The sequence below is a fragment of the Ctenopharyngodon idella genome, chromosome 23, assembly GCF_019924925.1.
Source record: "Ctenopharyngodon idella isolate HZGC_01 chromosome 23, HZGC01, whole genome shotgun sequence".
Taxonomy (NCBI): domain Eukaryota; kingdom Metazoa; phylum Chordata; class Actinopteri; order Cypriniformes; family Xenocyprididae; genus Ctenopharyngodon; species Ctenopharyngodon idella.
Genome location: NC_067242.1, coordinates 21727449 through 21784550, shown reverse-complemented (window position 1 = coordinate 21784550; position 57102 = coordinate 21727449). Strand labels below are relative to the sequence as shown.

At 37.3% G+C, this 57102-nt stretch overlaps 3 protein-coding genes across 5 annotated transcripts; 1 reads left to right on the top strand and 2 right to left on the bottom strand.

Annotated features, from left to right (window-relative positions):
* Positions 1 to 2054: 2054 nt before the first annotated feature.
* On the top strand, positions 2055 to 19975 carry ankha (ANKH inorganic pyrophosphate transport regulator a). Of its 2 annotated transcripts, none has more exons than XM_051882399.1 (12): positions 2055 to 2491; positions 7163 to 7379; positions 7532 to 7650; positions 9848 to 9931; positions 10410 to 10580; positions 10662 to 10796; positions 10882 to 10974; positions 11657 to 11749; positions 17252 to 17381; positions 17480 to 17603; positions 17961 to 18060; positions 18898 to 19975. In XM_051882399.1, the coding sequence occupies exons 1-12, from the start codon at positions 2399 to 2401 to the stop codon at positions 19024 to 19026; spliced, it is 1488 nt and encodes a 495-aa protein (XP_051738359.1). In that variant the 5' UTR covers positions 2055 to 2398; the 3' UTR covers positions 19027 to 19975. The 2 variants fall into 2 exon arrangements, with proteins under 2 accessions (XP_051738359.1, XP_051738358.1); XM_051882398.1 differs by having other exon boundaries at positions 2061 to 2491; positions 18895 to 19975.
* A 69-nt stretch (positions 19976 to 20044) lies between these two features.
* On the bottom strand, positions 20045 to 35879 carry LOC127506186 (fibrous sheath CABYR-binding protein). 2 transcript variants are annotated; one of them, XM_051882393.1, is made up of 11 exons: positions 35627 to 35879; positions 33622 to 34041; positions 31215 to 32288; positions 30509 to 30685; positions 28476 to 28832; positions 28008 to 28093; positions 27651 to 27757; positions 27277 to 27420; positions 25595 to 25726; positions 22268 to 22541; positions 20045 to 21252 (listed from the first exon to the last, which is right to left on the bottom strand). In XM_051882393.1, the coding sequence occupies exons 2-11, from the start codon at positions 33771 to 33773 to the stop codon at positions 21038 to 21040; spliced, it is 2718 nt and encodes a 905-aa protein (XP_051738353.1). In that variant the 5' UTR covers positions 33774 to 34041; positions 35627 to 35879; the 3' UTR covers positions 20045 to 21037. The 2 variants fall into 2 exon arrangements, with proteins under 2 accessions (XP_051738353.1, XP_051738354.1); XM_051882394.1 differs by having other exon boundaries at positions 28536 to 28832.
* A 1225-nt stretch (positions 35880 to 37104) lies between these two features.
* Positions 37105 to 40216, bottom strand: otulina (OTU deubiquitinase with linear linkage specificity a). Its single transcript, XM_051882404.1, has 3 exons — positions 39952 to 40216; positions 39602 to 39723; positions 37105 to 38043 (listed from the first exon to the last, which is right to left on the bottom strand). The coding sequence occupies exons 1-3, from the start codon at positions 40060 to 40062 to the stop codon at positions 37611 to 37613; spliced, it is 666 nt and encodes a 221-aa protein (XP_051738364.1). The 5' UTR covers positions 40063 to 40216; the 3' UTR covers positions 37105 to 37610.
* Between the last annotated feature and the right edge of the window lie 16886 nt (positions 40217 to 57102).

Here is a 57102-nt window from a genome sequence, read left to right as displayed (position 1 = left end):
GTGAATTTATTGGCTAAATCTTATTATACTCCTGTTTTTTTTCTTCTTTTTTCTTTTATTTATTTCTTCGTTATTTTCTTTCGTAATATGTGTTTCTAATATGCATATGCATTATAGTTTATGTTGCTGCAACATAATAAAGAAATGTAACCATTTTCAATGAACACTTTAATACAATTAGCAGGTGAAAAATGCACAAAGTCATCTAGAGCAGTGGTTCTGAACCAGGGGCCCGGGGTCCTCAGTGAATGTACAGGGATGTTGCAAGATGCCTTAAATTAGTAGGTTAAATTATAATGATATAATAAAATCCAGTATTGACTTTGTCAATATGTGGTCTTGGAGACAAAAAGTTCAGAACCATTGCACTAAAAACAGCAAGTTAGTGTATGAAAATTTGTTTTGAATAAATGAAACAACTGAAGACATACATATGCATGGTGAAATTGCATTGTATAGCCTACATAAATGATAAAGTAGGAATTTTTTTAATAGTGCTTTTTTTTTGTCATATGGGAATAGGAAAAAATGTCATGACTGTGAATGTCATCAACTTCTAACACAAGTGAAACAAATACAATATACCAACTTATAGTTCAGCATTACAGTGTTTATCGATTATTTAAATGCTTACTTAGTTTATCCTTGGTGTTACATATTAGGTTCGACATGTTTCATGGTCTGAGAGAGGAATGTAAAAAAAAAAAAAAAAGTATATGCTAACTGCCCAGATTTTTATTTTTTTTTATAAAATGAATGTCATATTCTAAATATCACCTGGCTTTTTCTGTGTTGTATATTCAAGGATCTTTGAATAGAATTAACAGAAGACTATTGCTCCTAAGTGATGATCAGACTACTGGTATTTTAAGGTAAGGTATTTTACAAATTTCACTGACCCCACAACAGGGTGGTTTATAATACGTTGGTATGTGGCGCCCTCTGCTGTTAACTACTATAGTGACCACGGTGATCAACTGCCTTCCTATATCAGGGGTGTCAAACTCATTTTAGGTTGAGGGCCGGATAGGAAAAAAATTAACCATGTGTAAAATATTATTTTTATTTTTTATTAGTGATGCACCGATGTTGATTTTTCAAGGCCAAGTCCAATTTTTTTACAAGCAAATTTGCCGATTCTGTAGCATGAGCAGTTGTTGTTGATTTAAATTTGATTATATAATTTCAAGATTTACAGCAAAAACAGCATGCTCTGACTACAGTTTTGTGAAATTATGATACATAAGACACCTGCACAAAACAAAAATTGCAGATGGACTGAATGAAAATGCAAATTCACTCTCTGTCAGTAGGTGGCGCTTATGGAACAGCAGCGATATAGCGTAAACACAACTTTATACGGAGATAAAGAGGGGAAAAAAATGCCTTCGAAACTTTTCTGTCAGTTCACTTCAGAGATACATTTATATAAACCTCAATATTTATATTTTTCTTCCTATATTTCGCGAACAGTGAGCTTGTGCCTGGTACAGTATTTCCCCTGCTGGCGCGTCTGTGTTCTCCTCTTTGCGTCCGTATTCAGCGTTTGCCTGTTTTAACGTCCTGTTTACAGACTTTGTAATATTTCCACACAAATGACAGTCTGGGAAATTATTGCAAAGCAGTTTGCTTGCAAGTCCAGAACAGAGATTGGCCAAAATAAAACTAAAAATCGTTGGGATTTATGGCTGGTGTCATACATCTCTATTTTTTTTTTTTTTTATTATTATTATTATTGTTCAATTCATTCCCCGGGCCGTATGCTTACACCCCTGCTATATATAATAACAAAAATGTATCATGGATTGATATCATGGATCATGGATTTTCAACGAGGGAGGGGGGTAATTTTCTCTCCAAATAATATCCAGCAGAGGGCAGCAGAGATTAAAAATAATATAAACGTAACTTTCCATTGTAACTTATTAAACCATTTCCGTTGACATTTGATTCCAATTGCATTGTTTTAACACAGAGAAAAAACTAATATACTATAAAAAGTAATGAATCAATCTTCACTAATAATGGTACAACCCCCGGGCCGTAGACTGACGCGAACAGCTGGAGAAGGGCTTGGTTTTGTGACGCGCCCCACGTGTGTTCTGCACGAAAATAAATAACACACGCGAGCGCGCACAGCAGACATTCCTTCAGCCTGTTAGACATAATAATGCTGGACTTCATCGGTCTCCTACATTCGCACTTTAATTCGCGGGTGAATGGCATGATGATATAATGCGCAATATTTGGATGACCTTCTCATCGGAAGCGCTGGGAATGTGTCTCCAGTTTTTCCAGTTTGACTCCAGGCAGCTGGATACCCGCAAACCATAAAGCGACTCTTCAATGCAGCCCGACACGGACTAATGCTTAAGTATTATTATCATCATTCATCAAAATGGACTGTCTATCACGCACTGCGTACTGGCCTCTTATTCGCTTTCTGCTGCCACTAGCCATTACTAATATAGCCATAGACTTCGGAGAACAGGTGAGATATTATGACATTATAACTTTGAACTTGTACACCTTGTTATTTTGACATTTAACCGCTTTTTACGGCACGGACTGCAGTGAAATGTATGTAAATATACACGTTGAACTTTGGTGAAGATACATGAAGGTCAGATTGGGTCCAATAATAGCCTAATGTGTTAGTATTTCTCACGAATCTTATCCCTAGGGTAGTGTGGCGTAGTGGTCAAAGATTTGAGCTCATAATCTAAAGGTTTTAGGTTCAAATCCCACAAGAGTTGAGCCGTGGTGCTCAAGGGTACAAGGAAACAAGGTGAAGGTAGATTTTATAAGTTGAACTATTAGTTGTTTTTTATTATCACAACCAAAACAGTGGTTTGGTGTTTGTGTATGCCACCTTTTATGTTTTTGATATTTCGTGAATTGTTTTGTCTTTAACAATTATGGTTTTACTTAATGGTTTTACTTACAATTTAGCAGAAAAGCTTATAATAGGCTGTTTAATGGCAGGTTCCATTATGACAATTATTGGTCTAGTTTAAACTCCATTTTTCCTGTACACTAATAGTAATAGTTGAGTGTTTTTTGTAGACTTCAAGCTAAATATTTGTAATGAGTTAAAAAAAAAAAAAAAAAAAAAAATGCACTGGAGTTAAAAGTCTCCCTGTATCTCCTGAGTTTCTTTAAGTTATAACACCTTGTCCAGATGCATTTTGCCAGGCATCACTACAAATAAATGTTCTATCTCTGGCAGTTGTGTCATGGATAACCATGTGTTTTTAATTATTGATTGTATTTCCCAGAATGCAGTAGGTTTTAAGTAAGTTCTTGAGGATGTGCTCTCTGTGTGCATGAGTAGCCTACTCTTCTTGCATAACATGCTACCACTGCCACTCTTTTTGAAGTAAAACAAAGATCTGGTTATTGAGTCACTGGACTTTAAAATACATCTGCTTCAAATAAAAAACAGTTACAGTAGATGTCCTCAGTGATATATGGGGTAAAAACCTATTTTTAGTGTCTTTTACGTGTATTGAGTCCAGAAAAAAAAAAAATTCAGATAGCAACAAAAACAGTGCACAAAAATCTTTACCCTTCTTATACTACATACTACCTCTTATAACCTCCTTGAACCTGCTGTCAGGTCCATAAATTGCTCAAACTGTCCTTGTTCAGTGTCATTACTGTTAAACTACTAGAGAAATATGTGGAAGGGCATGTTAGAAGCTCTGATTGTGTCCTTGTTTGAATACGTATGCTACAACTAGATGCCTTTATTTTTGTCATACAACTCATAATTATCAATATTTAACTGAAGGATTGACTGTGAAGATTGTATAGCTTGGGCATACAGTATTAAAGATTATTTTTTAACAGATATGCACTGAGTAAAATCAAAGGATGGTTCATCAGGTTCATCAAGTTCATCAAGGTGCAAAGGTCAACCAAGTTGGGGTTGATAAATAGTTTTTGCCCATGTCTTAATATTGCTACTTTAGTCTGTGGCACACTGATCTGTTAACAGACCTAATGCATGTGTTTCACATGTTAGCCTAGGTTTTTGTCCTTTAGTGTTAGACCATGACCATCTTATTAAGTACCGGTGTGTGTGCGTTAGAGCGAGGAGTAGACGGGGCAAGGATTAGTCTTATGTAACTATTGTGTGAGTGTATTTTTAGCAGCAATCTTATTGTCTCTCTGTCTATCGTGTTCTTGTAGATAGCTGCACAAATAGGGTGCAAAATGGTGTTTTCCATGAGTGTGTGTGTGTGTGTGTGTATATATATATATATATATATATATATACACTACCAGTCAAAAGTTTGGAAACATTACTATTTTTAATGTTTTTGAATGAAGTCTCTTATGCTCATTAAGGCTGCATTTATTTCATAATAAATACAGAAAAAAAACAATAATATTGTGAAATAATATTGTGTATGATTTAAAATTATGGTTTTCTGTTTTAATATACTTTAAAATATAATTTATTTCTGTGATGCAAAGCTGAATTTTCAGCATCATTACTACAGTCTTCAGTGTCACATGATCCTTCAGAAATCATTCTAATATGATGATTTATTATCAATGTTGGAAACAGTTGTGCTGCTTAATATTATTTTATAACCTTGTGATACTTTTTCAGGATTCTTTGATAAATAAAATGTTAAAAAATATCAGCATTTATTTAAAATAGAAATCTTTTGTAACAATATACACTACCGTTCAAAAGTTTGGGGTCAGTAATTTTTTTACTTTCTTTTTTTTTTTGAAAGAAATTAATAGTTTTATTCAGCACGGGTGTGTTAAATTGATAAAAAGTGATATTAAAGATTTATATTGTTAGAAAAGATTTATATTTTGAATAAATGCTGTTCTTTTTAACCTTTTATTCATCAATGAATCCTGAAAAAAATATCACAGGTTCCAAAAAAATATTAAGCAACACAACTGTTTTCAACATTGATACCTGAGTATCAAATCAGCATATTAGAATGATTTCTGAAGGATCATGTGACACTGAAGACTAGAGTAATGATGCTGAAAATTCAGCTTTGATCACAGAAATAAATTATATTTTAAAGTATATTAAAATAGAAAACCATAATTTTAAATTGTAATAATATTTCACGATATTATTGTTTTTTCTGTGTTTATTATGAAATAAATGCAGCCTTAATGAGCATAAAAACATTAAAAATAGTAATGTTTCCAAACTTTTGACTGGTAGTGTATATATATAGTCAAAATCTGCTAAGGGGTAACTAAATGTAACAAATCATGTAAAAATGCATCATCTTTTATTGGAAAATTAAACAACAAACTCTGATGCCTGAATCTTTTAAACAACTAAGAAGGTAGTTATCAAACTACATTGTTTAAAAATCACCTGTCAAGTTTATAATACATATTACATCAGCATATGAGAGTCAAATTGGACAACTAGGGACTCATCTCAAGATCACTCATTTTAACATCTATTAACAAAATTATTAAAAAACGATCAGTCAAGAATAGAAAATTATTGAAAATATTCAAATCAGAATGTCAGAATCAGAATGTGTAGTTTGTGCATAAAAATGTCTGTCATAACCAACACAATGGTGAACGATGTTCACAAACCCTGCTTTAGATTGGCATTTATTCTCTTTAGACATTAAACAGAGGTCCTGACTCTCTGTGGTCATTAAAAATCCCAGATGTCCTTCGAAAAAGAGTAGCATCCTGGCCCAATTTGCCCAATGGCCTCTGTCCATCATGCCATCCTTAATCATCCCCATATACTGATTGGCTTCATCACTCTGTCTCCTCTTCACCAATAAGCTGGTGTGTGGTGGGCGTTCTGGCGCAATATGGCTGCCGTTGCATCATCCAGGTGGATGCTGCACATTGGTGGTGGTTGAGGAGATTCCGCCTTCCATATGTAAAAGCGCTTTGTGTACCCAGAAAAGCGCTATATAAATGTAAGGAATTATTATTATTTTTATTATTATAATTATTATTTAGCATGCAGTGTGAAGTATTTTACTTAGTTCCCTGATCATTCCGATTCAAGTTCAGTGAGTGAAGAACGAATTTATACTCGTTATCGTCTTTGACAGATGGCATGTTGAAGCCGCCCAGGCCGCCATTTTCTCCCTTTTTGGAAAACGAGGACCTCTGCTTCTCTTAAATACTACCATGTATTGTGCATGTATAATTTTGACAGACATTGATGTTGTGATATTCAAATGATGTGGATTTGAAAACAGATGGATTGTAATTTAATAATTATTATATCATAGCCGACAAGTAGCTTATTCAGTGCAGTGATTGATGCCCATGTGTGATGTTGATGTTTTTAGTGGTAATATTCCAACCGACAGCCAGCCTTTTTGACGGACTTCAAAGTTTTTGACCGATGTGATAAAGTGCATAAGGGGTGAACTATGTTTGATTTTTTGGGTAATTATAAAATGTGCTGGAGACATTCAAAATGCTTTTTGCATAGTTCATTATACTTTTTTACGGAATTAAGCCTATTTCATGGCTTAAATCAATTACATGTTACTCAGAGACATGTGTGGCTTGTCAAAAATGTTACATTCAGCTTTCGTAAATTCGTTGACTTCTGAAAATGAAGGAAAGGATGCATACATTTGTTTTTATTGTCTTTTAAAAACAAAAATCTTCCTTTTAAACCCATGAAAATGCAGATCCTGTTGAAAATTATACATATATACTGTATACACACACACACACACATATATATATATACAGCCAATGAGATTGCTTGCTCAACATAGTCTAGTCCTGCAAATAAGCTTTGTGGTTTACACAAAAATATGAAGCAGCACTGTTTTCAACACTGATAATGATAAGAAATGTTTCTTGAGCAGCAAAATCAGCATATTAGAATGATTTCTGAAGGATCGTGTGACACTGAAGACTAGAGAAATGATGCTGAAAATTCAGCTTTGCTATCACAGGAATAAATTACATTTTTAAATATATTAAAATAGAAAACTGGTATTTTTAAATGTAATTATATTTCAAAATATCACTTTTTTTACTGTATTTTTGATTAAATAAATGCATGCTTGGTGATCATGAGAGACTTCTTTTAAACATTTAAAAAGCTTATGGCAAAGTTTTGAACGGTACTATAACGGTATGTTGGTATGTCTCTTTCTCATGTCTTCTTCAGGCTCTGAACAGGGGTATCGCTTCTGTAAAAGAGGACAAGGTTGAGATGCTGGCCAGCTATGGTCTGGCATACTCGCTTATGAAGTTCTTCACTGGACCAATGAGTGACTTCAAAAATGTGGGACTCGTGTTTGTCAACAGTAAGAGGGAGAGAACCAAGGCAGTCTTCTGCATGGCTGTGGCTGGGGTCATTGCCATGATCCTCCACATCCTCATAGGTGTGTCTGTCTTGTGGATAAAATGTCTCAAAGATCTCATTAAAAGAACCACTGTAACTATAAAGTGTCATGTTGGTGACAAAGCAACTGCTAATTTGGGATGTAAAAAGTGGATTCTGTTGGATAGTCTACTAGATTTCATATTTTCCCAGCTTACACAGATCTGGGCTACTACATCATTAATAAGCTCCACCATGTGGATGATTCCGTTGGAAACAAGACAAGAAAGGCCTTCCTGTACCTCGCAGTATTTCCAATATTAGATGCAATGGTAAGTGTGACGCTTATATTATAATCTTAAGAAGTAATTCCAGATACTGCATAATCTAAAACCATATTTCAGACTTCTGGTGAAGCACAGGAAGTACAAAATGATGTATTTGTTTGAGACAATAGACTATTTATAGCTCTGCTTCTTGCTGAGGTGGAATAAAACCACTTCTTAAAGGTGCAGTGAGTGATTTTTGAGAAATGCTGTTGAAAGTAGATCAGACTGAGCACTACAACACATTGTAGCCAATCAGCAGTAGGGGGTGTATGCTCATGATGAGGGAGGAGAGAGAGTGAGTAAGAGGGAGATTTGAAGAAAGACTACAGAAATAGAAATGCCTTAGAGACATTAAAAAAGAGAAAAGGTCAGAGGAATATCGCTGAAAAAAGAAGGGCTGTGATCGAGCAAGAACTTTAGGACCCATGTTAATACAAGAATAGCTTTGCAGTGCTGGAGAGGCCTAAGCTTGAAGGCCTGTAAATGGATGATGAGATTGCGTTGTTCCTGCTCCATACATGAGTAACATTTTTTTTGCCATGTTTCACAAAACCAAGATATGCTGTAGTTGCAATGTTAGCTTAGTAACAGGACAGTTTTGAGTGTCATTGTTTGTCTGGAGCTGCTGTGCTGCTGGCGACTAACAACAAACTCTTGCTTTTATTTACTTTTGTGTACTGTATGTTCATTTTTTGTTCTTCCTTGTCATTGGTTTGTCATCTTCGCTATATTACATCAACTCTTGCGTTGTGTGTTCATGCATTTTGGGGGTGGATCAATGAAGGGATAGGTATGTTTGTTTGGGTTGATTTCAAATATCAACAGTATTTCTCAGAAATAGCTTACTGCACCTTTAAAGGGTTTAAAGTTCACTCAAAAATGAAAAAAAATGTCAGCAATTACTCACCTTCGTGTCATTCCAAACCCGTAAGACTTTCGTTCATCTTCAAAACACAAATGAAGATATTTTAAATGAAATCTGAGAGATTTCTGTCCCTCCATTGACAGCTACGGAACTACTGTACCACTTTAGTGCTTTATAAAGTTCATAAAGAGATCGTAAAATGAATCCATTAATTGAACGGTTTAGTCAAAAAAAAAAGAGACTTGCTGGCTTTATATTATGAACAGATTGAATTTAGGCTTTTATTCACATAAAAACATTGATCAGCAAACATAAACAGAAGCTCAACTTGCTTGCTGCACAAGAACAAACCTCGTTTTTCACAGAAGCTCAAACGTGCTGCGTAATGCACGAGAATGAGTCTCGTTGGCTCTCACACGCCAAGCAAGCAAGCTTGAGCTTCTGTTTGCCATATCTAATGTGTGTTGATGAATGTTTATATGTCAATAAAGTCAGGTCAGGTCAAGTCACCTTTATTTATATAGCGCTTTTTACAATGCAGATTGTGTCAAAGCAGCTTTACAGTGATAACTGGCAAGTAGTTTTGGCTGCACAGCAGCTCTAGAAGAAAATGGTGTCATTGTCCCGCTTAAGTAAATTCAGTATTGATTCATTCCTTTGTAAAAATCAATAGTTATTAATTTAGTTAATTCATCTATACATTGGAGAAAACAGTGATGCCATCGTCCAGCTCAGTTCAGTTCGCATACAATGGTGTCAATGCAGGCAGATCAAAAACATTGTTGAATTTCAAGTGTCCCCAACTAAAGCAAGCCAAAAGGTGACAGCGGCAAGGATCCCAAACTCGAACAGGTGACAAAAATGGAGAAAAAAAACCTTGGGAGAAACCAGGCTTAGTCGGGGGCACAGTTCTCCTCTGGCCAACAATGAACAGTGCATGATTATGATTCAGGCTGCATTACAGGTCAGAAGTCAGATTGGGATCGCAGCAGTCAAAATATTTAATCCAATTCCGTCTAGTTGAAGATCGGATTCATCACGCCTGTATGGAAATGTTTTTTTTGAGGATCTGTGCCACTGGCTGTCGTGTCGATGAGGCCTTCACAGGGGATGGTCTAATTAAAGCCTAAATTAAATCTGTTAATCCTTTACAAAATCAAAATATCTTCATTTGTATTTCAAAGAAGAATGAAAGTCTTATGGGTTGGAACACAATGAGGGTGAGTAAATGATGACAGAATTTTCATTTTTGGGTGAACTAACCCTTTAATGCTTCTATTTGGAATACTTGTAACATAATTTTTAAATTTGTTCTGTTTTGATTTTTCTGCAAAGGCGTGGATTCATGCTGGCATCCTCCTGAAGCATAAGTACAGTCTGCTAGTAGGATCTGCCTCCATCTCTGATGTTGTTGCGCAGGTAATAATACCAAGGTGACCTTTGTTAACGGTTGTGTGCTACATTCCCTGTTCCACAAATGAAAAAAAAAGTGTTGTAGTGATATTCTTATTTCTTCACTAAATGTTTACTTGTCTTCAGTGAGTTTGAGTTTTATTTATTTATGCTAGTAGTTTTTTGTGATATTGACATTGGTGACAAGAATTATGAAATTTCTATGGTATCAAAAATGTTGATATCATAACATCCTTATGGCATGTTAAATGATAAACTTTATCATAACATGGTTTGTTTTTGTTTGGGGGTGTAAGATGTTCTGGCTGCTGAAGAGCTATTTTGAGCACTCATTTTGCATTGCAGATTTGCATTAAAAAAGCTACAGAACATTCCCTTTTTACACACTGAATGCATGAAAATTTTTGCAGGTTTGTCATGTTTAAACATATATTTAAACTTGCCTAATATTTAATTGGTTTTTGACTTTCCTGTTCGCCTGCAGATAATATTTGTGGCGATCCTTCTCCAGAGTAACCTGGAATGTTTAGAGCCTCTTCTTATTCCCATTCTCTCTCTGTACATGGGAGCTCTGGTGCGATTCACTATCGTAGGACTGGGCTACTACTGTAATGTCCATGACAACATCCCTGAATCAAACAGCGTCGATCAGGGGGTACATTTATCAAGCAGATTTTTGCAGAAAATTTGGAAAATTGCTTCCTATATTCAGTACTGTACTTGTGGTCACTTTCAGGGTGATGTCACCGTAAGGAAGATGCTTAGTTTCTGGTGGCCGCTTGCCCTCATTTTAGCCACTCAGCGCATCAGCCGACCCATCGTCAATCTGTTTGTCTCTCGGGACCTCAAGGGCAGTGATGCATCGACTGAAGTGAGTACTGATGGGTGCTAGTATGTGCTGTGGCCAACAGTAGCACACAGCAGTCTGTTGTAACTCAATTGTGTGCGTTTGCTAGGCGGTAGCAGTCCTCACAGCTACATATCCGGTGGGTCACGTGCCCTATGGCTGGTTAACAGAACTACGTGCCGTCTATCCAGCTTTTGATAAGGTAAGTGGCATAGTAGTTCCCTCACAAGCAAAAAAATAACACATCTTTCTTCAAAAAATATAAAAATGTAATTCTTAAATAACTTATATAATTGTCTTTTGTTGTTTGGTACAAGTTTTTACATAAGAACTTTGAAACTTTTGTTTGGTTTGTCCTGAGGCTTCGGAAAGTTTTTTTTTTAGTCAACACCCGATGACTAGTGTTCACCATAAAATGCCTCATCCTGAAGACCTGTAATTAAATACCATTGAAAGACCTGCAACAGTCAGACTTTTTGATTCAGGCACATGTTTTGCCCCTTTCTGATTGGAAGGTTAGGTTTTAATTGTGTGGTTGTGTTGGTGAGTTTGAATGAAAGATTTAGGATGGGGAGAACTTGTTTTGTAACTTTTAAATGCTGTTTTTGCTATCACTTGCACTCAGTGTTCTTCTGGCAAGCAAGAAAAACAACATATTAGTTTTCATGGTTGAAGCACATAGTTATGTTGTGGGAGTGGAAACACCTTTCTGCTTTTAGATGGTTTGATAGATAATGTCAAATTAGTATGTTTTAAAGCACGGACATTGCTTTGTCGTTCTTTGTTAAATCTTTTCAAAAAATAATTTTTGTGGTTTAGCTTTATAATTTCACCTGTATCATTCTGAGGTTAATTAACATATATTTGTACTCCTTTTTTAACAGAATAACCCTACCAATAAGTTAGCCAGTGGTCTGACGGTCACCACATCACACATCAAGAGGTTCACTCTCTGCTGTTTTATTCTCTCTTTAGCGGTAAGATCTTTTAATCAAACCTCAATGTGTGGAGTCACTTTTTTTTTTTTTTTTTTAAAGAAATTAATAATTTTATTCAGCAAGTTCAAGTCAGGTCAAGTCACCTTTATTTATATAGCACTTTTTACAATGCAGATTGTGTAAAAGCTGCTTTACAGTGATAGAGGGAACATAATTTTGGCTGTAAAGCAGCTTTAGATGAAAATAGTGTCATTATCCAACTTAAGTAAGTTCAGTATTGATTCATTCTGTTGTAAAAAATAATTCATTATTAATTTAGTTTATTTATCTATACAGTAACTCTGGAGAAAACGGTAATGTCATTGTCCAACTCAGTTCAGTTTGCATACAATAATGTCAATGCAGGCAGCTCAGTGATATTGTTGGATATCAAGTGTCTCCAACTAAGCAAGCCAGAGACGACAGTGGCAAGGAACCCAAACTCCATCAGGTGACAAAAATGGAGAAAAAACCTTGGGAGAAACCTGGCTCAGTCGGGGGCACAGTTCTCCTCTGGCCAACAAATTAACACTGCATGATTATGATTCAGGCTGCATTACAGGTCAGAAGTCAGATTGGGATCAGAAAAGTCAAAATATTTGGTCTAGTTGACAATCTCTGCTGACACTTCAGAGATGCGTTGTGGTCATGTTAAGGTGCTAAATAAGAAAAGGATCTACCGCAATATAGATCGCAATAGAGGTGAAGGACTATAATGTGTTAAGAGCTCACTCAAGTACAGGGATGCCAAACCATTTAGTGCTTTGTAAATAATTAGCAAGATTTTAAAATGTATACAATGTTTAATAGGGAGCCAGTGCAGTGTTGACAGAACCAGGCTAATACGGTCATACTTCCTGGTTCTAGTAAGAACTCTAGCTGCTGCGTTTTGGACCAGCTGGAGTATGTTTATTAAGCGTGCAGGGCAACCACCCAGAAAAGCATTACAATAATCTAGCCATGAGGTCAGGAATGCATAAACTAACTGTTCCACATTTGTCATTGAGAGCATGTTTTATTTTAGATATATTTTTAAGATGGAAGAATGCTGTTTTACAGATACTAGAAATGTGGCTTTCAAATGAATGTTTGGTACCAAAGAGCACTACCAGGTTCCTAACTGACGATGAAGACTTAACAGAGCAGCCATCAAGTGTTAGGCCAGTTTCACACCACACGTATCAGCAGAGCGTAAGCAGCGTGTATTTTTTTTTCAGTACCCATTTTAACAGATTAGAGCATTCACACCGCATGCAGAGGCTGCGTGGCAGCACGTTGGAGGAGCAGAAGCAGCAGTGCCGCGATCGTTTCGTGCTGGGTCTATTTTTGCTGCACTGCTAACTCTCAATTAAAGTGAAAGTACACTTTTGATGAACAAAATAAATATGATTTATAGAAGATTTACCCATTTAACTGTTTTTCAATTATTTTCAGTTTGGGTGAAAGTATAGTGTATTATAAAAAACTAAAGTAAACTAGCCAGAAAATATGATATATAAACATTTTTTTTTAGTTATTACAGAGACATGTAGGCTATAGGCAGCAATTCCGAAATCAAACCCAAGTTTGTGGTCTTTTTTTCTCTGAGTTTGCTGTCTTGTAAACATGTGCATGCGGCAGATGATGTAAACACAAAGCTTACCTCATTCATGTGCAGCAATATGACACAAGGCTCCTTGTTTATTTGTTATTTACGTTTATATGAGAATGTTGCACACCTCCCCATGTTAACAAACTTTCAAGACTATCAAGTTTATAAATGACCAACTTATAAAAACATATTTATAATTGTCTTTGTAAAGAAATGCTCACTTATATGTAGCTTGGAGCCACTGCTGTGACGCTGTACAAACACTTCCAGTGTGAATGCTTGCGCGTCTCTGCAGCTGCAGTTCACGCTGTAGTTACGCTCGTTAATGAGTTTAGACAATTCTTCCTCTCCTATAGCAATGAATGAATGGAATTTTTCCTCAGGAACAGTGCACTGTCTGATGCGATACTGTAGTAGACGGTTGCATGGTTATAATTTTCTCTCTAATATTATTAATCTTTCAAGTAAAGAAGTCAGTACTGCATGGAGTACTGTATGGAGACGTCAGAAGTTGAAGCTTTATTTCTTGTTAATTTAGCCACCATATCAAATAAATTCCAAGGGTTGTGTTTGTTTTCTTTTTAATGCAAGGATTCATTAAATTGATAAAAAAAAAAACAGTAAAGACATTTATAATGTTACAAAATATTTCTTTTATAAATAAATGCTGTTCTTTTGAACTTTCAATTCATCAAAGAAAGTGTATCACGGTTTCCTAAAAATATTAAGCAGCTCAACTGTTTTTAGCTTTGATATTAATAAGAAATGTTTCTTGAGCATAAGCATCAAATCAGCATATTAGATCATGTGGTCATAGGATCATGTCACACTGAAAAATGGAGTAATGGCTGCTGAAAACTCATTGAAGAAATAAGTTACATTTTAAAATATATTAAAATTATATTTAAATAGAAAAGTTATTGTGAATTGTAATGGTAATTCACAATATTACTGTTTTTACTGTATTTCTGGTCAAATAAATGCAGCCTTTTGCTACAATTCTCAGCTACAGTTCTTATCCCCTGACATCTGTGATTTCATGTACCAATTCGGTACTTAAAGTCTTTTAATTTATTATTTGTCGATATAATATAAATTCATTATAAAAACCCTATTTAAGGAAACTTCACAAGTTTATAGCAGTGACTGTTTATAATAAATTTGCTTAAATGAGACAAGACCTACTTATATATTTTAAAATGTAACTTATTCTTTCTTGACACTGAAAATGGGCAGTCTTCGTAGTTTCTGCGATTTAGCTCTATTTATTAGGGGTTCAAGCATGTAGCGCTGAAATCCTAATATAATTGTTAGAATTTCCAAGGATCAGCTTTCTTCCCTAAAAGTGAGGAGTGAAGTCGTAGAGACTTGAAACTTTAAGGGGTGGTAGTACTAAAGAGCTATTTTGGAGTGTGTCACTTTTTTCGATTCTCTAATTGTTGTCGTTTTCTGTACAGCATCATGGATAATGTAGTTTTTCACCAGGAATTCCACTTTTAAACAATTATTTTAAAAATAAGCTGAAATAATGCGGGCTGACAGCTTCAACAGAAGCAAAGGCCATTGATTAACAACCTCGTAGCTCACAGTAGGTCTGTCTTTAAAAGTTTATGTTATTGTTCAAAATCTATTTCCTTATGGAGAAGATGGAGTTTTTTACATCTGGAACCCAACTGTTGCACTCTATAGGGCTGAAGAGATTTCTTTCAAAAACTTTTTTCTTGACCCAAACTTTGGAATGGTAGTTTGTTTTTGTTTTTTTTAACCTCCAAGATAGATCATGAAAATGCTTGCTTTAGTTGGAAATTTTGCTTTAGTTGGAGTATAGCATGTCACATCCCAGGACATGTCAGCTATTTTATATTTAATATTTACAACTACTCATCTAAAAAGTGTTTGCATGTATAATTAAGAAATAGAAAAAATGTAAATAAAAAAATAAAATAGGTTAGATGTAGCATGCAGTATCACAGCACAGTTGTCACTGCTTAACTGTCACCTACAGAAAAAAAAAAAAGAAAAAAAAAATTGCTGAACCGGATTTCCTTAACACATTCCCTGCAGATATTTTCATAATGTATTTGGTTTCATTTTGGTAAAGCATGTCAAAGTTAGGGGCTGGTCAGATCAGCTGCTCAAGTTTCAACATAACAAATGGTTCCTCTTCTGCACCTTAAAACGACATGCATTTTTCAAATGCCATAAAATCAGTAAACACATTTCAGTTCACACCTAGGTCGTAAACCCCTTTTTTCATCTGTTTACTTGTTTTGCTTTTACCTCAGGGCCTGAAGACAAAAAAAAAAAAAAAACCCCAACAGGCTGCAATGAGTCAATTTATATAATGCAAGTACAACAGGGCTGTTGGAAAGCAGATGTTACACATATGGAGAAGGTTTTACTTTATTATGGAAAAAAAAAAAAAACTAATAAAATGCTTTCTTACAATAGCAGTGAGGATAAACAATCAACAATGTATCCATGTTGTGAACAGGCAAATGACAGAACAAACTATAGAGCTTGGCTGGACATGTCACAGTTTTTGGCATTTGTTTTAGTTTTCCGTGACATGACTTGTAGGTGTGTGATGTGCAATTATGATTAGAGGATTAAATCAAATTAAAATAAACAACACATGTACGTACATCTTGCACACCCTCTTTTCTAAATGGCACCAGGCGAGACGTTTCAAAACAGCCTGAAGATCTTTGGCAGCTTTCCTGCTTCTTGTTTTATAATGATACCAGAGAAAACAGGTCAAATAATCTTGCAGGAGATCTTTTTAACGAACCAGCAAAACATAATTACAGTACAACAAATGTGGGTTTTTATTTTATTTTTATTTTACTTTATATTATTTTACTTTATTTTATTTTATGTATTTAAAGCCTGAGGAAATACTACAATTACTGAGGGGTTTGTGGCTAGAACTGTGGTAAGGAGTGAGCAGTAAAGGTCAAAGCCAAGTGCAGATTATATGACTCAAGCCCATCTCTTTTAACTTGGTCAGATGTGGAGGATCTTTCACTGAAAACAGGCACGCCAGGCCTTTTGTCTGACTCAATTGTGCCAGAAGAGAGGAATGCCCGTAGGCAGGGCGTCGAGCAGGCTTGGCGTGAGACAATTGTATAATCTTGTCTTGCTGGAATGAGAAGAGTCTCATAACAAAGACGCAGTCAAAACTAACTGGTACATGGTGATGCGGGAGTGAACCAATATGTTTACTAGACATAATGCATATGATGGTGCACATTTTTATTTAATTGGCATACAATTGACATACAATAAGGTTCAATTTGTTAATATTAGATATACACTACCATTCAAAAGTTTGGGGTCAGTGTGATTTTTTTTTTTTAAGATATTAAAGGGATAGTTCAACCAAAAATGAAAATTCCGTCATTTACTCCCCCTCAAGTTGTTCCAAACCTGTATAAAGAAAGATATCTGGAAGAATGTTTGTAACCAAGCAGATCTCGTCCCCCATTGACTACCATAGTAAGAAAAAAATACTACAATGGGGGGTGAGATCTGCCCCATTTCTGATCAATTTCAGGTTATTATTTAATAAATAAATAATTTAGTTAATATAATCATTCATTTTAATTCATCGCTTCTTGTATTTTTCATTTGTAAGTCACTTCATATAAAATCATAAAATCATTTGCTAAATAAATGTAAATGTCATGTTTTGTGAACAAATATGAATTAACAGTCATATATTTATGAATTAACTTGGATAAAAATGCTACCTAATGCATTAACCATGTCACATTTTTTGTAATTTTGTATAACATCTTGACACAAAATTATAAATTAAGTGATTTGTGCACATATATTTACCACTGGACAGAAAAAGTGAGTCATTTTGCTCTGTCTCCCGTTAATTTCTCTGTGTCTGTGTTTGCCAGATGTGTTTCATTATATTCTGGACCCCTCATATTTCTGAGCGCATCCTGGTCGATGTCATCGGGGTGGACATGGCCTTCGCACAGCTCTGCATCATTCCACTGAGAGTCTTTTCCTTTTTCCCTCTACCTGGTACCATTACGTCTTTTATTTGACCTTTGGACTTTTTATACAATCTTAAATAATTTGCAGTGCCTTACATCTATGTGACCTTGTGTCTGTGTCTACAGTTACGGTTCGAGCTCATCTAACAGGCTGGTTAATGACGTTGAAGAAAACTTTTGTCCTGGCACCTAGTTCAGTTCTGCGCATCGTTGTGCTCATCACCAGCCTTCTGGTGCTGCCTTACATGGGGTTAGTATACAGCAGGAATATGCAAATATTCTAAATGCACCTTAAAAAATATCTTCGAAATGTGTTTCTGCTCAGAATGTGATCTGTGAAGTAATTAGCTGTCATGCTGCTTCTAAATTTTTACTGAGTCTAAAAATAAACCAATTCAAATCCCTGTCTGCATTTTGTGAATTAATTATGACTCCGCTCTCCAGCTAATGCAGTCTGCTGCAGCAACATTTAAAATAAACTCAGAAAATTGTTCTTTAAAGGGTTTGTTGATCAGAGCAACTGTACAGCATTAAATTGTACATTTTATTAGCTGGTACCGTATTGAAACCACATTTGTCTTGTTGATGTTATTTTGTCTTTGTGCAGGGTGCATGGTGCCACACTGGGAGTGGGGTCTTTATTAGCAGGATTCATGGGGGAATCCACCATGGTTGCAGTGGCTGCCTGTTATGTATACCGAAAGCAGGTGAGGAACCATCGGGCTGTGAAAGTTTATATAAATATTAAAGAAGGTGTCCTACCTTATTTTTCAGTGCACAAGTGATACAATACAGATTGTTTTAAAGCAGCATCACCATAATAAACAGGAAAATGACAGAATCAGTGATGCAAACTTTATCAAACATGAGAAAAATTCAAATTCTGCTGTAAAGCAGCTTTAAAAGGACAATAGTGTCATTATTCAGCTCAAGTCAGTTCAGTGTTGATTCAGTTTAGTTCAATAACTGTGTAAAGTTAATCTATTTTAAAATGAATTTGATTTATCTCTACAGAAGACAATATTGTCATTATCCAGCTCAGTTGTGTGAGACTTAGAATTCATTAGCCAGTGTAGATAAATAACTACAAGAATAACAAAGTGCAGTATTCGGCAAAACTATTTGCGCTAAAAAGATATGTGTGGTATGATTGTGATGATAATTTTTTATTAAATATGATAAATACCAGTTTGCAACATCTAGCAGCATACATAAGTTTTGTTTTGTACAGTTAAAATGAATTAAAATCAGTCGGAAGCCTTGCACATTCAGTTTACAATTGGTCAACCTGCTCTTATTATATTCATTTATAATATTATTTATTTATAATATTATAATAGTATAATAGTATAATATTACTTATGCTCTTAGAATTTTCATTTTTGGGTGAAAAAATTCCTTTAATGCAATTCAAGAGTATTATCGTCTCAAAGGTCCTAGACTTTTAACATACTTTACACAGATATTCTATTATCTATTCTCTATATGTATTCTCTAGTATCTATTCTACAATATTTATTATTCTCAATTTCTGTTGTCAGAAGAAATCCCCAGAAGCAGAAATGGTTGTGGAGGAGGATAACTCTTCCCCAATGACTCAAATCACTTCCAGGACAGAATTAGATGTCATTGAAGAGGCTGAGAATGAGCCGATGGAAAGAGAAGACGAGTGAATCAGATCATTGAAAGAAAAAGCAAGAGTAGAATACTGTACACATGTTTTTCTTTCATTTGGAGATGGTGAAGATGTGGATATCTGCAGCTGTACAGTGTCTTAGATTTTTGACAATGAGTGTTAACTAGTACTTTATTCTATGGAACTAATGTGTCTATCTTTCTACAATCTCTGCATTACCTCAGTGGAACAGTGAGACTGAGTGGTGCTTGTATGGGGTAGAATGAGCGGATTTGCATGTCTACATCAGATGCACTCCTGCACTTTTTGAACTGAGGCATATTTACAGACGTCTTCCAGAGTTCCTATTCTGCAAGCCTATGAAAATTTTTTGCCAAAATAAACCCTCACATCAGAAAATAAATTCTTGGAGAAAGAGTGCTTCAAAAACAGGCTTGAAAGATGTTTTAGTGACAATCTGCTGAATTTTGACCCTGAGACATACTGTCCGTTTTCCTCTTGCATTGAGACGCACAATGAACAGTTACACTTTGAGTGTATTATAACTTGCTTAAAAGGAATATCTTTTACTGACTTGGCGCAGACTAGATTTGATAGTAGATTTCAATTGATTTATTTTTGTATTCACTACACAAATGTTGTATACTTTGCAAATGTCACTATGGAGTTATAATACAGTAGACTATTTATTTGAGCTTTTGTTAATGCATGAACGTCATTTGATCCAGTATTCTGTGCTGGGACCACATTATAGAATCCATTTTATTTCATTTTACAGATCTTAGAAATGTACTATAAGCTTTACTTTCACTATCTCTTTTGTCAAAATACTAAATGGAATGCAATTTGGAGAGTTTTTAGGGCCTGCTTTACTTTAGGTCTCTTGTTACTCGGTGCTTGTGGCCTAACTGAATGACAGATCATATGTCGGCAAATACAAATAAACTAAGCACATTATGAAGGCATTAATGTGCTTATTAAACAAATGTTTGGCTAAAGTTGTTCTTATTTGCATTTCTCATCTGTTTTGTGCATATTAAATTGAGAGGCTGAAGTGAGTCATAGAATATTTTATTCATATTTCCTCAAATGATCTTGTCTTCCAGTTCTTGAAAAAATTAGCTTTTTACAACCAATACTGTATAACTTTTTGTATATTTGGCAATCAAGTTATTCAGTGTTAATCTTAAATGATAAATACAAAAATTCAGATAAGCAGGGAAAAAAACAAAAACAAAAAATAAAAAGTGCAAGTAGTTTTTCCTTAACTCCACAATGAGCTAAATATTAAGATATCTTGAACTCTTCTTGGCATCTGTGCGTTTCACAAGCTGCTTGTTAACGTGGTTTATGCACGTTATTGTTGCTTTCGGTGTCTGTTAAGAACATGTAAACATAACATATGGCAACCAAAGTTATGTCTTTCTTAAGAGTCTAAGTGCTCTAATTTTAAAACTGGTGATATTTTGTGTAGAACCTCATTTAAAGAGTTCAAAAAACAGTCATGGCAGTAAAAATCAAAACCAGTATGGGAAACTTCTACTGTCACAATTTGTCCATTTATAAGTAGCAATGCTTTTAAAAATGACAGTCTCTAACAATATAAATTCAACTAAGAACTTACAGTAAGTTGACCATAATCTCATTTTCCTTACTATACTCACAACACATTCTTTTGAATTAAAATTCTCTAAAATTATTGTTGTAAACTCTTTAGTATTTTTTTTTAACATTGACAATGTAAATCAACGCAATTTCCAACAGTGCATAATACAAAAAAAAATATCACGGTTAAGTAAAAAGGCAGTAAGGTTTTTCTTTTCCTTTCTGAACCAGTGTTAATCATCACAGCATTTACTGACAGGCAGATGTTCGTTCTGTGATTCATTTGGGGGAAAAAACCTGAGCACTTCTGCTTGCAATTTGATCTCAGTAGATTGCTGTAAATTCCCTTCACCTTTTTATTCATTGGATGACCAACAGATCATATCAGAAACAAATCATCATGCCACTTTGTAGATCAGATTTGTTCTCTGATGTCTCTATTGTTAGGTCATCATGATATCCTGTTGAATGTGCTGGTGTTGAACGGTCCTCCTGACAGGGACGTTGTAATGGCGATCGTCCTCTGTGACGATACACACGCAGGGCCACTCCTGCTTGTGGTCATCCGGGTAATGTGACACAAACTCCTCTGTGTCAGTCATGTACAGACGGAAGGCTTGAATGGTGTGCTTTAAGGCATAGCCCAATAGAAACATCTCTACCTACAACACACAAAGCAAAACAATTTAGCTTGTATTTTTTGCCAGGATATAAATAGGGGTTAGTTCACCCAAAAATGAAAATTCTGTCATTAAGAACTCACCCTCATGTTGTTCCACACCCGTAAGACCTTCGTTTATCTTCGGACACAAATTAAGAAATTTTTAATAAAAAAAAAAAATCGATGGCTCAGTGAGGCCTGCATTGCCAGCAAGACAATTAACACTTTCAAATGCCCAGAAATCTACTAAAGACGTATTTAAAACAGTTCATGTGACTACAGTGGTTCCACCTTAATGTTATGAAGCGACGAGAATAATTTCTGTGCATCAAAAAACAAAATAGTGACTTTATTCAACAATATCTAGTAATTCGCGATTTCAAAATACTGCTTCATGAAGCTTCGAAGCTTTACGAATCTTTTGTTTTGAATCAGTGGTTCGGAGCGTGTATCAAACTGGTAGAGTCATGCCCCCAGTGGTGAACCATTGAAATTTTTAAACGTTTCGAAACACTTATGATGTAATAAAGCCTCATTTACTGAAATCACGTGACTTTGCCAGTTTGATACACGCTCTGAACCACTGATTCAAAACAAAAGATTCGTAAAGCTTCATGAAGCAGTATTTTGAAATAGCCTATCACTAGATATTGTTGAATAAAGTTGTTATTTTGTTTTTTTGGTGCACAAAAATTATTCTCGTCGCTTCATAACATTAAGGTTGAACCACTGTCACATGTACTGTTTTAAATATGTCTTTAGTACCTTTCTGGACATTTGAAAGTGTTAATTATCTTGCTGTCAATGCAGGCCTCACTGAGCCATTGGATTTGATCAAAAATATCATAATTTGTGTTCCGAAGATGAACTAAGGTCTTACTGGTGTGGAACGACATGAAAGTGAGTAATTAATGAGAGAAATGTAATTTTTGGGTGAACCAACCCTTTAAGAAAAAGTCTTCACATTGAAGAATAGAGAGACAGAGCTGTAAGTTTGTCAGTGTCACCGTACTTGCCTGTTCTACCCCTCCACTGAAGCCAATCTGGCTCAGGTGATTGGCCAGGAGGGTTTTGGGGTTTTCTGATGTGTCGCGGGCAAAAAGAAGCCAGCAGAACACAGGCACTTCTTGATCTGCCACCATTTTTTGATGAAGATCAATGGCTTTGGCCAGCATCAGAAACTTGAGTGCTTCCAGAAGACCATACTCCTCCTCTCCACTCTGAAACACATGTTCACACAGATTCTGCTTCTCCTCTGGGCTCTCACATGCCGCTGCTGCCTGCCACTAAATAAACAAGGAAGACACAAATACAAGAAAAGACAAATTATGATAATGTTTTTATCTGATTAACCACACAAAGTGCATGTACTTTGCATGTACATGCAAGTATAAATAAAAGTATTTCTTTAAAAAAAATCGTACTGCCCCCTGTTAAGGAATTTTTTTAATTAAACATAACTGCAAGTCCCCAAAGTCCCCAACACAGCCAAAGTTAGTGTCTGAATATAACAAAAGGGGAAGAGGAACTAGACAGCTAGTTTTTTTATATACAGTGCATCCGGAAAGCACAGTGCTTCACTTTTTCCAAATTTTGTTGTTACCGCCTTATTCCAAAATGGATTAAATTCATTATTTTCCTCAAAATTCTACAAACAATACCCCATAATGACAATGTGAAAGAAGTTTGTTTGAAATCTTTACAAATGTATTAAAAAAAAAAAAAAAAAAAAAAAAATCACATGTACATAAGTATTTACAGCCTTTGCCATGCCACTCAAAATTGAGCTCAGGTACATCCTGTTTCCACTGATCATCCTTGAGATGTTTCTATAACTTGATTGGAGTCCACCTGTGGTAAATTCAGTTGATTGGACATGATTTGGAAAGGCACACACCTGTCTATATAAGGTCCCACAGTTAACAGTACATGTCAGAGTACAAACCAAGCCATGAAGTCCAAGGAATTGTCTGTAGACCTCTGAGATCGAGGGACAGATCTGGGGAAGGGTACAGAAAAATTTCTGTATATAAATCTGCACCATGCCCACGAAGGTGCACTCTCCGGCCTTCTCACGCCCCATGAGCCCCTGGAAGTACCACAATTTATTAAAAATAAAAAACAAAAAAAATCCCATGTACATAAGTATTCACAGCCTTTGCTCAAATACTTTGTTGAAGCACCTTTGGCACCAATTAAAGCCTCAAGTCCCCCTATTTTTGGGGCAGTTTTTCCCATTCTTCTTTGCAGGACCTCAAGCTTCATCAGGTTGGATGAGCAGCGTCGGTGCACAGCCATTTTCAGATCTCTCCAGAGATGTTCAATCAGGTTCAAGTCTGGGCTCTGGCCGGGCCACTCAAGGACATTTACAGAGTTGTCCCGTAGCCACTCCTTTGTTATCTTGGCTGTGTGCTTAGGGTCATTGTCCTGTTGGAAGATGAACCTTTACTCCAGTCTGAGGTCCAGAGCGCTCTGGAGCAGGTTTTCATCAAGGATGTCTCTGTACATTGCTGCATTCATCTTTCCCTTGATCCTGACTAGTATCCCAGTTCCTGCTACTGAAAAACATCCCCACAGCATGTGCCGCCACCCCCATGCTTCACTGTAGGGATGGTATTGGCCAGGTAATGAGCAGTGCCTGGTTTCCTCCAGACATGACGCTTCCTATTCAGGCCAAAGAGTTCAATCTTTGTTTCATCAGACTAGAGAATTTTGTTTCTCATGGTCTGAGAGTCCTTCAGGTGCCTTTTGGCAAACTCCTGTGCCTTTTACTGAGGAGTGGCTTCCGTCTGGCCACTCTACCATACAGACCTGATTGGTGGAGTGCTGCAGAAATGGTGACCATCAGGTTCTTGGTCACCTCCCCTTCTCCCCCGATCGCTCAGTTTGGCTGGGCAGCCCACTCTAGGAAGAGTCCTGGTGGTTCCAAACTTATTCCATTTACTGTGCTCATTGGGACCTTCAATGCTGCAGAAATTTTTCTGTACCCTTCCCCAGATCTGTGCCTCGATCTCGGAGGTCTACAGACAATTCCTTGGACTTCATGGCTTGGTTTGTACTCTGACATGCACTGTTAACTGTGGGACCTTATATAGACAGGTGTGTGCCTTTCCAAATCATGTCCAATCAACTGAATTTACCACAGGTGGACTCCAATCAAGTTGTAGAAACATCTTAAGGATGATCAGTGGAAACAGGATACACCTGAGCTCAATTTTGAGTGTCGTGGCAAGGGCTGTGAATACTTATGTACATGTGATTTTTTCGTTTTTATTTGACAGAGAGCAGACCCAACATGTAGCGTCCACAAGTTTTTTTTATTTTTTAATAAATTTGCAAAGATTTCAAACAAACTTCTTTCACATTGTCATAATGGGGTATTGTTTGTAGAATTTTGAGGAAAATAACGAATTTAATCAATTTTGTAATAAGGCTGTAATATAACAAAATGTGGAAAAAGTGAAGTGTTGTGAATACTTTCCGGATGCACTGTATATAGCTAACCTTATAACAACAAGCTGAAGTATCAAGGAATCCAAATTTGCTTTTACCTAGTACAGAGAATTATACATATACACTACGCTTGGGTGTCGATTAGGAGACGCCCCAGGTTAACTTAAGTCAGGTGCGTAGGGGAATTTCTTCCACACCCCCCAAGATGGTGTACCAAGTCTGTGTACTCAACACACTGCTCTGCAGCAGTGAAACATGGATCCTATATTCCCACTAAGAAAGCAGAATCAATGTCTTCCATCTACACTACGCAATCTAAAAAGGATTTTGGGCATCATTGGACCACATTCCAAAAAAAATTCTTGTGCAGGTGGGGATACCTAGTATGCTTGCCTTGCTCACCCAGACACATCTGAATCCCCAAACACCTGCTGTACAGTGAACTTGCCACTGGCTCCAGGCCAGCAGGAAGGCCTGTACTTTGCTACAAAGATGTGTGCAAACAAGACCTGAAGGCAAGCAACATCAATCCAGAAGACTTGGAAGATGCAGCCATAGATCATGATAGATGGAGGCTCGCTATCAAATTAAGCATCAAAATTACAGAAAAGAGGAGAGAGCTCCAGTGGAAAGAGAGGAGGGAGCGCAGATGACAGAGAGCAGACCCAACATCCACAGAGACAGGCTTGATCTACACTTGCAGTAATTGCAACAGAATATGTCTTTCAAGAATTGGTCTCTATAGTCATGGCAGACACTGTAACTCAACAAATGACTAGAGACCCCAAGGTGCAGATTTCAGTGTCTTTTGAGACAGGATGCCAATGGATTTACATTTATATATATTCTTGAATATAATGTTTTTTTATTAAAAACAAAGATTCACCTTCTTTTTAAGGAGATCCAAATAGTATTTCAGTCTCTCCACAGAGTCCTCCTTCTCACTTGCCCACTTGCATTCTGGGGGAAACACCCATCCACCAATCAAATGTTCCTGAGCTTCAATCGTCTCTGGCAACTGTGAGAAAAACCAGCAGCTGTTAATCTGAGCTAGAAAGCATCACATAGAGTGTTATATTATAAACCCTAGTCCGGGTAGAGGCCATATGTAATCTAGAACAATTTAAAATGTAAAGCATGTTTTTAGTTAGAGGAATAATATGTAATTTTTTGCCGCTAGAGGTCGCCTATTCATAACAAAGGCGTAGCTTGATGATGTCAAGATTGAGCGTGGAATCATGGGAGATGTTGTTTTCACCTCACAGCCAGTGGTAAAAAATCTGACGGGACTCGGGCAAAAATAATTTTCATAGATGATACTATTAACGTTACTGTAGTATGAAGCAGAGCAGGGCTGAGTGCTGTGGGAGCAGAACGAGGCCACTAGAGCGATTGCTAATGAGAGAAGAGTGTGACACATTTTATTAAGCCACAGTCGCAGCTTCTGCTTCTTCCGGTCAAGCGTATGTGAGGAAATGCAGCGCTGTTTATCATTTTAAAATACATCTGAGTGTGTTGAAAATTATGTTACACTGCGTTCGCTCGGCGGTTGCTATGAGACACCTGTTGCACACTGCAGTAAGCTAGATCAATATTAGAATTTCATATTAATAAATGCTGGACGGCTTGTGTTGCTAAATGGCATGGAATTAATTTTAAAACATATTGTATGACAGAGAAAATGCTGTAGTACTGTTACTAAAAAATAAAGCTGCATCTGATTATTCTATGTTAGCCACTTGACAAAATAGTGTTTTTCTCTGAGGCATGGTAAAAACATGGTCCTCTCGGAAAATAAAAAAAACAAGATTCAAACAATAAGACAAAACGTGTTGAGCTATATAACAATGATTAGTTGTCTGTCAATGAATGTATCCAAACAGTTGTTCCCTTGTGTAATAAAACATAATATATTAAAGTATCTTTGGTGTTTCCAATGTTTCTACGAAATCGAGGGTAACGCAGGTATGATGTCATTGATAGACGACGCACAGACACGGATTTCTCTGGATTTAAACATTCTAGGAAACATCTAGGATAATTTAAGTACACAAGTCAACAAAATATATAACACTATTTTAATCAAAAAATCTTACATATTGTGCCTTTAAAAAGAAAGTTTGCCGATTTTCAACCAGCTTTGTATTTTCATAATGTCGGTAGTAAATGTAAATGAACAATGTGTGCTCTTTCTCCATGTTACCTGCACCCACATCTCCTGGTTTATTTGTCTGCTAAAGTCTGCCAGATGACACGTTTTGACACATTTAACACCTCCAGGGCTTTTGTTAGTTTTAAACTACTGATTGTACATTTGCATTTTTATATTCCCGCCAATAGACAATCGGATCAAGCCCAGAGCATTATAGGTGTTGAAACCTCCCTACTTTTTGTTAACACCACAGGATGTTTTCTCTGATTTCTCTAGTCAGGTAGTACTGATTTAAAGAAGAAAAAACAATCCATCTTCTACTACATAGATAGCCAAGTTCTTGCCAACAATGAATTACCCCTTTAATGTAAAATTATGGCATCTACCCTGACTGAGCTCTAGAAGGGTCTCCTCACCAATAGAAAGCCTTCATCCTCTATCCAGGTGGGCATGTTTGAGCTGGTCGCCAGCACCTGGTACAGCGTGGCACGGAGGGCACAGTAATTATCCCCTCTGACTCTCCTCAGACCACTGAAGCTACGGGACATCTCACTGTAGCCCTGAAACAAACACACTGAAGCAAGTCAGACTTCTACAACAAGCACAGACAGGTCAAACTAGATTACAGTGGCCCCAAAAAGCATTTGGATACTTTAAGCACACTTAAAACTTAAAGCAAAATACCAAACCAAATTACATTTATTAAAAAAAGAAAAGAAAAAAGTATACTTTAAGCATAACATTTCACAAAAAAAGAAGAAGAAGAAAAAAAGAAAGTTAGTTAGGTCACCTTTCTGATGAGGGTGCTTTTGGATGTGTTCCCCTTCCATTCTTGCTCACTGTAGGCCAGTATGTCCACAGCTGGTGCTAAGCTACATCTGGTCTCTACACCAGGAACTAGACAAGAAGAAAAACACATAAATATCCAATGAGATGGATGCAGAAAACCTTTGGACTAGTATCTTTCAAAAAAAAAAAAAAAAAAAAAGGACAACAGGGCCCAGTCACATTTTCACAATAATATCATAATCTCATAATCTCTAAAATTTTTCCTTAACTGTAATGTTAGTGGCTGGTGGATGCATATAATGACTGATATTGCCATAGCAGATATATACTGTGACATAAACAAACAAATCTTTAATACTTGTGAGCTCTAGCAGTGGTTTGGATGGCTTGTTATTGCTGGCTCCCATTTCAATCTCCTCAGCTCCAAGATACAGGTCTGCACTCCTGCAACAGAAAGAGGAACTATAATGCATATGATATTCACAATGATAAGCAGTCATGAGGAGTCTAGTTGGAAGATCTATATTAAAGTTCAACATGTACAACTCACATCCAGATGATAATGATTCATCATGAAGGTCAAGTTTATCTGTCTGGATCTAAAGAAGCTTTGTCATTATTTTTCAGCTCTTTTACATCAGTTGTTCACATAATGTATACGAAAGTTCCTCATGCACTATTATAAATCAGATGGCTCAAAATTCCTTTATGCTGATTGGTCAATACTTATGTATATATCTATCTATATCTATATATATATATATATATATATATATATATATATATATATATTTACATTATATGTGAGTATATAGATTATACTCACAATACTTCATGGTCTAGTCTTTTCCTATTGCTGGAAAACCTGAATGAAAGAGTGACATACTCATCCAGTGGCTCTTGCACTTCCTCCAGGCTTTCTTCTGTCTCTTTTGAAGGTATAAGCATCATCTCTACAATGCCACTGCTAAAAATGATCTCTTCTTTTGGGGTGTCGGAAGTGTCTTCTTTTCCTTCATTTTCCTGGGCCACACTAGCTTCCTTTTCCTGTATTTCCTTTTCCTCTTCTGTTTGTTGAGGTCCAGTCTCTGCAACACCTTTTACAACTTCCTCCAGTAATTTTGCATCACTCACCACAGTAACCTCACCTTTGGCCTCAGTGTTTTCTACATCCACAGAATCACTGTTAATGGGAAATGGTTGAGTGGTTATTGGGCAGTTCTGACAATCTGGTGTCTCACTACTTTTTTAAAAACATTACATGCATGTTTTATACATATATTTTAAATTGCATTTTCTTTTTATATTTTTTGTTATTATTTTATACTTTTTAAGGCCATAAACTACATTAAGACCCAAAATATTGCAAATATCTGTTCCTAAAGTATAGATATGTACTATCGTTCAAAAGTCTGGGGTCTAAGATTTTTTTAATGTCTCATATGTTCATTAAGGCTGCATTTATTTGATCAAAAATACAGTAAAGCAGTAAAACTGTGAAATATTACTGCTATAATTGAAAACAACGGTTTTCTTTTCTGTTCCAATCACTTTCATGGCCACAGGTGTATAAAATCAAGCACCTAGGCATGCAGACTGCTTCTACAAACATTTGTGAAAGAATGGGTCGCTCTCAGGAGCTCAGTGAATTCAAGTGTGGTACCGTGATAGGTTGCCACCTGTGCAATAAGTCCATTCGTGAAAATTGTGCCAAGTGTAAAGTTTGGTGGAGGGGGGATTATGGTGTGGGGTTGTTTTTCAGGGGTTGAGCTTGGCCCCTTAGTTCCAGTGAAAGGAACTCTTAATGCTTCAGCATACCAAAACATTTTGGACAATTTTATACTCCCAACTTTGTGGGAACAGTTTGGGGATGGCCCCTTCCTGTTCCAACATGACTGCGCACCAGTGCACAAAGCAAGGTCCAAAAAGACATGGATGAGCGAGTCTGGTGTGGAGGAACTTGACTAGCCTGCACAGAGTCCTGACCTCAACCCGATAGAACCTTTGGGATGAATTAGAGCGGAGACTGCGAGCCAGGCCTTCTCGCCAACATCACTGCCTGACCTCACAAATGCGCTTCCCAAATTCCCATAAACACACTCCTAAACCTTGTGGAAAGCCTTCCCAGAAGAGTTGAGGCTGTTATAGCTGCAAAGGGTGGGCGAACTCCATATTAAACTCTACAGATTAAGAATGGGACGCCATTAAAATTCATGTGCACGTAAAGGCAGGCGTCCCAAAACTTTTGGCAATATAGTGTATGTAGATATATATTTATAAATATAAAAATACATAAAAAAAAAAAAAAAAAAAAAAATTATATATATATATATATATATATATATATGTATTTATATATACACGTTCCTAAGGAATTATTCCAACTGTCTAAATGTGACCATTTCATAGCCTTAAACTAAGTCAAAGGTCACTATAATCTACAATCACAAAAAACATGTTCTCAAAATATGAATGAAAGGAATGCGGTTCAGACAGCAATTGTCTTGAGGAATTGTAAAGAAAAAAAAAAACCTGATAAACACTGCTTAGACCTGATACATCATGTAGCCTAATCACACATTAAAAGACAAAGTCATGAATATAACAAATTTATGGTGTTAACATGAACAGTGACTCATTTAAGTAAACAAAAGTCTGATTTCTGCAAGTAATGTTGACACAATATCGCTACACTAATCTTAGTGTTTGTACTAAATTGTAAGTTGTGTGGCTTGACATGACAAACTTTGTCAATTCATTGCTATTATGACTGGTGAGATTATACTACTAACTAATAACTACTCATGAGAGTTTTGCGCCACCTAACGGTAATAATAGTGAACAGCAGGAAGTACTAACCTCATTGGCTCAGGGGCTCTGGTTTTCTCAATAGGGCTTGATGGCACTGAGGCACATGTGGAGTCCAGGCCATTCTGAGTTGGTTCTGTAGCCTCACGCTCTTGCTCTGCAACCTTTTCACTCTTTTCTAGATCTGTCATAATGTCTGTGACTTCAGGTTTGTTCACCTCAATAGTGCTGTAACAGAATAGAGAGACTGGTTAGAATCCGCATATGAACCAGGGTTATAGAGTGCAACATTCAGGTTCCAGAAGTAAAAACTCCATTTATTTTTTCCATAGGGAGCTACAAGGTTGTTAATTGATAATATTTGCTTCTGTTGAAGCCGTCAACCCGCATTATTTCAACTTAGTTTTATAATAATAGTGTTTAACAGTGGAATTCGTGGTGAAAAACTACATTACCCATGATTCTGTACAGAAACTTCCACCAATCAGAGAATCGAAACAAGTAAAATGTGCCAAAAGATCTATTAAGCCCCGCCCACTCATATATAATCAACATTTTTAATGCATAGTTTTATATTTCTCCATTTTTAATTTGATTATACTGTTTGCAATTCTTCATGGGATTGTAGTTTATTCCCTCCCTAAGCAGTTAAGTACATAGTCTTATACCTTTGTATTTTTGTCTGATTGTCAGATGCTTTTTTGCTTCCAATCAAAGTTGGTATTTTATTTTATTTAATTCTTAAAGAATTCATTACCTTTCAGTTTGTGTAGAGGGCTTAGATGGCAGTTGCTCTTGACTCTCAGTTTCCAAGGCTTCCTCATTTGGTTTCTGGACTATGTCTTCTTCTTGAGGCAACTCTTCCACAATTATGACATCAGCATTTCTTTCATTCTCAGAGTCCTTCACTAGCCCGTTTTCAATGCCAGGAGCTAGTGCATTGGTAATATCCATACCTGGAGATGAAACTTCCTGCGAATGTTCCTGAGTTTGAGAAGCTTCAGATGTTTCCTCCTCCTGTTCTGCCATCTCAGAATGGGTTTCTTCTGAACGTTTCTCCTCCACTTCAGCTGTTGGCTCAGTGATGGGTTCCTCAGCAGTCACTTCAGCTACGCTTTTCTCAGTAACATCCAACTCATTAGACTGAGCTAAAATGCATGAGTCAGGTTCTGTGCTGCTGTTGTCCATCAATGAAACATCCCCAATGTCATTGAGACCAGCTTTTTCATGTGCCACTTCAGTGGTGTCATTCAGAGGCAGTTCCTCAGTTTGGATTACTTTCTTCTCATCTGCAATCATCTCCATGTGTGTTTCTGGCTCTGGTTCGGAGAAGTTCTTCTTAGCTTCTACCTGAGTAAGCACAGTTACCTCCTGAACAGGTGCTTCCTCAACAGGTGTCTCCTCAGCAGGTGCGACTGTTGAGTCTGAACTGGTTGCGGTGACACCTGCATCATCTGTCAGAGCAGCTGCAACGTCCACCTTTTCAATTGATCCATGCTCAGCCTCTATCTCCCCTTTCACTGAGGCAACAATCTCAGCAGGTGCTTCGACTGTGTTTTGAGGTGCTTCTGAGACTTCAGCTGCAATGTTTTGGATTTCTTCAGTAACTTCAGTCTTTTTTTTTGGCGTTTCTTTATCTAAGATTATAACTTCTGTTTGAGCCGTTTCAGGTGAAACAATGTCATTAACTTCAGCAGCAAGAGAGACTTCAGTGCGTAACATTGATATTGTTGTAGAGTAAGAGCTCTGTGCTTTAGGAATTTGAGCCTCTGCATTTGGCTGCTTGGTTATAATCAATTCATCCAGCTGTGGTTTTGTTTCTTCTTCATGCCTGTTGATTTGAAATGCATTTAAGTGAAATGTGGATGTTATGGAAATAACATGAAAAACAGGATTTACTAGTTTGATGTACCACTCAAACATTCACAACACAAAGCTCTCTTCAGACCATCTATGAAAAATAAGTAAAAAAATAATAATTTGCAAAAGTAAAAAATTCAGAAATTGTTGCAATACTGACCAATATTATGAGGACATAACCACGAGACTGTGTGTGTTTACATGTAAATGTTTTCATTTGTTTTGGCTGGACATTTTTCTGGGACCTGGAAACCCTGGCCATCACTATAGAGAAAATGGTTTGTATTTTTAAAAACATCTATCAGGAGTTGGCTCACGTGATTTTTGATTCAAGCTTCAGAACTTCCGTTAAGTTAATATAGTGAGCATCGATGCTCCCTGGTTTCCATGGTACATTGTGGGACTTTTTAGGAAGCAAATGTTTCAGTGCACTGGAAGGATTTTGCGATTGAGACAGCCCTTAAAATGGCCGACATCCTGATCAGTGCCCTGACTACTAAACTAGGGAGCTGATTGAGATGTTTAGAAGGAAACGCTGCTTTATTTACAGCGTTAACCAAGGAAACGCTATATCGCTGCTGTTCCTACTGCCACCTACTGTCAGAAAGTGAATTTGCATTTTCATTCAGTCTGTTTGCTGTTTTTTTTTTTTGCACAGGTGTGTCTTATGTAGCATAATTTCACAAGGCTAAAGTCAGACCATGCATTTTTTTTTTTTTTTTTTTTGCTTTAAATCTTGAAATTATACAATCTAATTTAAAGCAACTGCTCATGCTACATGTGTGTAACATCTTTGTTTGGATTGTGATTAAAATGCAGTGGTTGCCTCTAATTTAAATAATCACCTTACCTTACTTTCCGGTGTTGCATGAATGCAATTGGCTAGCGTCTGAGTTAGGGTATTTGCATAAGGCAATTTGATTGGCTGACACCTGTGTTTCGGTGTTTGGATGTAAACAAGGAAGTCTGCAATGAGTTCACTACATATGCACACAAAAGTATTCTCGTCGCTTCATAACATTAAGGTTGAACCACGTTGGTAGTCACGTTGACTATTTTAACCATGTTTTTAACTACCTTTCTGGACATCAAAAGGTGCAATGACGTTGCTGCCTATGTGTGGTTCAGATACCCTCAGATTTCATCAAAAATATCTTAATTTGTGTTCCGAAGAAGAACAAAGGTCTTACGGGTGTGGAACGACATGAGGGTGAGTAATAAGTGACAGAAATTTCATGTTTGGGTGAACTAACCCTTTAATAAATTAGAGAAATTCAAGTTAAAAGGACAATTCTTAACTTTACCTGTGCTCCTCATCTGAAGTTGGACTGATCCCTACTTCTGTTCCTGCTCTAGTTGATGTCTTTGATTCAGAGCTGTGCAGTAAACCTTTAGTCTCATCCTCTGTATGGTCACATGGGTTTTTTTGTCCACAACAGTCCAAACTGTTCCCCATGTTGGCACAGGATACAGGGATAGCTTTCAATAAATCCACTCTTCTTAGATTATGTTCAGACTGAAGGATGTGCAGTTATCAAGTGCAAGCTGCTTCCACTTCCAGAGCGCTAGCCATATACAAATATTATTTCTCCAGACAAGATCTTACATGTCTCGTACCAATACATTTGAGCAGTGTCTGTAAATAAAGTACATCTGTAAGACTATTCCAGCTACAGGAGCTGACCGTAAACTGCACTTCTAAGTATCTGGTCATCTGTTCAAACCTGCAGATTAAAAGCAAAGACAAAATCCATCATGAGTATTAAACATGCCATTTCTTCATGTAAAAATACAGATTCAGCATGAAAATTGTCAGTTGTCAATATTCAGAAGGTTTTGGTTAGCACATATTTACCACAGTTTCTGCCAAATTTCCATAATAAATTTATTTTTATTACTGTAAGCATGTTGTAACATGGTTTAACTTTCGCTTATCTTTCATTAAAGAGCACTGTAGCTCTTTAACAAATACTTTTTTTTAAAATCCCTGTGGGAAAAATACTTTCAAGAATCATAACTGCTGAAAAAGTAGACAAGCACTGTTATAATCCACTTGTTTGCTTTGACTCTGGTTGTCCGAAATCCCCCCATTCCCTTTAGTGCACTATTTCAGGTGAGAAAAACCACATGAATTTCATATGTCCAAAAACACATCTGGTCACGTGTGAAACACATACTGTACTTTGCACATGGTAAATGTGGTTTTGAAACAGTAACAGTTCCCATGTGAAATCAATGTGATCACATGTAAAACACATGGGAAATTCATGTGTTTTTTCGAACTATTTATAGTGATGTCTGAAACCATATATAGTGGACACTACTGAGCGCACTCAATCCCATAATGCGTCTAAATAATGAGTGTACAACAATGTACACTCAGCGGTCTGCGTCTCTCACAGGTTTTCATTTACTCATTCAGTGGACTAGTGGGGTAATGTAAAAAAAAATAGTAAATGAAGGTAGAGGGTCACTTCGTGCTTTTAATGAATCAACTGAGTGAATGATTCAAAGACAATGACAGAAAGATTAAGTAACTGAACAAAACAGTAAATTAGTCTAAAATCTTTTTGGTGAATAGATTGAAGAGATTTATGGAAGTGGAATGAATTATAACCCCTTAGGTTAGGTACATTTTTGTTAGGGAGTTTCCATTCTTTGCTAAATTTCTTTGAAATTACCCATGCTGAACAACTTTAAACTTAAAGCTAAAATACACAATATCACAAAATATTTCATAAGTCACTCCATGTGCCAGAATGACACGAAATATAAACACAAATAAGATTTCTAGCTTTCAAGCTGATTGATTACTTTTTTTAAAAACTTTAGCTACATCTATTTTCAGACGACCAGCTAAAATACACAAGTAGACTTTTAGTTTTACAGAGACGTTCATGTTATTGTTCAATTTCACTATAATGTGCCATACATTAATGTTAGTCCTTTGAGTTTTAGTGTGTTTGTACATTATTATACATGGTGAGTGAGGGTGTCTCGCGGCGCATGGCACAAGCGTCAACACTCTGAATGTTGACACTGTTTACCAGAGATAATATTGCAACACTCTGTCTTCCATGTAAATCTAAAGCGATGTTACGTCAACAAACAGAGGCTAAACTATTCTTTAATTAAACCGAACGTATTTAACGGAGATTTCCAAGCTCAGGGTTAATAAGAGGCACCATAAGAACTGTAATATGAACTGTCAACATCATCATGTGGCTGTTAGCGAGTTTAATCGATACTTCATATCGACAAAATCCGCATGGCATGAATGTTAAAACACTCAAATGTCATAATTCCTACCTAAATGTGAAGATTTCTCCCTTTACTTGTCAAGACAACCATGTTTGCGTCCAGGAAGATCGACGTGTATTATGACTGTAGTTTCACTTTCCGTCAATATACTGCCACAGGAAACTGTGAACTTCATGGTCCTTAGACTCATAATATCGTGTTTTTAATTGAGTAACTTCCTTTTTAACCCTAGCCAAAAGAGGAAAAATTCAAGCCAGAGATTTCTTTTATTCGCTCTTGTTCTTCATTTAAAGCACTTGAAGAGGGCAGAGCACGGTCTCATATTAAAGGAATGTAGTGAAATCTGATTCCAAAGGTCTCCACGTCCATTAGCGTACATCTACACAGTACACAACTATCTTGAACCTATTAACTCAGTCTGTCTGAACTAGGAAAGTTATGACAGCTGCTTTAGCCACTCTTGTGAAAAGAAGTACACTTTAGCATACCTTTAAAACGGTTCTTATTACAGAATTAATGCTTTAATAGAATGGACTTAAAGGGATATTTCACCCAAAAATGAAAATTCTGCCATCATATACACACCCTCAATTTGTTCCAAAACTATATGAATTTCTTTCTTCTGCTGAACACAAAGATATTTTGAAGAATGTCATAAACAGTTGATGGACCCCATTGACTTCCATAGTATGGAAAAATAAAAATAAACTATTATTTTTAGGTGAACTATCCCTTTAAGTGCACACTGTATGTAATGTTTTCAGATACTTAATTGCATGTTATTTGAAATTGAATGAAAATACAATGAAAGTGAAATGAAAGTTTAAGATTTTTATTAAATGCAATTAAAAGTTAACTTAAACGTTTTTTTTTTTTTTTTTTGACCCAGTTAAGTAGGACTTAAGTACATTTTTATATGTAATTTCATAATTACTTCTACTGTCTTTGAAATGTGGTTAAAGTGTACTGCAGAATATATAAAAGAAGCATTTATAGTAAACTTAAATGTAATTTCTATCGAAACTTTAAAGAAAGATAAAAAAATTATTAAAACAATGCTTTAAAATGTACTTTAAAGTAAAACTTAATTTGACATTACAAAGTGCACTTTTAAAAAGTATACTTATGAAACAGTCATGAAAGTGCACTCTAAGTGCCTTTTATTTCATTAAAATTATCTGCAATTATGTTTTTTTTTAAATATACTTTTGATATGAAGTATACCACAAATGCACATTCAATACAATTAAGCAGGCTTCTTTTTCACAAGGGCAGTCCACTTTCTCTGATAGATTAAAATTCAGAAAGTTGCATCTCGAAACAGAAATGCTGGTAGTTTATTCAAAATTCTGCTGGAATTCCCAGAGATAAAAATAACACATTATAAAATGTGCACCTCTTAGTTACATAATATCCAACCCATGCTCCAAGATTAAGTTACAGCTCAGTTACGTTTACATAAATAGATCATATTTAATTAAATGGCTCACATTAACTTCTGATAAATAAATTACATAACCACTTGATTAAATAAATAGCTTTTATTTGGTGGTAAATGTGCAACTCAATTAGGTTACAGCTCAGAATTTACAGTGGTAATCAGAATCACACATTTCAACATACAAAGTTAATATATTCAATTATAAAATGTGTTAGCCATATTATGCATTGAAATAAAGTTTGATAACACAAATAAATGGATGGAGGTACAAAGCAAAGACTGAATCTTTGTTTTAAAAGAAACGGGTGTATTTGGATTCAATAACTGGCACAGGTGCACTTTATGTTAAATCATTAATAGAAGCCAACGGTAATAAATGTAGTGTTGTTGTGCTACTAATCCAGCAAAAATGCAGTTCAACAGAATCACATCACTTAAATAAAAACAACTCCCTGAAGTACACTATCAATTTGAGTCAACTAATACACAGGCTATTTTATTTCCAAGAATTTGCTTGTTGTTTCCTGCCCACACAGGATGTTATTCAGACGGTCTGCTGCAGTGTTCACCACAAACAACCCTGGATCCACTTCAAGTGTCTATGAGCTGCTGAATGTGAAGTTTTAGTTCTTCAGGAAGCCCCAGTTCTGTTACTAGGTCCAAGCAGCACTGCAGCAACTGTTTGAAACTCTGCGTTGTGGGGAAAGAACCATGGGAAAGAATCCTTGTTGAATCTTCACTCACGCCTCTGGCATTACCACAGCAATCATTGTTCGTTCCATCTCTCCCACAACAGTCCCCATTTTTTGAGCATCTAGATTCTCCACCCTGGTTCCTTTGCTCCACATTTAGGTCCTCCAAGTCATCCACCATTTCGGTCACACTAGGTAGAGGCTTCTGTTGGGCTTTTCTCATGGCCTCCACCAGCCCGTCCTCATGCGCCTCCAATCTCTGGAGCAGATCGGTAACAGACGCTAAAGCTGGGCTTCCGGGCAGCTGAGCCTGACACCAGCATTGCACGGCACTGTGAAAAAAGGCATGGTCAAAAACAACAGAAAAATTGGACAGAATAGATTTAGGATTTTGATTCAGGTATAGTGGCCCAGAGAGACATTTTTACAATTAATTTTAACTCATATTAAAGAGATTATGCAGTTTATGTAACATGTCACTTCTTCTCAAGCTCACACAGGTGTCCTAGCAGAGTAAACAAAGGTGTAAACTTGACAGCAGTGTTATTTAAGTATTATTTGAGCTGCATGATTAATCATTGAAAGATTGCAATCTTATCCCTAAGAATAACGATTCGCCTGTCTATTAAACCTTAAGTATGATGACAGCAAACATTCAAATCTACATTTGCGCTGCCGCTGACCCAGAGAGAGAGCAGCTGTCATGTATAGTTATGAAACAGCTTCATAAGCTGTCTTTTCAACCTTGTGGTATCATTATTTCTGTTACAATAATTCAAGTTATCACTGAAGTACTAAGATAAAAGTTTATAGTTTGGACATAAACACAGATGTCTACAGTAGCAATCAAAATAGACAATCACTTTTTGAAGGTAACTTGATTCTTCAAATAAAGATTCAATTTAATTCAAATGTAACTTCAATTACATTGTTACACCAGTAGGTGATGACAAAAGAGTGTTAAAAAATGAGTTTGTCATTCAATCATTCATTTAAGAGATTTGTCCACTAAGGAAACAAGTGACGTATTTAAGAGTGCGTCATTGAATCATTCATTTAAATCAATATACATATTATTTAAATAGACTGCAGCAATTCACATTTTGTCAGAACATCTAGAAAATTACGTTTTTAGTTTTTTTTTGTTTGTTTGTTTTTTTAGTTGTTATTTCAGAATCTGGGGGCCTCTTTTTTTAAACAAAAAAACTGATATTCTCAATTGATCCAGAATCGTGCAGCTCTATATTATTATAGTATTTATTAATATCTGAATTAGCTTTCAAGTTTTAGTAATTTTGTTTTGTTTTTATCATTTTTTTTTTTTTTTTTTTTTTTAAATATTTTTATTTAGCTCATTTTGTATTTCAGTTAGTTGTTTAGGGACCATTTCTACTATTCGTTACTTTAAGTTTAAGGTTTTTTTTTTTTTTTTTATCTGATATTTAAAATTCTATTAAAGAAAAAAAATTTAAAAAGTTTTAGTTAATAATAACAACACTACTTGACAACCATTAAGAACCCAAATGATTGCCTTTGAGCTATTTTTGGTACAACAACCCTAGCACGTTAGGAATTGGTTCCCAAACACTACCAAACAGGGATCATACACTTCCGTTAGCGGTACTTTGTTTGCTAGTACTGTAGTTTAATCATATGCTCACACCATTTTAAGTATGGAGTCACGTGATTGTCCCTGTACATTAATTGTAAAGCATAATCATGAAGATTTATTTTAATGATTGTAATATGTAGTGTTAACGTACACCCACAAAATACCTCTAAAACGCTGACAACTATATAATAAGTTACTCTTATTGGTGGGTGTATGTTGCATGTATTTCTACTAAAGAGGCCCTAAAATTATGACAAATAAGAAATGCACCTGCTTACCTCATGATTCCTTTGAGCTGACCGATGACTGTCATTTTAGTGGCTCCTTCTATGTATCCCATGTTGAAACCAGCCTGTAGTGACGCTTCTTTCCCTGCATGAATGCCATCTCTGAAACCATCCTGACAGAAAACCACACGGCAGTCGTTTCTAGACTGCGCTGCTTTCACTAGCTACACATCGTGATTGTTGCTTTTGTATGGTCACCGGTGTTTTTTTTTTTAAAAATCTTACAATGCATGAACGATGTAATACTCATTTAGATGGAAAAACACGAATAAAAACGATAAAACATTTCAGTACAAGCATGTTGTGAAAGGTTTATCATTGATAAATGACTGTTCACGTACCTTTGCGCGTTTTTCCATGTTGTATTTCCATTCTTTGTTCTGCAGACTTATATCATCTACATCCTCGTCAAAAACATCCTCACTAGACGCCACTGATTTCACCCACGACATGTTTGCGAACCGCGACAGTTAATCTCACTGAGTGTGAACTCAACGTAAAAGGTGTCCAGTGAGTAAAAGATGCTGGTTTCGGCCTCTGACAGGATTCATAAACCATATTCACTTCCACGTGGTCATGTGACTGACGTCATCAGAATGCATATGAGGCTGTTTTCTTCTTCTGGTCGCTTCTGGACCTCTTTACACATCATATCGCCACCTGTTGGTCTGCCTGTGCAGTGCATTATTTTATTTCAAGGGTTAGTTCACCCAAAAATGAAAATTCAGTCATTACTCTCTCTCATGTCATGCCACACCTGTAAGAACTTTGTTCATCTTCAGAACACAAATTAAGATCTTTTTGATAAAATCCGATGGCTCAGTGAGGCCTGCATTGCCAGCAAGATCATTTCCTTTTTCACTGCCCAGAAAGGTACTAAAAACAGAAGGTGCGTCCCAATTCGCGTACTTATGCACTATTCTATGACGTTTTTAAGTATAAATAGTGCAAGTAGTATGTTCACACTGAAAATTCCAAAAAGAAAAAGTACACTTTAAATACCCGGATGATGCACTAAATTAACGGAAAAACGAAGTGTGGAATGTTGGACACTTCATGCACTCAACTGTCGCAGCTTTAATTACATTGCAGAGGGGGAGCGGGTATCAGACTCCGTTGTTAAATGACAAAATCAGCTTATACAATTCATGCACTACATGGATGAGTACATAGTACATAAGTACATTGTGTATAAGTGCATACTATAGTGCGTTTGGGACGCAACTAGAATCTAAAACTAATCTTTTGTTTCGAATCAGTGGTTCGGAGTGCCAAAATCATGCGATTTCAGTAAATGAGGCTTCATTACGTTATAAGTGTTTCGAAATTTCAATAGTTCATGTGACTTTGGCAGTTTGACACACGCTCCGAACCATTGATTCGAAACAAAAGATTCGTAAACCTTCGAAGCTTCATGAAGCAGTGTTTTGAAATCGCCCATTACTAGATATTGTTGAATAAAGTCGCTATTTTTGGCACACAAAAAGTATTCTCGTCGCTTTATAATATTAAGGTTGAACCACTGTAGTCACATGAACTGTTTTAAATATGTCTTTATTATCTTTCTGGGCAGTGAAAAAGGAAATGATCTTGCTGCCAATGCAGGCCTCACTGAGCCATCGGATTTTATTAAAAATATCTTAATTTGTGTTCTGAAGATGAACGAAGGTCTTATGGGTGTAGAACGACATGAGGGTGAGTAATAAATGACATTGTTTTCATTTTTGGGTGAACTAACCCTTTAACCTATGATGTCGCAAAGCATGTATCATGATGTACTGACCAAAAGTGATGTCCGGAAGCAAATATTAAAATACTTTTAGGCCTATATATTTTTTAATATTTTAAATATGAGAGAAGAACAAAACAAACTTGGTTAAGGTATTTATCTGACAAAATTATTTGGCAAAAAAAAAAAAAAACTACAGCTACAGGTTTTATTTTACTATGCAAAAAAAAAAAAAAAGTATAGAAAAACAAAAATCTCAAATAGAAAAAAAACTGACTACAACATAAGCAGTTATTAATATTTTGTTGGTTCTCTCTTGTTTTTGCATGTGTTCATAATTTCTTTGTATGACAGCCTGTCCAAAAATGATGTCTACACAATTCGGCATGTTTCATTGCATTATCACAAACAATTGACTCCAAGCACAACTAGTCCTATGTAATATGCTTATAAATCTTTAACAAATTTTATATAATATTTGAATACAGGGTGAATATGTCACTTTTGACCACTACTGTATATCAATGACAATATTGTAGTTAAACAACATTTAATACTGATTCAGTGTGCATATTGCCATTTTAATACCTGCAAAAAAAGATTTTGTTTTATTAAATTATAAATAGTACCCAATAAAAAGGAGCCTGTGATGTCAAAAATATTATTAATTTCATTGCAATACTAATTACATTTAAATTAATGTAATACTAACTTAATTAATTGTATTATTATCATTATTACCACTACTACTACTACTATTTTACTAACATTCTTTGAATATTCTATTTGTCCTTCTTTTGATTTCAAATTTGCTGTTTTTACTGGCATGACAAAAACTGTTCATTTTGTCTTGCCAGAGGTTGCGAGTTGCTAGAGGATGGAAAATTAATGTAATGTTGCAATCTAAGAAAAAAAAGAAGAAAATTTTGAAATATTAATTATAAAATAACACATTAATGTTGATTATTTTAACAAAATGAAATATTAATATTGCACACAAAAAAGTGTTATATTGAGCATAGTACAGGCATGTGTCCTGTATGACCGCTAGATGGCGCTAGATTCATATTAAACTGTGTCTGTTTTCGACAGACTGATTTGAGTTAATCACTGGACACTAAATGGATGGAGTCCTGCGAGGTAGTCAGTTTGCAATGAATGAATCTAAAGTGAATATATATTTAGTGTAATGTAAATGCTAAATGACACAAATACATTTTTCAGCTAGATGCAAATAATTCAATAAAGAAATTATATAAGGAATCTTATTGAAGATGAGAATGGCTCAAGCCACTGTCACTGAAGCCTGTCAATAGCCAATAATAAGATTTAGGGTAAACACTTCATTGGAAATTAAAGGAGCTGACAGTTATTGTTTTTCCTCCCCATACTCTGGGACAATTAGACAAATTGAAAGATGGAACTGAAAGCCTTATAAGATCAATACATTAATTTAAGTGTCAACATTACTTAAGAAGCAAGACTTTATTTCTCCAAAAGTGCCATGTTTAATGAGGAGTCTAATTAATTTGGCTTGTCTAATTTGAAGTATTATGTTACATATGATATGCTAAATAGAGCAGTACTGTAATTGTGAAGAGGATTAATCCACTGCAACAGAACTGTGACCTTTACAATTATGCTAATTAAAACACCTCATTTATCTTTACTGTTATTTCAGGACAGGAATAATTTTCAGGTATGCAACTTTTAAAATAAGCTCTACGTGAGTCATCTGTCATCCTCAAATGTGCCTTGCGCAACTGTGAATAGTGCTTGATCCTGGTTATAAATTATGTCTCATAATGGGCCCAATTTTTACAAGCTCGTGTGATGGTTCAGACAGTGAAGTGGCGCAGCAGGTGAGAGTTTTATGAGAAGAGAGTCATCCTCTATTGCCCAGTGGGTAGAAATGTATCCATTTAAGGTTCTTTTCCTCACCGTTAGCACTTTGTTCAGTGCTGATATCAGTGTGGAAAATCCAAATTCATCACAGGTGCTGGGAACCCTCAGGAATCCATGGTGGAATTTAATTGAAAAACCACCATACAGTGATGTTACTGCTTAGACTCAATGAAAAAGTTAAACAGCTAAGCAAGTTTCAGCTTACAGTAGATTTTCAGAACTGAAAGTGTACTCACTCCTTTAGAAGTATCTAAAGTGAACTAATTATAAAATTAGCATATTTTACGTAGGCCGATTTGAATGCATTCAACTGTTTAGTTACAGTCATTATACATTTAAAATATCAAACATTTCAAAAGATTTAAATGTACAAATAATTTCTAAATAAATAAGAAAAAAATTAATTTTAAATATATTTTTAGCTCTCCATAGACTTTCAGAACTGAAAGCATATTCACTCATATACTTCTTAAGTATCTATTGTGAAATGATGAAGTTAGCATATTTTATTTAGGTCATTTTTGAATGCATTGTACTATTTAGCTACAGTATTTATTTATTTATTTAAAGGCACTATGTAACTTTTGGCTCTCTAGCGGTTAAAAAACAAAACTGCATGCATTTTGCGGAAGAACATTGTTTTGGTTGTGCTTCGGCTCTGCGTGACTGTACAGACTGATATGGTTCTTTCTCATAACTAAAAGAGAGAAAGACTCACTACTAGGCTTAATACTGCCTTCACAGGTTATCATAAATTTCCTGCTTCCCACTTCTGAAGTCGTGATTACAAGCTCGTCTCATTCAAGTGCTTTGCTGTCGGAAAGAACAGGAATCATGGAGGACACCAGGTTTATTATTCTTGCCTATTTATTGGGAAAATCTTATTCAGTTTGCTGACGATTCTAGAATTTCGGTCAAATACAGGCTATTTTCTCTGTGTATAAAATACAATACGCTTCAAATTATTATTGATATATGTAAATATGCCCTACTTTAACGACAAGACAAGGCAAGGCAATGTAGCTGTTGTGGGGGAAAAAAACAACTAATAAAGAACCTGTCACAGCAGCAATCGTTCTCCCCTCCGCCATGTTTAAAGTTTGTGGCCCGCCCAACTCGGGAACTTGGGTATCATCCCCGAACTTCCCAGTGGTAAATACGACTTGAGAGGGCGTTCATGTCCAAATTTTAACTAGGGAAATCGTACTTACGATAATTCCGATAGCACGTGAAGGCAGCATTAGACCAGTTTAGATTGAGAGGATCTCAAGCTGACAAGCTATAGACGTTAGGCTACTGTAACTAGGCTACCCATATATAAACACGATACTTCCTTGAAAATAAATTCAAGCACAGCTACAACCATAATGAAATGACCCTTCACAATAGATAATGCTTTACAATTAACTCTGCTAGAGAGCTACATATGGCAATTTATCTGTTGAATAAAATACTCACCTGACGAGTAGCCTAATAAAAACGCCATCTCCGCATTGCTTTTACAACAATCCGAGACACGTACGGGTGAGTGATGTATGAACGCAATTTCCCGCGAAAACCATCCCATCTGGTCTAAAATATAAACTTTTATAAAAAGCTTACCATAGTGAATCAGGGTAAGATAAAAACATGTTTTGGAAGAAGGATATGTATTAAGTATTGACTATGATGTATTAATTATTGATTATTTAAATTTTGTTCACTTTGAACAAAAAAAAAAAATAACACCTTTAAAATATGGAACATATTTCAAACATTTATAAATGTACAAATAATTTCTAAATACATTTTTAAAAATTATATTTATTTTTTTGCTAGAAGAATTGAAGAACTGAAAATGTTCTCACTTATATACCTGTTACAGGCATTTACATCTAATGCCTTCTAATGCAATCTATGCTAATTTCATAATTATTTCACCCGAGTTGAAATAATTATGAAATTAGCATAGATTGCATTAGAAGGCATTAGATTTAAATGAAGTGCTTAAATGCATTAATGTTTTAAAATATGTATAAATGTATAAAATTTTTTAAATAAATAAGTAGGCTATAAATTAAAATATATATACATACTTAAACATTAATATACATAAAATAAATATAAACTAAATTTATATTGATTACTTTTCATTTTAACACCAGTTCTAACATTTTATAATGCTTTTAAACCACGTTATCTTAGGGAGCAGGGTCTTGTTTTTGTTTTTTTGTTTTTTGTACTCAGGTGCTGGATATACGCTACAAGTGATGACAAACACATTACTCTCATCAATATTGCATTTTCCCTTTCTTTCCTCCGCACCACAGAGACAAAGAAAAGAGGTCCCTGCTTTATTTTAAGATGGCCTATTCTTCATCTTGCGCTTTAAGGGAACACACAGGAGAGATGCAGCCAGTGGACAAATGCATTTCACCTTGCACAGAGTGCATTTGCAGGAGCCGGACAACAATGGCCCAGAGAATACTCCGGAGGGCCGCGACGAAGGCCTGAAAATGGATTCCGCGGGGCCTGCGGATCCGAGGCTTTCTGCCGCCACACCTTCCTCCAGCGCCGCACTTTTCCCCTCACGCGCTCTCCCTTCCTCTCTCACTCTCCAGGAGAGCAAAACAAGCAGCCGGGGCAATCACCTGACACATTTCCATCCAATTTCCACTGCCGAATGTGTTCATTTTCGGCCCTAATGGCATGTCATTTCAGCGGAGCCTTTGGTCAAGAATTAATCCTGGAATCAAAACAGATTTTCCGGGGAGCAATCTTCCATCAAGTATTGATTTTTTTACACTCACAGAGCCTGTACTCCCTAATTTAACCTGACAGCACACTGCACAATGGACTAGAGAGCACCTTGGCGACTCGCAGAGGGAACTCTCTTGCGTTTTCTCTTTCTCTCTTGCTCCCACTTTTCACCCTCTCACTCCCCCCCCCCCCCCCCCCAACCCCCACCTCCACCTCCTTTTGAGCAGCTTTTCAAAAAGTCAGGGAGAAAAGGAGAATTTTGAGGAGAGAGGTTTAAAAACAAAGGACTTTGCAATGGTTACATGTAAGGATGATGGGAGATACAGTCACTGTTTTACCTCTAATTATGCTTTCAAGTGCATCGCGTCTGAGGCGTGTAGAACCAAGAAGGGCTCTAGGAAAAGGAAAAGAGGGAAATTAAAAGAAAGAAGTAAAGAGGGAAAGAGAGAGGAGTGTTTTCCAGGGGCTATCAGGTATCATTATGGGCCTGTTGACATCCAGGACTCTCTGTGCAATGCACCTCTAAGATTTTCTCCTCCTCCTGCAGCCATTTTCTCTCCCTGAGTGGGTGAAAAGGGTTTCATCAGGGCCTGGAGAGGAGGAGAGGGGGGACAGGAGAGTCTGAATGTTCAGGGTGCAGCTGACCACTAATGAGTGGACCCTCCTGAAAGGGCTTCCAAAAGCCTCTACCCTCAACCTGTCTCCTGCGGCAGAGGGTTTCCAGCTCATTTTGACACCCTTATTGTCTCTCGTAGAACAGAAAAGGAGAAGTTGCCATTGAAAAGTCTTTAAAGTGAATCCTATGTCTTAAACAATTAAACATGAAAACTACATTTTGAAAACAAAGAGATACATGAGAAATTTACATAAAGTAGTATTTAAAGTCAGCATGAAATTAGAAAAATTGTCATTTTTAAACGCATCTCATTATCCTTAATCAAACATCATGATTTTCCAGTAAATCAACAGACTGGTGATGTGTCTGACTTCAATCATTTAGTCCCACCCCTTTTTACAATCAACTTCAAGTTCACATTCAGATCTGCTTCCATCCAATCGACAGCCAGTGGATGAAACCAAGTCTCCGCTCTACATGTTTTTTTTTCCCCCAGTAATCCATTTCACTGGGAAGTAAATCACAATATGGAAGAAAAGATGTGTCAGTAGACTCACTACTTTCGTTACATCGTGATTTTCACTTTCATAAACCAAAGTAACGGAAATCATGGTCATCATCATTGTGCATGACTGCAACGTATAGTTGCAGAGCCATCGTCAACCAGGAACATTGTCCTTTACCATGTAAAAAAGTCCTTTATTTCAGTGATTCTGGGATATGCAAGTACATAAGTATTGGGTAGTCTAAAAAGTTTTAGATTTTGCTGTGGTAAACCAATACAACACTTGAAATAAAAATATTAGGACTGGAAAAAGATTTTGCAAATGTATTTTAGTTAGTTGTTGCCTGTTACCTATCTATTTTGTTTAATTTCATTAATTTGTTTATTTTTATTTGTTTGTTTGTCCTGAATGCCTTATCACAATTCGTTTATGGAAATCCAGTGACTGAGACATAAGACAAAAAAGGTTATAAATTATTCATTAGCCACATTTTTGTTCTAGGCTTGTAATTTTAGTGTCTGCTCATAGTGTACTTGAGTTTTATCTGTTAATGGCATGAATGAGAATAAAAACCATAACTAAAAATGAGAATGAATTGAATCACTGTGCATATTAAATCACAAGAGTGAGCATGTATTTTCAGAAAATAATTTATGTATATTTTTATATATAATGAATATATATATATATATAGCATTGCATTGCATTCCAGAGCCCATGCAGGTTTTTTGTTGGTCTCACCTAAAAGTTCTACTTACTGAACGCTAAAACGCCGCTTTAGCTGCTAAAGATAAATGGAGCGGAGGGCAATTGGATCTGTTGTCCCAGTCACATCTCCATCAGCATCAGAGGCAGGGGCATTATTTACCCTGCTGATAATGGAGAGGAGAGATGGACAGAGGGAGAGGATTGGGATGGGAGCCCATCCACTGACACCTCAGACAGGCTGTGAGCATCGGTAATTGCCCCTCCGGAGGCAACAAGGTGTGCACAAACAGCAGAGATGCCTGAGTGGCCATATATTTGTGTATGCGCCTCGGAGTGTACGAGGTAGACGCGTTTGAGGGATACGGCGACAGTTCATTTTCCTAGAACATCGTCCCGCCACACGTTCACTGCTGAGGAGATAAGCCAAGAGAGCACCTCGCCGCTGATGGAAAAACAAAAAGAACAATTTAAAAGCATCGGCATCGCGCAAACACGCGCGCACATTCACCCACAGCAGAATATTCTCTCTCACCTTCCTTTTCAGAGTGTCTTGACTGATATTGAACAGTAATCCATTTGAGCTGCTGACATTTCATAATGTTTTCTCCCCTCTTGTCTTCCTTCTCTTTTTCTCTCTCAGGGCAATTTCTGACACTTGGAAGTTGAGCAGAAACGTGTTCCATTGAAGCAAGCCGTAAATATGAGAGGATTCTGCTTTTGAAAAGCAGCGTGAAGTCTAGCGTGAGGATAATTATTGCTTTCACTGCCCTGAACAAATCGATCCAGATATGCTGCATTATCAAGACTTCTGCTTTTAAGAGAAGTTGGTCCACAACCAAGACGCACTTCTGTTTTCATAACGGATAAGAAAACAGTAAGGAAAGCAGAATGAAAACAAGCATTGGTGCATTAATACCTCATCTTGAGCTGAAGTTCTTACAAACTTTTACTGGTCATTATACATCTCTTTGACCATAGAACTGCAATTGATCAATCAAAAACAAGTAACAATAATTGTTGGTAAAATCATAGAGCTCATAGAGAGCTCAAAATGCTGCAACTGAAGAAAACACATGTTAATAGAAAAAACACCAGCAAATTAAGAAAACATCTATCAGTTTGACAACACGTGTGCTGCAAATACTCACAATGCAACCAAATACAGAAAAGCGCTGAAAATAGCACAGACCACAACAGAAATGTTTCAAGGGGTCCCTAAGTCACGAACCTGGCTGAGACATGCTTATCATTCAATGTCTACTCGTCAGTGGTGTTGTCGATGACCTGAAAGGTAAATTTTTATTTATTTTTTTTAACATCCTTATCATATGTGTGTTGTATTTGCAGCACGTTTCTGTATTTGGTTGTGTTGGGAAGTTTTGTGTCCCTAAGCTTCACCCTCAAAGCAAGTGCCACACCCCTCTTAGGCTGAATCCCAAATGGCACACTTTCGGTCTTGTAGACTTACAATAGCCACTTTTCCACTGTCAGGCCAGTGCGAGCCAGGGCTTTCAGCAGGCCAGGCTAGGCTAATAGCCCCGGACTTGTAGCACTGAGCCCAAAATCACGCTGCATTTCCATCATCGGGCCAGAAGCTCTGCAGCGTTTCACTAAAACCCGCCTGTAACACGCCTCTCTGGAACAACGTCACACAAACCCGTCATTTCACAAACAAATGGAAGTTTTATCAGAAAAATAATCAGAAAGAAATCACTGGAAACTAGCAAGATCGTGAAGTGAACATGATAAAACCAGGCGTTTGTTGGCATTTTGTTGTTTACTTAAAGATTTAAAAACCCAAGCATCGATGTTTTACCAAACAAATTGATCATAATGAATTAATTTGTGTCAAGATTAAACATTAGTCACAGAAATAAAGTGGTATTTACTGTTATTTCACAAAAGAAAGAGGACACACGTACTTATTCGCGTCTGTTTCTGTTTATTTGTAGTAATAGGACAGTATGTTTACATCACATTTACAAAGAATGATAATTTCTACAAATTTTCCACCAAAAATACGACCTGAGGAGCTTTAGCACTCTCTCCAGTGACAGTCCCAACAGTTATATTTTCAGTCTGAGAAACAGAGGAATCCCGAAAAACTGGAGTTGCTTTATTTTATGAAATATGCGGAGCTAAATATGGATATCAGACGGTCCGTTAAGAGACGAGACGTGCTGACAGATAAAATAAATACATGATTGTGATAGCCTACTTATATGATTTGTCTGATTTCTTCAAGCCGTCGTATTTACCATGTTTACTATGGTAATAGCACGCATAGTCTTGACGATCAGAATCCACATCGGATCACAAACAAGTTATTTCGAACACTTGCTGCTGTCTGAAAGTGAATTTTCAGTTAAAATGATTTTAAAAGTCTTTAATGCTGATGTTACCTGGTAACCTACATGTAATCATCCATGGCGCCTCCGTCTCCACACACAGATAAACTCCGCCTTTGTTCGTAACCACTCCCTCAAGCCCGAGCTGGCCCGCTTTGGACCAAGGTATTCGGCGGGCCGAAAAACCCTGGCCGTTGGCACCAACGAGGCACGATCAAGCCCCGGAAGTGACAGTGGAAACGCGACTGGCCCTGGCACGCACTAGCACGCCCGCTTTAGGCCGACAGTGGAAACGCGGCTAATGGCTGCTGCGTGCACATGTCCGTTAAATCCATGAGATGGTAGGGTGTCCCATTCATCATTTTAGGTTTCAGAAGGGTGCTCGCGAGCGACCCCTTTGTGGCTGCTATGCGCCCTCGATGCGCACTTCAGCTGAGCCCACAAGTCTGCGAGCTACGCAGAGGACTTTACCCGGCAGTCAAAGCGGCATTACATCACGAAAGTGCGGACTCAGAGGAAGACCGTGAGGGTTTAGGGTGCCATTTTGGATTCAGCCTTTGCCTGTTCATTTCCCTGTTAGCCCCATGCTCCACCCACCCAATCTCAATCCAATCAAGACTCTCTCACAGGCTTTATTAGCTGTACCTGTGCCCACAGCTTTTCCTTTTGTGTTGCATGTGGCTGTACTGTGCAGAGGACTGAGTTTTACTCCTTTCATTCTGTTTTCTCCTGTGTGTGTGTAATTGACCATGTAAGTGCTTTTGTTTGATATTTAGAGATTATTTTGTATGACTTAAGTTTGGCCTAAATGTGTTTGCTTATGTGCTTGCTATATTTCCTGTTTAGGCATGTGCTCAAGTTATTTAAATGTGCATTTGATGAGCTTATAGTTTGAGTAGATAGCCTAACATTATTTTGTAGTTGCCTTAAACTGACTTGGCATTGTTTATTGGGAAACTAAAACTCTGTATTTCTGTTCTTTTGTAGAAACCACACACACACACACACACAATATCTGCTTGGTGTGTAATAAAAGATCTCTATACCTGAGTTGACTAGACTGGACCTGTTCTTACAGACAGACCACTGGCTTCAAGCTAGCTACCTAAGCATTCCCCCTTACTACTTTTCATGGTCTTTCGAGCCGGAGCTCATTGATGATCAGTGGATATGTCTAGCCACTCCATGACCTCATTGTCTCAGCATGAGCACCCACGCCGCCAAGCCCAGCTCCCTGCACATTATGATGATTTCATCCTGCAATATCATCAGCAGTCACTATCTACGGCAGAAACACCAGAACAACAACCTCCTTATCCTGCATAGATGTCTGGCACTGGTCCTCATTATCAACCCTGGAGAGAGGGTGAGTCTGAGGAAGAGCTAGAAGAGACGGAACTACCCACAGAGGGAGACACTCAGAAGGATATTCCACATCCCCACTCAACCATTCCATCTGAGAGAGAGTGCCAATATCTGAGGCTGAACACCCACATCCAATAGCTCCTTTCCCTGATGCCCAGTCTGTGCTTTTACAGCAATTGATAGAGCAAGTAAGAAATCAAGGTAGAGTAATCCAGCAGTGCATGCTTGGGAGTAGGAGTAGCACTCACTTCTCACAATCTTGCTCAGCATCTCCTCACCCTGATAGCCTTAACCTTCAGCCAGTAGTATCACCACAAGCCCGTCAGACTACAGATGACCATAATCCCCCTCCTTTTCCACCTCAGCAGCAGCTTCCTTCTCCTCCTCCTGAAAGCTGTGCCCCTCTTACCCAACCTATGCCACAGTCCATGCAGCTCACGCATCCTTCTGGCTGTGGCCAGTTTCCTGCCACATCTCAAGTACCAGCCTTTTATACCAGCCTTTTACTAACCCTTGCCTGGTGTTATGTCTTATCCTGCTCAGCTGGCATACAATGTGCAGCCTCACCACCTGACATCTGCTGCCCCTCTAAGCCAGCAAGTTCCTCCTTTTGGCCCCCAGCAGTCAGGAGGGCAGTCAGGATAGGGGGATACCTTACCTGTGGTTCACATGTTGAACGGCTTCTAGAGAAGCTTCCCCATGAGCAGTTCTGCCAGTTTAAGAGATGTATGAGTTTGAGTAGACCAGGTTCCCTTTCCTATAACCTCTTAGATTTTTCCAACTGGCTACAACAAGAAGCCCACTGCCAGCCTAGTAGAGAAAGAACACCTCAGCCTATCCGTCAGTCTATCCGTCAGCAGTTATCACCCCCTCACCCATTAAGAGGTACTTCCATACTCCATGGTACCAAAACCTCCTTTCCTGTGACCTCCACTTTCCCAATTTTCCCTACTTAAAGCTAGCCTCTCCTCAATGCCTCGTCTGAACGCTGCCCAGTGTGCGCCTACTGTAACTCCACTAAACATCATGTCAGTAAATGTGGTGATTTCTCCACAAAGACCAGAGAACTAACTGGATCAAGGAGCAGAGATGTTGTTGATGTGCACAAGATCATTTTGCAATCCAATGTGACCTGAAGGGATGCTGCAACCAGTGCAAAGGGAAACCCCTACATATCCTATTCAACATTAACCAGAGGCAAGTGCAAAATCTATCTCAACCACTCTAGTGATTGCAATAAAGTACTACTGAAAGTAGTTGAAGTGACCCTGCGCAATGGAGACAGGTCCTTAGACACTTACGCTATACTGGATTATGGGTCCGAAAGAACAATCCTTTTGCACCCTACTGCTCAAACACTTCAGTTAGATGGAAAATCTGAGAGCCTAAAGCTGAGAACTGTGAGACAGGATGTCCAGACTATTAATGGAGCTACTCCTCTCCTTGACCATTCCATACACAATTGCTTCTACGTGGTTAACTGTTTACAAAGTCTTCCCACCCCAGAGGAAGCCAAAGACCTCCTTCAGAGCCTGTGCATCACCCTCTCCTCTGATGGCTTTGAAATCAGACAATGGGCCAGTAATGATCCTCAAGTCATCTGTGACCTACCTCCTGAAGCCAGGTCAGAACAAACGGAGCTCTGGCTGTCACGTCATCCTTGCCTTGATTCCCCAGAATCTACCCTAGGCCTCCTCTGGAACTGCCATACAGACACCCTCAGATACAGACACAGCCATTGAATTTAACACTCCAACTATGCGCCATATTTACAGAGTTCTTGCTAGCCAGTACGATCCTCTCGGCTATAGCCTCCCTTACACAACAAGGGCCAAAATCATTGTCCAGCACTTATGGGGAAAGGCACAATGATGGGATGACCCAAATCTCCCCCATGATCACTTTACCCCACTGCATCACACCTCAGTCAGTAGACACCTCCTTAGCCACCCAAGACCTTCACATCTTCTGTGATGCATCAGAGCAGTCGTATGGTGCGGCTGTCTACATGTGCACAGAAGATCACCAGCAGGTGAATGTTTCCTTCCTCATGGCGAGGTCCTGCAATGCTCCCAAAAAACAGCTATCAATTCCACGACTTGAATTATGTGATGCTCTCATAGGAGTTCAGCTATTCAGTCTCCTCCAGACAGAGCTCACCCTCCCTATCAGAAAGACTATTCTGTGGAAGCACTTAGAATGTGTCATCTGACATTTCTGATCCTGACCTTGTGACCCCTAACTTGCTGTTGATGGGGTGGCACAATGCTTCTCTTCCTCTGGTAACACATCCAGACTCTGAGCTGCACAGTTGCCGTCAATGGCTGCATAGTCAAATCCTTTCTGGCCATTTTTGGGCCCATTTCCTCAGAAATTACCTCCCTTCTCTTCAGCCCAGACAGAAATGGCGCACCGACAATCCTAACCCGCAACCTAACACTGTTGTTCTGATTCTTGATCCTCAACTCCCCCGATCCCAATGGTCAGTGGGTAAAGTCACCTCCCTCCATCCCAGCAAGGATGAGCATTGTAGGGTTGCTGATGTCCAAGTCAAGGACAGGACATACACAAGGCACGTTGCCCACCTTGTCTCTCTCCTGGCCCTACCTGATTCCCCCCGAGTTGTCAAATTTGCAGTATAAATTTGGAGGCGGCTGTTGGGAAGTTTTGTGCCCCTAAGCTTCACCCTCAAAGCAAGTGCCACACCCCTCTTAGACTGTTCATTTCCCTGTTAGCCCCAAGCTCCACCCACCCAATCTCAAGCCAAACAGGACTTTATTAGCTGCACCTGTGCCCACAGCTTTCCCTTTTGTATTGCAGAGGACTGAGGTTTACTCCTTTAATTCTGTTTTCTTCTGTGTGTGCATAATTGACCATGTAAGTGCGCTTATATGAGCTTATAGTTTGAGTAGCATTTTGTAGTTGCATTTAACCTGATTTGGCATTGTTTATTGGGAAACTAAAACTCGGTATTTCTGTTCCTTTGTAGAAACCGCACACGCGCGCGCGCACACGCAAACACAATACCTGCTTGGTGTGTAATAAAAGACCTCTCTACCGGAGTTGACTAGACTGGACCTGTTCTTACAGACAGACCCGCTGGCTTCAAGCTATCTACTGAAGCATTCACCCTTACTCTTTTTCAGGTTGCGTTGTGAGTATTGTGAGCAGCACGTGTTGTCAAACTGATGACAATGTTTTCTTAAAGGTAGGATAGGCAGTTTCAGAAAAGCTAGCAATAGCAAGCTAGCTTTGAAAGCATTAGATCCCATCCCTTCAGAATGCTCTCCAAAGCCACTCCTCCTCCAAAACACATGAACGTGCAGGTTGAGCACAACCAGAACAGATTCAGCAAAGCATCAAAAGAGATGGCATTAAATTACCTAATTTCTCAAAGCACATAACATTATGATAATAATGAATGTAAACAACATACAGAGCTCTTACTTGTGCCACCTGACTGCTGCAAATTCATTTACGGCGTAAGAAACTCATAAATACAAGTCTGAGGACATGAACAGCTCCGGGTAGAACGTCACATGTTGCAGTCTCTTAATTACGGTTACAACATGGCGTGAATGCAGCATAAGCTTGTTGATTTGGTTCAGGAGGAACTATAAAGGGCAGCTGCTGTTTCTTTGTGGTGCTTGGTGACTGTCTACAACTGTCTGCGCGAGGAGGGTGCGTGGAAGTATGGAAAAACATATGCTGACAGGCAGGTAGGACATCATATTGTTGCATTCGGACCATTCCAAACACTATTATTGGCATTTCTTCTTGCCCATTCTCGGCTATGCTTTTTATTCTAAAGTCACGTTTGATTGCATGAGATTTTGCGAGATTTTCCACGTTCACAGTCGGGAATCTGGTTGTTTGTGAATGGAATCTGTTAGTGTGTGGTGTGCTGTATTGTTCAAATCATGGCACTCCACACACTATAGCTGGGGTGGTGAACTCTGGTCCTGGAGAGCCACAGTCCTGCAGAGTTCAGCTCCAACCCTGATTAAAAACTCACCTGCTTGTAGCTTTCTAAGTAACCCTTCAGACCTTGATTAGCTTGTTCAGGTATGTTTGATTATGGTTGAAGCTAAACTCTGCAGGACTGTGGCTTACCAGGACTGACGTTCGCCACCCTTGCACTATATGAACAAAACTCTTAAAGGATTAGTTCACTTTCAAATGAACATTACCCCAAGCTTTACTCACCCTCAAGCCATCCTAGGTGTATATGACTTTCTTCTTTCTGATGAACACAATCGGAGATGTAGGGGAGAGCGGGGCACAGCCTAACGCTTTTTGACTTTCTCAGTTTGTGTAAATGTACTTAGGGTTCAGAGAATTTCTTATGTTCCACATTAATTTCACACATGTCTATTACAAATATGTGGCTTTGTTTCATTAATACAGTGTATACTTTTTTCTTTATTTACCCCGAAAGAAGGGAAGTGAAATGTGACAACATGCCCCATAGGTGGGGCACATTGTAACATGACCATATGACAGCTAAAAATTTTATATGACTTAATTAAAAAAATATACATGACAAACTAAAATATTTTGTCAATAAAAGACAATAATTAATTTTTTCATATAAAGTAATAGCATTTTTTTAGAAATTCAAATTTAAATAATTTTGTAGTTTGACAATGAACACTCTTCAAAACACAGCTATACAGCACTGATCAAAACAATACACCCAAACAGATGAAGAAACATATCCAGACATTCAGAAAAACACAGAGGTGAACAAAATACTCCTCTCCCTCCACTCATAGCTCTCACAGAACACAAGACAAATAGATGAGCCAGTACAAATTTCTTGAAATAACATTTTCTGGATGTTAAGGTTCTTCCTTTCAGTCTTTATTCACCTTTTTTTCCCCAAAGTTTCTCAACAGAAATTCATAAAAGTTAATTATTCCAATTATATCATAACTGTATAGAATAGCATAGTTCTAATAGCGGGGCACATTGTAACGCAGTGTTACAACGAACTCTATCTGCGCAACTGGAATTTAAACCTGGTTAGTGTCTTCTGATATTTAGTGAAGCATTAAAGAACTACCCAAACTGCTAAACAACAGATTGGAGATTAAAATAATATCAGATTTGTCTAATTTTAAATAAACAAAAAATATAGATGAAAAATTAGCTTAAGTAAGAAATTTACTTTTGCTATTGTTAAATAAATGTTCAGTGATATCTTCCAAATAATTCTGATTTTTGGCTCAATTTTTTCTATATATATTGTCGACATGGCAACTTGTAAATACGCTAAGTTTCTTCATTCTAGCGTGTGTGGAAGTATATAAACCCCGTGTTAGTTTGTGCCTTGCGCTCCCCTATTAAAAAAATATCCTGACGCATCCAAGCTTTATAATGGCAGTGAGCGATACCAACAAGTATGAGCTGAAGAAAGTGCTTCCATCCACATCCATCCATCATAAACGTTCTCCACATGGCTCTGGGGGGTTAATAAAGTCCTTCTGAAGTGAAGCGATGCATTTGTGTAAAGAAAATATCCATATTTAACAAGTTATAAAGTAAAATATCTAGCTTCGGCCAGACCGCCTTTT

What these genes read in the sequence shown, in the direction of transcription:
- ankha (XM_051882398.1), top strand. Translation starts at nt 2,399, where the DNA reads ATGGACTGTCTATCACGCACTGCGTACTGGCCTCTTATTCGCTTTCTG. An exon ending in TTCCAATATTAGATGCAATG is followed by an intron (nt 7,651 to 9,847) that starts GTAAGTGTGACG and finishes TTTTCTGCAAAG; the next exon opens with GCGTGGATTCATGCTGGCAT. An exon ending in GTTATGTATACCGAAAGCAG is followed by an intron (nt 18,061 to 18,894) that starts GTGAGGAACCAT and finishes TTCTGTTGTCAG; the next exon opens with AAGAAATCCCCAGAAGCAGA.
- otulina (XM_051882404.1), bottom strand. Translation starts at nt 40,062, where the DNA reads ATGTCGTGGGTGAAATCAGTGGCGTCTAGTGAGGATGTTTTTGACGAG. An exon ending in ACATGGAAAAACGCGCAAAG is followed by an intron (nt 39,724 to 39,951) that starts GTACGTGAACAG and finishes GTTTTCTGTCAG; the next exon opens with GATGGTTTCAGAGATGGCAT. An exon ending in CAGCTCAAAGGAATCATGAG is followed by an intron (nt 38,044 to 39,601) that starts GTAAGCAGGTGC and finishes CTTTTTTCACAG; the next exon opens with TGCCGTGCAATGCTGGTGTC.
- LOC127506186 (XM_051882393.1), bottom strand. Translation starts at nt 33,773, where the DNA reads ATGGGGAACAGTTTGGACTGTTGTGGACAAAAAAACCCATGTGACCAT. An exon ending in AGAGCCCCTGAGCCAATGAG is followed by an intron (nt 28,833 to 30,508) that starts GTTAGTACTTCC and finishes TCCCATTAACAG; the next exon opens with TGATTCTGTGGATGTAGAAA. An exon ending in ACCACTGCTAGAGCTCACAA is followed by an intron (nt 27,758 to 28,007) that starts GTATTAAAGATT and finishes CTTCTTGTCTAG; the next exon opens with TTCCTGGTGTAGAGACCAGA.